The 72089-nt window shown below is 40.2% G+C and overlaps 1 protein-coding gene across 2 annotated transcripts; it reads right to left on the minus strand.

Annotated features, from left to right (window-relative positions):
• Nucleotides 1-3331: 3331 nt before the first annotated feature.
• On the minus strand, nucleotides 3332-50630 carry LOC131243291 (WD repeat-containing protein DWA2-like). 2 transcript variants are annotated; one of them, XM_058242524.1, is made up of 13 exons: nucleotides 50475-50630; nucleotides 50309-50392; nucleotides 50078-50210; nucleotides 45058-45169; nucleotides 30544-30643; nucleotides 28674-28801; nucleotides 15263-15332; nucleotides 11636-11724; nucleotides 11327-11372; nucleotides 10111-10184; nucleotides 9938-10011; nucleotides 9800-9858; nucleotides 3332-3735 (listed from the first exon to the last, which is right to left on the minus strand). In XM_058242524.1, exons 1-13 carry the CDS (start codon nucleotides 50517-50519, stop codon nucleotides 3694-3696), a joined length of 1056 nt encoding a protein of 351 aa, XP_058098507.1. In that variant the 5' UTR covers nucleotides 50520-50630; the 3' UTR covers nucleotides 3332-3693. The 2 variants fall into 2 exon arrangements, with proteins under 2 accessions (XP_058098507.1, XP_058098506.1); XM_058242523.1 differs by having other exon boundaries at nucleotides 9938-10014.
• Nucleotides 50631-72089: the final 21459 nt, after the last annotated feature.

Here is a 72089-nt window from a genome sequence, read left to right on the forward strand (position 1 = left end):
CATATTTATATAAATATGTATTAGAGAAAATTGTAGGTAGAATAAAGTTCTCCATGTAAAAAATAAAAAAATATTGCATAGACTTTTACGGACTGCAGTTATGGCTACGGCTATAATCCGTAGCTATATCTTCGATAATATCGAATACACTTCGATATGTATCGAAAATTGCAGGATTTGTTATGCAAAGTCGCTGGACAGTTCTGGACCTTTTTCGATTAATCGAAAGACCTTCGATATATCGAAGTACATATCGAAAGACCTTCGATACATAGCAAAGGACATATCGAAAAAGCATGGGCCTTGGTTATGGCTACGGTTATAATCCGTAGCCATAGATTCCAGGCTTTTTTTTCCCTGTTGTAATCCCCACTGTGTTTGTGGGTCCTTTTATGAGGTATGTGTTATATCCAAACCGTCCATCTATTTGGCGAACTCGTATTAAGGCTTGAGACGAAAAATAAGACAGATCTAGCTATCAAATGGACCACACTGTAAAAGGCAGTGGAGGATTGAATGTCTACCATTGACGTCTACCATTGAAAGCCTTTTAGGGGTCGCAGAAGTTTTGGATCATTACGAAATTTGTTTTTCATCTTTATCCAGGTCTTTGTGACCTTATGAATAGATTGGATGGAAAATAAATGTTATGGTGGGTCCTACAAAAGTTTCAACGGTGAAAATCAATTTTCTACTGCTCTTTGTGGTGTGGTCCAGTTGATCTTTGGATATGATTTTTTTTTTTTTTTGGATAATGCTCCGAAATGATCTCAAAATATGGATGAACGTTGTGGATATAATAAATACATAACTGTGGGGCCCATGTAACGTTGATCTCTTTTGAACCGTTCGTATAACTCGGAGTTCGAGGAGCGTCAGCGCTCGTCTTCGAGCAGCGGCCGATCCGCTTGAAGGAAAATGCAGGGGCATTTTCGACCTTTGGCAAGCCATCCGTACAGCTGGGGCTTATTTTTGCAAGGTAAAATAAGGTGGGCTTGGTCTCGTCAATGGGCCATAAATGGGTCGTACAGTCGCAAATTTCTCTTTAATTAGTGGTCTTTAATATGTGTGGTCAAGACAATTTACACAATGTAGGTCCAATCAATAATTTGATCCATCTATTTGTTAGGGCTTGTCATGGATTGCTTATGAATATGAAGAATTGCTTTTGTTAGGCAATTGTAACCATCGCATGCATGGCTTCAAAAATGGATGGCTGTGGAAAGTAAGGCCAAATCAAAGACAAATTGGATCATCCGATCAGTAATACTTTTGTTTGATACCAATGAAAATGTTCTGCACTTAATAGACAGTTCAGATCCACCAAACGGACTGTCCAAGTGAACCAAAGCAACCAGGAGCACTATAACTTTGATTGTCCACCAAACACAGTGCTCTAAACACCTTTCATATGCATCCTAACTTTGATTGTCCATCTCTCAAAAATCACTGTGTATAGGTGACTATAGTATGAATGACAGCGAAAATGAATGACCTATACTACAAATTGTGCCATCACAAATTTAGACCCTCCATCGTATGGGCCACACACCTTTCATTGTCCATTCCACTAAAAAAATTTACTTTTGATTCAATGACCCTCCATCGTGTGGGGGTGTGTGTGCGTGGATTTTTATTTTTTATTTTTTAAGTACAAAAAAAAAAAAAAAAAGAAAAAAAAAAAGGAAGAAGAAGAAGAAGAAGAAGAAGAAAGGCCTCAACATGGATGGGGATACCACGGAAACCTCCAAGATTGAAAGGACATTTACACTTCCATAAATGGTTTTGATCCAATGAATGCCCCCACTGTGTTATCATCCACAATATTTGTAGGCCACAATATCCAAGGCTGGATGTTGAGATATGGAAGAGGGTATCCCATGACTCCACACAATTTAGCAAACCACTGCCTTAAGCCAGTCAGTCATACCTCCAAGTTCTTGATTGGAATTGGATACGCTGGGCCTGCGGGAGATAACCTTTTGAGGCAAAGAGCAGACAATTTTCCGAATACCTAATTTTCAAGCTTGCCTCGTTGGCTCAAAATTCTCCTATGACTAATGCAGTACATCCATATTCACCCCTCATATATTTATTACTATAGCCAAGCAGAGCCTCACACACAGAAGTTTGGCACCTGAAATTGAGGCTCTCTGCAATTTTAGCATCACCGAACATGGGCAACGTCTATTATCACTGGAACCATCAATCTAGGGGGCCACCACATGGGAGACACGACGGTGCAAAAGTCAAAGTGGCACGATAATCCTAGCCTTTTTAGCTGTAATTTCTCCCATTGACTATGGATAGTTGCACCTTATCGTTTTTGCTCAGTTCAGCTGTCCATTCTGACCATGAACGTGCAGTGCAGGTTGCACTAGGGTCTTATGAGACTGATTCGCAGCCATCCAAAATTAATAACCCATTTATTTCACGGCATATGAGAATTGAAGAAGATATTGATTCTAGCCCATTCGTTTCATGGCATAAATTAACTGAACATGATATTGATTGTGGCCAAAAAAAAACAAAGTACACCGAATGCAAATTCACTTTCTTTGCATCCACAAATGGCATACTGTACAATTGCATAATCTCAAAACCTTTCTGCCTAAAATGTGATCTGATCAAACCTTCCAAAATGTTCATCCGGATATCTGCAATTTCTAAACATTCAGGCCCTTGATGTGATGGTAAACTAGATCGATGTTTCTGATTGCTCTAGGTTCCAGAAGAAATGCTATTGACAAAAGAGCTTCCATTCCCCAAGAGGCTCTTGAAGGACATTCTTGATATGCCTCTTCATGTATTCCCGGTCACTATCATGGGCTGTTTTACTTGGAATTTGATGATGTACAGTACCCCATACATAAGGGGGGTGAACCAGAACATTGATCTCAAAGGGCCCACCATGGATGCATGTGCCGGCAAAGATCCACATGCAAAGGAAATATCCAACAATTAAAGGGTTAGGGTCTTCCAAGCTGCAAGATATTTGGGTCGTTCCTGAGCCCCAGATCCAGAGAGTCCCCTGAGCATGGGATACAAATGAATGGAATCCAGCATTCTTATGTTTCGCTAAGACCCAAACCCTGTAAATCTTCATCTTTTTTTTCTTTCTTTCTCTTTTTCTTTTTTTTTTAAACACGGGCACACACACCACCACACACTCACGCCGTAGTGGGATTTCACCACCTATGGGTACTCAAACCCTCAACCAGGTGTTGAAACTCCTGAGAGTCTACCACCGGAGTAAGAGCAAGGATATTTACATGAAAGCAATAGAAAGGAAAATTGATGATGGATACGTGAATCAAAAACAGATCAGCAGACGAAAAGCTCCTTCGTCTCAACCAAATCCAGGTTAGGAACATGGTTAGAGAAGTCTATCTTCAGTCTATAAACAATTACATGCCAAGAACATGTTGGATATGATTGAGGCTCTTCAACACCTTTATATGAGTTCAATAATAAAATAAAAATAAAAAACAACAACAACAACAACACAAGAACTTCTAAAACAAATAATGCACAATGCCTTGGGACCATGAGGAAAGGATGCAAAACCGGCAGCAGATTCAATATCTACTCATGCATGTTTCACATGATTCAGACATGAAAGGGATGAACACAATAATTTAAACAGACAATACAGAATGGCACCTGAACTCGCAATCACCACGAGGTTAGTTTTCACTTCTTCGGGAGAAATGGCTTTACTGATTCAACCACCACCTGTAATTCAGATTGGATCACATCAGCAGACCATAAATAGCTCTGACAAAGGCAAGTCAGAAAGGTTTCTACATTTGTATCCATCTTATCTCGTTAAGTATATGATCCTTGGCCTGAAGATGCATATGGCATCCTCATGTTCTGAGTTTTGGGTGCATGGTTTGTGATACTGACTGATGATCTGAGTGGAAACTTTGTATGGACCATGATCCAGAAATATCCCAGATGGGACAATCCTAATCTTAGATTGATCGCTTGCAAATTGATGGCTGAGACAGAAAATAACACCACAGTTGTCATTTTAAGAGTTTTGGCAAGCAGCAGCAAACGCCCCAAAAGGTATGTGTACTGACTTATGGAAGTTAGCACATTACTAGGACACGAATGCCAGTGCATAAGACTAGGGCTGCAACTTAGGTTTGAGTCAACCCAAACTCGTATGACCCAACCCGAGTACAGGTCAGGTTGGTTCAGGTTGTCAAGGTCTTCAGGTCATGTTTTGAGCAAATTTAGGTCCGGTTGGGAATAATCTCATGTACTTGGGTTGGATTGGATCGAGTCAGGTTGTTTGGGTCAGTTTAGGGTTGAGTATAGAGGAATTCATGTTGGCTACAGGGTGGGCCTGGGTTGGGCGCTTGGGTTGGATTTTGGGTCAGATTGGTATGTGGGTTGGGTCCTCTTGAGGTTGGGTTGGGCTCAGGCAGACCCTCAACCTGACCCAACCTGCCTGAGTTTCACCTCCAATAAAGGGTGCAATAGCTCCACAAAACATGACTTTTCACAATTCGAGGATATGTCTGTGTAGATAGACTAGGAAAGATAATCTAATTAGGCACTATGCTATGTGGATGACATCCAACCTGTCAAAGAGGGGTGCCCCATAATGATATGCACCCAGCTCAAAGAACTAATGCCAATCCAGTCATTAGATGGGCCACATAATAGAGAACGATGGGCACCCAAAAGCCTCGAAATTGCAGGTAGGGCCCACTGAACTGTGGATGACATCCCAACCCGCCCAAGAAGTTTGGCCCACTATGAAAATCAGACACCCAAAAATTAAGGCAAACCTAATCATTGCTTGGGCCCCTACATGTAATTTAAGAAGTTTTTGGGCCATCCAGCATTGTTTCCTATGGCATACGTTTGTGCGATAAGTATGCGAGTATGCGATGGCATACTCCATATGCAATTGCATATAGGTCCCAACGGTCATAAAGATGATTGTTGAATCCATGTATCCAAATATCATATGAGTATAGTAGCTTAGATTAGTATGTTTATTTTTTATATTTTAAATTTATAAGTCAATTAATTGAAACTTGTAACTTTATAAGTTGCGCTTGTTTTTTGTAAATTGTAAATTGTATTTGGACATTAAGTTGTAACTTGTATATTATAAGTTGTTCAAGCTATCAAGTAATCATTTATCAATAATAATTTTATGTTCGAAGTTTTTTAATAATTAACTCTCTTAATGTAACTTGTTGATTGTTTTGTTAAATTTTATGTGGAGATAATATAAGTAATTAAATATATAACTTAATTTATAGATGGACTAATAGTCTCAAACACTCAAACTACAATGAAATAGGTAAAAGAACCCAGTCCAATCACTTGTAGTAATTAGGCATAATTTTTCCTTTTTTGTATTTTTAATTTTTTAAAGATTTTTCCCATTAAAAAAAAATAAAAAATCAGAGCAATATGCGATCACATATGTGAGTATGTGATGGCATATGCAAACAGAATATATTGGTCGCATATGATGGCATATGCAGCTCACCACCCTTCATAACCAACTAACCATCTCTCCAAGGTTCCTCAGTCCTTCCCTTATTAGCAATGTATTCAATAACAGTAGCGATGATTGCCATTACCATTAAGATATGGGCCATAAGTCCATAATGACCACTACGGCCAAATTGCATGCACGCGTGTAACAGCCCTGTAACGCGTAACGGTCTGTTATTGTTACAAAATGTATGTAATGGTCGGTTTTTTTTTTTTTTTTTTTTGGGGGGGGGGGGGGGATAAGAAACTTTATTAAGAAAGCCGAAACGGCGAAGCAACAACGAAAAAAAAAATTCTAGAGAACTCTAGAGGACACCACAGCCGAAGTCAAGGGGCCCAATCTCTAAACAGTGAAAGAACTCTAGAGAACGCCATAGTTGAAGTCACAGATTGGTTCCTAAAATAGCAGTTATTTATTTCAGCCCACACCGCCCACAAAACAGCAAAAAAGATGATACCCCATTTTCTTTTCCCTAAAGCACCTCCCGAATCCGCATGCCAGGAACAGAAGAGATTGTCAAAGGAGGGCGTGGACCAGGAAACACCCGCTAGACGAAGAACATTCCACCAAAGATCAGCACCAAAGTTGTGGTTTAGGAGAAGGTGATCCACCGATTCTTCCTTTTGAAGACACATGAGACACATTTGGCAGCATCAAACCTCTCTTTTAATACCTTGCTTATGAGCCAATCCCTAAGGCCCTCAGTCATTTGGCTATGCTCCAACCTCCCTTGATGCAGTTGACCATCTCCCCTCCAATCAGTTCATTGTAATTTGTAGCCATCTCCCTTGGCCTTGATTGTAGGATCCTTCTAACTATGTGTAGCTCCCGCTCTAAATAGCACTTCGGAAGCGCACTCTTGTTCCTGCTTCCTATTCATTTATACTTGATAACATTCTAAAACATGTGCTTCCCTGCGAGCGCACCCGCACCCAAATCTATTGCTACTTCACACTTTAAGCATCTATACCGGCTCAAGTGAGGCCAACTAATCTCCTTACCCTATAGATCGACACCCGGTTGCCTCTCAACAGGCTAGTACTTTGGCACCATGTCAGACTAGTCCAAGTAGTCTCACCAATATGCACACTCTAGTATATTTTCCTTGAACTCATCATAGGTAAGTGGTTCTCCTACCATGCTCCCACATTTCTTCTAAGGTCAAAGCATTCTCCATCTCCTAGAGGATTGCCCCCACCACAATCCCCTCGTCCTCTACTCTTCTTCATGCGTGATCTCATTCTCCTTGAGACTGATTAGCCACAAGGCTGAGACACTCTCGATCTAGGCCTTCCCATCTGCACCACAGGAGGTTGTAAACAACACCAAGGAAAGGCATTGGAACCACCTTAGCTGCGTCTAGGAAATCCATGCACATAGCGAAGCAACAAAGAAACTGCCGGTTAGCTTCCTTGGTCACACAATGAATGGATTTGACTCTAATCTCACCACCTTCATATTGTTGGAGTCCACAAACACGACACCCAGTCATTTCGCATTCTCCCTTGAGATGAACTGTGATTCGCTACCTCGTCCACCACAGCTTGATCGCACTTCCATTGATTTGTACATCCACTTAAACTCCCAATTAAGTGTTTTGACCTTCCTCAACACTTTACTTGAATCACCCCCATCATTGCCTCCTCGCCCTCCTCTTTAGCTTAGAGTTTAAAGCTAGTCTTTGTGAGCACTTTCTTGCCTGATGGTCATCATCACAAAAGAAGCAACATGAACTCCTCTTTGTGCTCCTGGGCTTCCTCTACTTCTTATGACCTATTGAATATTTCTCTTGGTTGGACTTTGCCCTTCCCCACCATTCCTGTTGGAGTGATTGGTCAGCTTGGACTTAGAAGCATCTTCAGCCCCATTAAAGCTCCTCTCCACAAGCCATTTAGCCACCAAAAAGGCAAAGACAAGATCTTGCACACCACATCACTGCAGCTCTTGCTCTGCACATGGCTTAAAGCCACCCATGAAGAAGAAGAACTTGTCTTTCTCCTTCATATCCATGCTGCCTAATATCAGGATGGTGAATTGCTGCAGAGTCCTAAATTGAGGCAACATGGTGGAGTTGCAGAAGACTCCCTTCACCAACAATCCACGATCTCGGGAAGGAATTCTTCCTTCAACTCCCTGAGCTCCTTCCACATCTTGATGGGTGCAAGACCCTTCTTCATATGTTTATCTCCTACACCACGGTATCATGTCATCACCGAGGTACACGATCGTATATGCACTTTAGCCTCTTTGTCCGCCAACTTAGAAGCCCGAAAGTGCTACTCCATCTGACAAGAAAATCTCCAGCTCTTTGGCATTCCTTGCACTGTTGAAGCACGTAGGGTCAAAGAACATGAGTGCAGCGTTCTCCCTTGGAGTAGGCCCACTGTTGGTCATGACCTTTTCCAAGATGATGACCTTAGTATGCAAGTCCTCAAATCTCCTGCCCCATCCCTCTCGAACCTTAGCAATTTGGGCCTTGAGTACCTCCATTGTAATTGCCACATCTTCATCAATCTACCTGATCATCTCCTCATTAACTTGTCGGGTCCCCTCAAAGTTCACCATCCTTTCCATCCCCTTCAACCATGATAAGTTCCAACCTGCTGATGTGATCCTCCAACAAACGAAAGTCATACTCACCATTGAGTCATTGGATCAATCCCTCTTGTGGTGCTTTGACGGATCATGCAGCTTCTCAAGATTCTCAATCGTGGTCACCCCGATGTTGTAATAATGCCCACAGAACCAACTAGGCTCTGATACCAATCGCCATGGACTGGCTAACTCGCTAGCACCCTCACTTGTGTCACATTTACGCAACTCTCCGACGCTACTTGAGTTAGCCTAACTCCCACTTGCACTAACAAGTACTTCATCCCAAGAACTTAGTGAGAATGCAAGACAACTCAAGAGAACAAGAGATTGAATGGTAACACTTGTATTCACTAAGGAAGGAAGATACAACACTGAGAAGTTTAGTTCTAAACAAGGAATTCTCAGCCTTATATAGGCACCAGTTAAACTTTAGAAGCATACTTAACATGGCTAGGATGGTATCATGTGACATTCATCCAACAGTTAGGACTCTATAAAGCTTCTAGATAATTCTACACAAGTCTCTCACAACACCCTACTAGAGAATTCTAGAACTTTTAGGATTCTCTACACAATCCTACAATAATCAAGACTTACATATATAAGCCTCACATGTACAAGAGGAGCTACAAATGGCAAAGTCCATGGGTCAACCACCACTACCGTGACTCTATGTGCGTGCATCTAGAACGAATCCTACAGCATCGAAACTATGGGAAGTTCCCATAGTATCAAGTAAAATTGTCTCCACCATGATGTGCGCATTGCATCCACTCTAACCTATCTAAAAGTTTCGTCCTACCATGATGCTCCTCACCATGAAATCCAGCCCATCTACAGCTCGTAAAAAATGGACGATTGTAACAAAATAGCTCACATTCGAGGGCTTAGGATCATGTAATTGCCATGTTTTTTCTTCAATATGGCTCACAACTCGCAGATAGTGGTATGAATGAATGGACAATATGCATCGATGATTGGCCACTTCACATGTTAATTAAAAGCTTTGGGGACATTGTTAACATCCCATGAAGTTAGAGGCATCAGCATTTCCCTATTTATATAGACTGCATAGCCACAAGTTAATATGCATAAGTAGGAGCATATGAAGTTGTTCCGGTGTCCCACTTTTCGGTCCAACTACAATATTCATGTAGCTTATGGTATCGAGTAAAATTGTCCCCACCATGATGTGCACATTGCATCCACTCTAACCTATCTGGAAGTTTCGTTCTACCATGATGCTCCCCACAATGATGTTCAGCCCATCTACAGCTCGTAAAAAATGGATGATTGTAACAAAATAACTCATATTCGAAGGATTAGGAATAGGATCATATAATTGCCATGTTTTTTCTTCACTATGGCTCACAAATAGTGGTATGAATGAATGGACAACCTGGAATGATGATTGGCACTTCACATGTTAATTAAAAGCTTTGGAGACATTGTTAACCTCCCATGAAGTTAGAGGCATTAGCATTTCCCTATTTATATAGACTACACAACCACGAGTTAATATGCATAAGTAGGAGTATGTGAAGTTGTTCCGGTGTCCCACTTGTCGGTCCAACTATAATATTCATGTGGCTGATGGTCTATTATTTTTATATAGGGACAATCTTCACTGTAAGTAGCATGAATGTGTAAGAGTCTGATAGGCAGTTCTCTTACCCTCCCATCATAAGACAAGGACGCAAAAATCCATGGCTCCCGAGAGCTCCATGCAAGACCTGTGTTTTCGGTTAAATTGTGAGCTTGACTTGCGTGAATTTCAAGCTTACACTAAGAGATTAATTGTTGCAGCATTACCATATACGCTGTCCTCATAGTCATTGTAGGAGTTGAGTAATGGATCTACCCGCCGAGTAGGTGACTCCACCAGACTGCTAAAAAAAATCCAGAATAAAATTAAGATTATTAAAAAAAAAAAAAAATGGTGAATAATTAGCTATCATGAGCAAAGATCTCAAAATTACGCTAACCTTTCAGGCGTAGTATCATCTTTGCTAGAGGCAGAAGCAAACCACAAGTTGACGGTTGAGTCTGTTCCCCCACTCTGCAAAAGCTTAGCCATCATCAGCAAACAGTAAATGGCTAGAGATGTATGAATGCTCATTATCAGTAAGATTCAGTATGTGAGTGATGGAACCTAGAGGTCACTTCCATGGGAATCTTTTTCCATAATAAGATCGAGGTTAATCATACTTAGACATGAGAATCAATGGACACACACATATATAGCGCTATCAACAGTACAAATTCTTCTTACATTATTATTACAAGATATGAAGACTTACAAACAATGGGTTCTTAGTTGGGAATCAATTGCGAAACGGGATTTATAAAACCAGCCCCAAATTAACTGGGACAAGCTTATGATGGTGATGATGAGGATGTGTGCAAACATACATGGGAAATTATCGTACATGCACATAAGTATTCATGTGTGTATATACATACATACATACAGCCATGTGTGTTTGTGAACTGATCCATTTCCTCTGGAGGTCCTGCATTTTTGTTCCTCTGGATCATGTACCATACACATGGCACATGTTTATGATGATGCAGCATTTGACAAATGGACTTTTGGTCACCGAATGTGAGCCATTGATGACTTTGTCTATTAGTGTCATTTGTAAGCCACCTATTAAAAGGTTAGGATTGTCCAATCAGTGCGATTTTTTAACTCTGCCCCATTGACTTTTTGACCAATTAAATGAATGTTTTTTTATCTAGTCCATATAAACCACACGTGTAGCAACGGCACACACACCTCAGCTCCCATGCCTCTAGAGGCATTGGACCTGGCCTGTGTATGGACCTTTGTAAGCCCATGCACGTAGAACGCAACCCATGTGCATGCCACCACATGTTCTAACCTGGACCATGCATGCGCAATCTATGTCATACATCAAGCAGTCCCACCATGCAGATCAGGCTGGTCAACTCATCAGGTAGGCCAAAGTTTTGAAAACAAATGCATCCGTACATTTGTTTCAATATTGTGGCCACCTGTTGAGTGGACCAGCATGAATTTTTATGCATGCTGGGGTGAACCCTATGGGTGGCTTAGATCTTGCAAATGAAATAGGTTGGCAAATGTTACGGCAAGTAGATTTGTTGCTTTATACATGCATAGGACTTAGAGAACCTCTATATGCATGCATACAGATGTATAGATAGAGAGTGACAGACCAAAATCAGCTCATGATACTCAGGGTTATGCTGCACAGCCCAAGTCCTGCCAACATGGTCAAAAAAGAATTTAATCAAATAATGAACATAAACGGGCATATACAAAATAGAAAATTGCTTAGGATGAGCGCATAAGCGCACAATCCCAACTGAGCATATCCAACATCTGCACATGCACATAAATGAACACAAGGACAGATATGACATGCACATAAACTATGTAAGCCTACACACAAGTAGGCTTGTGAACTTTAGCAGAAAGGATTGATGCTTGAAGTGTTACAAATTACAATAAATGAGAGGAAGTACCAATGTGCATGCCCAGGGAGTTCTCGGATAGGAAGCTTGGGCATTCTCAGATCCCATATGTGTATCCCAGATTCATCTTCTGCACTGACCTGTGAAGTTGGTCTCCATTAATCAACCACCAAAAAAAGTTATGAAAACTAAATATATAATGTAACCAAGCTGGTTGGTACTTTGCTTGCACCCTGAGAAATGCAAGAAAATCAAGTCCAAGCAGAAATGGAAGACCACAGAAGAATTGTATCAGCAACTCGTATGTGTGCATGGTATAGTGTAAATTCTCTTCAAAAAAACGTGAATATAATTTCTTTCCGGCTATCATGATGGGGAAAAACAATTAAATAGAATAAAGGTCTGAACTTCATCGATGAAAATTATGGAGTTCCAAAAGCCAGTCTTTTAGAAAGCAAACTGGGGCCGTACTGGAAATAAACTAAATGAAATATGATGACCACTACAAAATAGCATGAAAGAACATCTGCGGTGACTCAAAAGGAATGGTAGAAGAGTAATTATGTATAGTAAAACTCCCACTGAAAATATAAGATTAGTGACCATAATGAATCATGTAAAGCAATCAAAGATGAAATATCCACTCCACATGTTGATTAGCTTCCCTTCACAGTCTTTACGAAATAAGGGAAGATCAACAGGTTTTTCACCAACCCTTCTTTAGCATGTAGATAGTTTCAGCAACTACAACTACATTTGGTCCCCATGAATGCTCACTGGTAGGATGGTTAGAAGCGTTAATTTGACCCAAGCATCATGGTTGTAGCAGCATCACCATCTTTACAAGTAAAACTAAAGATGTCCCAGTATCTGCACTGGTACTCTTAGTCACCTCAAGGTATGAGAAAGCTACTGATATTTTATAGCCTGGTTGTACCATGGCATGGACATTGAACAAAGTAGAGCAAAATATCAAATCAAAAGGTTGGCTTTCCTTTGGGGGCAATTTGTGTATGATAAATTTCTTTGCCCATGTCTGCGAATCTTGCTTTTGAATTTGTTAGGGGCTAAAAATCCAACGCATATGCAGATGAGAAATTTTTTGAAATAGTTATAAAATGGTTATGGACAGTGCAATTAAAAGACTGGAAAACTTGATACAATGTCCTGTGTGAGATGTTGCGGCTAAAGGAAACTGAAGGCTTTTAATTCTCAAGGTCAGTGGAAGTTGATTTAACTTTTTCAATGCATCAAAACTTTCTTTCCCATGTAAAGAAAACCTTATTGATAAAGGAGAGTCTGCAAATGCCATCACATTGAGTCTTAGATTCTCTCCAACATATATTAATGATTTGGAACGAAGGGGGAGCAGACAAAAAAAATCTTGAAATTGTTAATAAAGCCCTACTAGGGAAATGGGTTTGGAGATTTGGAATGGAGACAGAGCTTATGGCGCCAAATTATAGCCGGGAAATACAGGACTGAAGATGAAGGCTGGTGGACTAAAAGTTCATCACTGTACAGAGCCTCCTCCATTTGGAAAGGAATAGCAAGGGTGGCCTCGTTACTTAAAGACAAGGTGTGTTTCTCCCTTAGCAACAGCAGGAGGATAAGATTTTGGTTAGATGCTTGGTGTGGATCCCCTATTTTGGCCGAATCCTTCCCGGGTTTGTTTAATATTAGTCTGAATCCTAATATCCTGGACAGTGATTGTTTCACAGAGGATGGGGAGAGGTATCTGGATCCCCTCATTTCGTAGTAACCTTAACGAATCTGAAATTCACAAATTTACTTCTCCTTATTCGTCTTCAGGTTTCCGTGCCTATAGCAAGCCAATAGGATGCCATTCGTTAGACGTTGGTTGGGACAGGTCATTTCGCAGTTTGATCGCATGACAGAGCTAACGCTGCGCCTGTTGTGACCGGATCTGCCTCTCACACGGGCCCAATCTGGTCGTATGGAGTGCCTCCAAAAGTAGTTACTTTTGGTTGGTTGGTTGGTTGGGCAAAACAGAGTACTCCTAACGATAGACAATCTTCCGAAAAGAGGGATGTGCCTTCTAAACGTGTGTTTTCTCTGTTTAGGGGCGGAGGAGTCAGTGGATCCTCCTTTTCATCCATTGCCCTTATACAACTAACATCTGGTGGAGCATCTTTCGTTTGGCTGGTGTGTCCTGGGTTATGCCCAGCTCAGTGGAGAATCTGTTATGTTCTTAGCATGGGGATCATGGTGAAGCCTTGGGCAAAAGAAGATGGGGCATCCTCATCCTGGCAGTCTTGTGCGCTCTGTGGTCCTAAAGAAATAATCAATGTTTCAGGAATGTCGGTTTCTCTAAGGCTGGTATTTTCTCAAGGGTCTTAGTGTTCTTCAGGGATTGGGCGTAGTTTTCTATTATCGGGTTCTCCTGCCAGCCTGGGGCCTGGTGTTGTATTTTAGGTTTTAGTCTATGTTTTTAGCTTCCTTTGCTCATTTTCCTCTTTCGTCTTGTCCTTGTTTTGGTTTTTCCTTATTAATAAAATTCTCACCTTTCAGAAAAAAAAAAATGATTTAGTGACAGAATAATGGCAGTTCTCTCCAAAACATATATTCAGTTATGGATTACTTGTGACCCTGATTGAAGTTTTATAAGTAATAGTCCAACAAAAGGACTTCCTTACCCTTCTACAGGCTCTGAAAGGAGTCCAACAAAATGAGATTAACCCATTTTCAAGCATCTACCAAAAAGGCCCTAAGGAGTGAGTTGATACAAGTTGAAGGCTCTAAAAGGATGAGGGGAAAGCCCAAAAGGACATGGGTGCAGCCATGCAGGTAGAAAGAAAAGACTGGATGACCTGTGGTTTAATTGACAGTATGGCCCTTGATAGAGTGGAATGGCGGAACAAGATTCATTTAGCCGAAACCAATTAGTTGAGATAAGGCTTAGATGATGATAATGATGATGACGACGACAATAAGTTGATTACCTTGTTGCTGCATCTTTGTTCATGGTTTTTACCTGTTTTATTATGCCTTTTCTGTTTTCAATCAAAAAATATTCATCATCATGTGAAAGGTTTCCAATTCAACACATTTGAAAAATTCCCAATGCAGAATGAATTGAAGTAGAACTATATACAAAAATTAGAGATTTGCTAAGCGCATGCATGTACAGCACTGCTCATCTACGCACCTTAATGTGCTAGTATGACACATTCATGCTAAATATGAGCTTCAGATGATGTTTCCCATATACTGTTTAGATTATCTAGCCCAAAAATCAGACTGATTCACAACTAAGGTGGGAAAAAGTGCACAAAACAAATGGACAGATATCATTCACATCATACATTAGTTTTGTGCACTCTGCTGACCTCAGAAGTGAACCAGCCTACTTTTTACTGAGATAATTATTGCCCACTCATGGAAAGCCATATCTAGCACACATGCCACATTGAAATGTCTTCTGGAATGTAAATGAGTGGGGTTGTACACGTGTGTGATCTTAGCAAATCTCTAAAAATTAAACCAGGAGACAGACATTAGGATGAAACAAGTAAGATGATCTTGCCGGAAACACCATCTCATAAAGTTCTACTGAATGATCAAATCAACCTAAGCTATTTGTGCAGCATAAAATTGAATTTGAATAGCTAAGATGCTTAGCTTCACAACCCAAAACAATTGAACACATGTACTCACAAGTAGGTGTTGTTTCTTGGGATTATAATCAATATTACGAGCATGGGCGTGCTCAATTGTATTTGTCTTCCTGAAGTGATATCATGTAAAACTGGAGCTGTTAGCCATGAAATCAAATTTCAATACCAAAACAAATACGCATTAGTACAAGAGTTGAAGCCCAAGACAGGCTACCAATGGTTGTGAACCCATATATTCATGTTAATTAAGCCAATAGTGAAACCATACATTGGATGTGAAGCACATGCGCAAACATATACTTGAACAATGGGAAGATAGAAGAAAAGAAGAAAAGAGAAATAAAAAAGAGAAGCAAGATAATTTTGAGGTATTCAGATTTTATTTTATTTTTGAAGAGCACAGCCCTTCGCGACGCCCACACCGCCGCCGTCCCAACTCAGGGTCAGGCAAAATTTTTTACCATTTACTCAAATTAAACTACTGAAAGGGATGGAATGTTTTAGGAAATTTAAACTTATGTATCTGACTTGTATTATTTGTAAGAACCAACCAGTTATGACTGGAAAGTAGCTGGTCCTTCATGGTGGACTCTTCAATGAGATTGCTTGGACTTCCAGGAATTGCATCTCCCTCCATGGAAATTAGCTACCAGAAGGTCCCTAGAGAATCCTAACTCAATCATTGACTTCCTTGTCAAGAACAGGTCTATTGATCTTCTCATTTTATGGGGGGCCTCTTATTCATTGCCTTGAAGAATCTTTGTATCTCTTTCCCTTTGGGCTTATTGTATAAAGTATTTTTTGTTGCTGAAAAAAAAAAGTGTTTGAAAATGAAAAACTAGTGATGTGTACGCATGAAGGGTCACGAAATAGATCAACTTGCTTCTAAAACCAATGATACTAGCAGCAACCAGCGAGAAGAAAAATTATATCACCATCCCCATCATCATAGCCTCATCCCAATTTTTTGGGGTGGACTTAATGAATCCTACTTTAGTTAGCAACAATATTTAAGGTCCTATCCTCAGTAAGTGAACAAGTGTTTAATCCTTTCACGCCACCTCTAGTTTTTATCTAATCCTGATTTTCAGGCCCCAACCCTTGATCCAGGAAGCGTCTAGGTTGAAGTTTCATCCACAATTGATTTCAGCATGGCCAATGATTGAACCAGTTAAAGGCTCATGTTTTCGAAGCATTACATTGGGCCATCATCATTTACCTAGGAGAACTGCTATTTGGACCATCTGGATTAAACCAAAGGACAAGACAATTGGCACTTCGTCAACGTTTTTACTGATCGGGGCTTTTCATCCTCCACTTCTTTCCAAGAGCTGTGTGTGTGTGTGTAGGAATGATCACGTGCGCACCGGTTCACGGCTAGTTTCATGCGCACCATAACATCAGTCGTTGGATCTGGCAGACGGTTGAGATTAAAAACATTTGATGGGCGGGCCTCGAAACACTCAATAAGACTCGCGATCTCCCCCAATTCCATTGCCGGATTTACCAGTATCTCTTTGGCTTTCCCTCCTTGCCTTCACTCTAAAACGGAAATTGATTGCAGTGATAAGAATGGTGATTGCATGATGATGTATTATATCTAAATTGTTCATCCATTTTACGAGATCATTTTAGGGCATTGTCCCAAAATTGAGGCAAATCCAATGCTCAAGTGGACCACACCACAAAAAGCTATCAGGATTGAACGTCTATCATTGAAAGCTTCTTAGGGCTATATAAGTTTTGGATCAATTTCATACTTGTTTTTTCCCTTCATCCGGGTTCGTGTGACCTCATGAACAAGTTGGATGACAAATAAACATCATGGTGGCCTTAAGAAGGTTTCAACAGTAAGAATCATTGTCCCCACTACATTCTGTGGTGTGGTCCACTTGGGCTTTGGATCTGCCTCATTTTTGGGCTCGTGACTTAAAATGATAGTTTCAAATGTCTGGACGATGTGGATGTAACACATACATCATGGTGGGTTCCACAGAACTTGGTGACGTCAACAAACCACCGAAATCGGTGGTGTGGACATGGATTTCCTACACAATGCTTTCACAGGAAGACAGGAAGCTAGTGGGGCCCATCGTGTTGTTTGTGAGAAATCCACTCCTTCCATCCGTTTTTCCAAATCACATTAGGACATGAGCTCAAAACTGACAGAAATCCATAACTCAAGTGAGCCACACAGTAGAGGATTGAACACCCACCGTTGAAAGATGCATGGGCCACGGAAATTTTGAATTAGGCTAATTTTTATGATTTCAGTTCTTCCTAGTAGGAATGACCTTATGAACAGTATGGATGGTATATAAACATCACACTGGACCCAGGGAAGTTTCAACAGTAATAATTTACCTACATGTTTTCCTAACTTACGACATTCTTAAGTTTTGGATTTAGATACTTTTTTGGCCCATCCCCTAAATAATCTTGAAAAACTGATGAAAGTGGTATATTTTCCATAAACATCATAGTGGGCCCCACCTAGTGGGAATCTCCATACGTGGTGTGGCACACCACGCAATCTGGGAGCGTATTACATCTAGAGAGGACGTGGATTGCGTCCTACCTCCGCCCGTCTCCAGCTAGGAACGGACAGGAGCTCACCGTGATGTATGGGTTTTATCCACACCATCCATCCATTTTTTCTTATCATTTCAAGGCATTATCCAAAACTGAGACAGATCTAAAGCTCAAGTGGACCACACCACGGGAAGCAGCGGTGATAATGATTCTCACCGTTGAAACTTTTTTAGTGCCCACCGTGATGTTTATTTGCCATCCAACCATTCATAAAGTTACATGGACTTGGATTAAGAGAAAGCACAAATATCAGCTCAATCCAAAACTTCTGTAGGCCCCAAGATGTTTTCAACGGTAAGAGTTTGATACCCATTGTGTGATCCACATGTCTTGTATTTGCCTAATTTTTAGGATTATATCCTGAAATGATATGGAAAAAATGTATGGACAGTGTGGATATAACCCATACATCACCGTGGCCACTCAAAGCTCCTACCCGTTCTCAGCTGGAGATGGGCGGGGTAGGTCGCAATCCGCATTTGTCCAAAGAATCCAGGAGCGGATTGCATACTAACAGACATGTAGTGAGGTGGCTACTGGGATGCTATCTAAGATCCGCCGTGATGTTTGTGAGAAATCCACCCCCGTCCATCTGTTTTGCGAGATCATTTTAGGACATACGACCAAAAATGGGGTGGATTCAAAACTCCAGTGGGCCATATAAGATGGAAAACTGGGAAATGACATTCCTACCATTGAAACCTTCCTGGGCTCCATATTGATGTTTATATGTCATCCAAACTGTTTATAAGGTCATTCATAATGGGATGAAGTAAAATCACAAAAAGTTAGCCTGATAAGAAGCTTTTGTAGCTGAATGAACGTTGCAACGGCAGTCACTGAATCTCCATTGTTTCCTCTCATGTAGCACACACAAGTTTTGGATCTACTCCAGTTTTGGTCTGGGATATCGCAAATCGAATGGATGGGGTGGATATAATACATCACCATTTACATCACCACAATCAGTTTCCGTTTTAGAGTGGAGATAAAGAGGAAAAACCAGAGAGATACTGGTAAATCTAGAAATGGAATTTTGGGGGGGGTGGGGGGAGTACAAGTCCTACTGAGTGTTTTAAGGCACACCCACCAAACATTTTTTAATCTCAACAGTGTTTTGAGGCACGCCCACCAAACGTTTTTTAATCTCAACCGCCTGCCAGTTCCAATGACTGATGTTGAGGTGCACATGAAACTAGCTACGAACTGGTGCACAGGTGATCATTCCTCTCTCTCTCTCTCTCTCTCTCTCTCTCTCTCTCTCTCTCTCTCTCTCTCTGTGTGTGTATCATACCAACCAATGGACAAATTTGACAGTCAGGAACGTTTTGAGTAGTCAGGAACGTTTTGAGTTTCTAGCCCACTTAGGCTCATCAAATCGGATAACATAGATAATTATTAGATAGTTGATATTGTGCACCTTGAGATCAAATTTCAGCCCCAACGGACCTCACATCAAACCAGTAGATCCCATGGCCCAAATATTTGCCCATTTCACATGCAACAACTTGTGGCCCACTTTTAGGGTACCTAATGATGTTGAAACCAGTGTTCGAAATATCAGTATCACGAAATGTATCGCACCTGAGGGATACAGATACATATCGGTTATCGCACGGGATATAACGTTTGTATCACGTAATTTATCGCACTTTTTAGGAAACATGGGGAAACAATGTGAAAATAGTTGAATTTTTCAATGAAACTTCAGGGATTATTAAAAAATACATTAATACATATTTTTAAATCATAAAATCTCAAAAAAGAAGTACACATAATATGTTTCCTTTGTATAGGGTCCTAAGCTATGCGCTGTTTGACTAAATTAATGCAACTAAATCCGTGGGCAGTTATAAATTTTACATCTAGCTAGTGGATATGTAATTGGTTTAAAAAAAATTCTAACCTCTGAGGACGCTTAATTGTTAAAATAAGACTATTGGACACAATTACTATTATGTGGGTCCCACCTTGATGTATGTGTTGTATATCTATGCCCTCCATCCTTCTTGCAAATTCATTTTGGGGCATGGGCCTAAAAATGAAGCAAATCAATTTCTCAGGTGGACCACACCACAAGAAACAGTGAGGCAAGATGGACGTTTAATCCTCACTGTTTCATGTCATGCGACCCACTTGAGCTTTGGATCTGCTTGATTTTTTGGCACATGCCCTAATATACCATGGAAAAATGGATGGATGGACTAAATTTTTTATAAACATCAAAGTGGGCCTCACCATAAGCCCCATAGGACCATTAGTCTCTAACTAGTTCCTTGCGGAACACGGATTGCCCATTGACATTGTCAACAGCCATTATCTATTGGATAGTGCTCTGTGGGCCCCACCATAATGTATGTTTTTTATCTACTATGTCCATCCATTTTCCAAGTAAATTTAGACTATAATGCCAAAAATGAGGGAGATTAAAATCTCATATGGACCACACCACCGGAAATAATGGAAATTGAACGCCCACCATTAAAAACTTTTTGAGGCCACAACCGTTGAATGGCAAGTCCTTAGACGAAGATGATATTTGTGTTTTCACTTCATCAAGATCTTTGTGACCTCATCAACAAGTTGGATGACAAATAAAAATTACAGTGGGCCCCAGGAAATTTTTAATGGTGATTGTTCAATCACAACTTATTTATTCTTGTGTGGTCCACTTGAGATTTGGATTTGCCTCATTTTTAGGATCATGCTCTAAAATAATACGGAAAAATAGATAAATGGCATGGATATAACACATACATCATAGTGGGGCCCACATAGTATTGCCCAGTAGCCACCTAGCAACTCAGCACGAGTAGCACGGGTAGCATCAGTAGGCAATCCGCGTACGTGGGTGGGACCCTGACTGTGGGACCCGCCATGATGTATATGTTGTATCCAAACCATCCATAAATTTGGAGAGATCATTTTAGGGCATGAACCAAAGAATTATGCCGATCCAAAGCTCAAGTAGACCCCACCACAGAAAACAATGGGATAGTGACGCCCATTGTTGAAACCTTCCTAGGGCCTACCATGATGTTTATTTGAGATCTAACCTGTTCATAAGGTCACAGAGACCTAGATGAAGGGAAAAACAAATATCAGCTTGATTGAAAACTAGTGGCCCTTAAGAATTTTTCAATGGTAGACATTTAATTCACACTGTTTCATGTGGTGTGGTTCACTAGATCTTTATATATGGTTTTTCTAGCTCAAGCCATAAAATTATATGATAAAATAGATGAACGGTGTGGATGTAAGACACATACATTACAGTGGGCCCCACAGTAGGGATCCATTGAAACCATGCTCAGAGTGAGTTGGGTACTCCCCAATCTGCGCTACACATGGAACTAGCGACATGGGTGGTACCCTGACTATGGGCCCCACCATGATGTATTTGTTGTATCCACACCATCCATCCATTTGGAGAGATTATTTTAGGGCATAAACCAAAAAAAAAAGAGGCTGATCCAAAGCTTAAGTGGACCCCACTACAGAAAACAATGGGGAAAGTGACGTCCACCGTTGAAATTTGACAACTTACGGTGGGACCCACCATAATGTTTATTTGAGATCCAACCTGTTCATAAGTTCATGGAGATATGGACTAAGGGAAGACACAAATATCAGAGATAAAAAAACTTCTATGGCCATTAGGAAGTTTTTAATGGTAGGCGTTCAATACCCATTGTTTTCTATGATGGGTCCATTTGAGCTTTGGATATGCATAGTTCTTTGTCTCGTGACCTAAATTGATCTCTCAAAACAAATGGATGGAATGGATATAAAATATACACATCAAAGTGGGACCCACCGTAAGGGCTGCACCGTGTTAACTATAACCAGAGTTGCACCGAATCCAAGAGGGACTCGAATCAAAAAGACGAAAACCATCTTCTTCTCCGTTGAAGGCGCAACCCCACGAGCTTTGCGATTTGGAATCCATTCAAAATCCCCAAAAAATCTCTGTAACTTCTTTCTTTCTTTTTCAAAATCCGTACCCAAATTCCAAAAACCTCGACAAAAATCTAGTTTCTTTCAAATTGATTCTCTTCGGAAGGAAAAAAAAAGGGTTTTAGGCTTATCCGGCATTGTCGGCCCACTCCAGTCGAAGGCCACCCCTTCAAGCATATTTGAGGTAAGAAATTTTATTTTTTTTTTTTCAAATTTGTGGAATGGTTGGTGGCTACAAGAAGATATTGACGAATATCGACAATATCGTGTATACAATCAAGGAAAAAACCACGATAAATGCAGATATATATTCGATATCGGTGATATCGCACGATATCCTAGGATATCTAGGCGATATATCGCACAATACATAGGATTTCGAGGACTTTTTGTATTTCTGGGAGAATTCTTAGGGGTTTCGTATCGACGGCCATCGATAATGATAATATCGGCCAATAGTATCAATATTACGAACACTGGTTGAAACAACATGAAACTGGTCCCATTTAAAAGCTTATTGAGTTAGCTATCCGAGGAGTCCAAGAACATGTAATTCTGATATCATATGAGTAAAATATGCCCAATTTAGTGGACAGCTGTTAGAAGCTATGGTAAATCCAAAAAAAAAATGTCGCACGTGACCTCCACACGTGCTTCCACTTGAGAATTTCGACACGGTAGCGTTTTTACACCCCTCCAAAAATGTGGGACGTGGAGATTGGTTGGGGAAGGTTTTTGGACCACAAATGGAGCCAAAAGCCACCAAATTTTGGGAATTTTACACATTTTTTACTCCTTTATTGCTTACTTGTTTGCTTTGTTTTTATTGGTCAATAGATTAAGAACTTAATGCAGCACAATTAACCACTTGCTCTAAAAGCTCGAACTGATAGAGCATGGCGAATCAATCCCTTTATCTCATAGCCTAGGCCCCACATCTCATGGGTTAGGACCTCGGCCGAACCCCCCTCGTGGGTCCTAAATCACATGGGTACCGCCTCAAACGAGCCGCCCACCCCGAGTGTGCCCCTGCATCCCACAAGCAACCCCACTCAAGCCCAGTGTGAAAATGCCCCTACATTAGAACTTCAATATGATTGGAGGTGAATTTTTAAGGTTGTTTTTTTATTGGTCAATAGATTCTAGGGTTTAATGTAATTGTTGGAACTTTCTTATAAGAATTATATTGGTTGACGAATCACTCCTACATAGGGTGAGACGCATTATTGTGTTTTTATTTTTTATTTTTTAAAATGTAGCACCTTGTGCATGTTTTGAGAAAGCTTAGAACCTCTTGTATATCATTGGGTCTCACAATCTCCAACCGGTAAATCAAACCATCCAATGCATTCCCAAAAGGTGGCGATTCGGGCCCAATGGCGATTATTGCGATCCTTTGTTGCACAAAACTCCTCTGATTCTTTGTTGACATGATCATCGAGTTACAAGGAGCCTTTATCTAGCATTGACTCCCATTGTCACTATCCCCTTCGCAGCAATCCAATGATACGCTAAGTTGGTCATATCTTGCTCATGCAATATTAGATTATGCATTCTTGGGCTTGTTGGATAGCTGACTCGATCGACTTTCAAATGAGACCAATTTCATGTTGTTTTGGCATCGTTTGGTACCCTAAAAGTAGCCACAAGTTAATGCACGTTATCTGGGCAGACATTAGGGTGGGAGGTCCACTAATCTGATGTGGGATCTGTTAGGGCTGAAATCCGATTCCAAGGTACACGAGGATATGGGCCATTAATGATCTCCATTATCTTATTTGATGAATTCGTGTGGATTAGACATTCAAAACAATCCAAACAATCAGATTTGTCCATACGATGGTATGATCCTCTGGGTCAAAAACATGCATCCTTTGCCGAAGTTCTTGTTGTCTTAGCATTTGGTTTGATCCAAACCGTCTAAATAACATTCCTCTTCAGTCAATGATGATGAACCCTATGACATGCATCGAAGAGTGAGCCTTTGAAAGGCCCAAACATGAGTCATGCTGAAATCAACGATGTATGAAAGTTCAACCCAAATGCTTCCTACATCAACCATAGTCATTGTCCCCTCCTCACCAGAACACGCCAATCCGCCTAATTGTTTATACCTTTGACTTCAATTCACATGTTAACTTCTATGGATATTCCAATATATACATGCAAAGTCCTTGTCAAGGATCTCATATCCATGACAACACGACAAATATATGCAATAATGCATACATGTGATATGGATTAAATATAATGCTTCACCTTTAGCAAGCATTTCATTGTTTTATACATCAAGTTTAATTCTTCTTTAGGAATTTATAATCAACATATCATGTTAGACAAGACACGTATCGACGCAAGCATCAAATAAGCTATGATACTTAAGGAAATATAATGCAGGGGCATCTTCACACCGGGCTCGAGTGGAGTAGCCCATGGGATGCGGGGACACTCGGGGTGGGCGGCCCTTGTGAGACGGGTGACTCGTGTGAGGCGGCAACCATGTGATTTGGGGCCCACGAGGGGGGTTTGGTCGAGGTCCTAACCCATGAGATGTGGGGCTTGGACTATGATATAAAGGGATTGATTCGTCATGTTCTAACAGTTCGAGCTTTTAGAGCAAGTGGTTAATTGTGCTGCATCAATTGTTATCAAAGCAGGATATCTCGAGTTCGAGACTCCTCACTGGGGGTGATTAAAGCAGGGGCATTTTCACACCTGCCTCGAGTGGGATAGCCCGTGGGATGCGGGGACACACTCAAGGTGGGCAGCCCGTGTGAGGCAGGTGGCTGGTGTGAGGTGGGCCCCACTCGTGTGAGGCGGTACCCATGTGATTTGGGGCCCACGAGGGGGGTTCAGCCAAGGTCCGGTACCCATGTGATTTGGGGCCCACGAGGGGGGTTCAGCCAAGATCCGGTACCCATGTGATTTGGGGCCCACAAGGGGGGTTTGGCCAAGCTCCTAACCCATAAGATGTGGGGCCTGGGCTATGAGATAAAGGAATTGATTAGCCGTGCTCTAACAGTTTGAGCTTTTAGAGCAAGCGGTTAATTGTCCTGCATCAAAATATTTTAACTGAATACTACTGCATTAAATTAGTTTTTTATAAAATCCTAATAATTTCTCACATTCTTGTAATAGTATTTGTCTATGTGTAGTGTGAAAATTGTCAATATTAACAATTTCGCTAAATCATGCATGTTAGAAATATTAAAAACAATAACTTGTTCAATAGAACCAAAAGTAAACTAATTTGATCAAATAGTTCATCATAAAATAAATCGAAGTATAACATTAAAATGTGATATCTGCATCCATTTCGATAACCTAGACTTTAGAAATGGATAGTCATGTCCATTGTTCGAAGTATCCCTGATATTATCAAAATATCCCCGATATTATCTGTATCTCCAGCTCAGTGATACCGTAACACAAGTAGTGATACTGATATCACTAGTAGCATCAGAAATTCCACGTATCGGCAATGTATTGCTAAGTACCGCCAATGTATTTATATCACCAGTGTATCACCAATACTTTTGATTGTGTAAATTCTAGGTGTTGCTTATATTGTCAATGTATTGATATCAACAACATTTTCGACCATGTAAATTCCCAGTGTCGCTTGTATCGCCAATGCACCGTCAATATTTCGATAATATCGTCAATGTATCGATATCGCCAAAATTTTGTTTATTAAAAAAATCCATTTCAATTTTTTTATGGGCACATGATTATATGCATTGTTAAAATTGTCAACAATAATATCGATCATATCGTGATATTATCATTATCGCAACATGGGTAATATTGAGACCACAGTCTTTCGTTTCCTTTCCAGTTGTCGACGATTTCTCGACGAAATATCGTGCGTTGTTAATATTCTAAAATATTGATGGATGTTTGGATGTAAGGTTGGATGGATGGATGGGACGGTTGAACTGGTTTCTAACGATAGCATATGCTTTTAGGCCCCCATTAAATGGAAACTTATTATGTATGCATTTAATATGCGTATTTTAGCATCTCCTGAAGTTTCACTGAAAAATTCTACCATTTTTCCCAATGTTTCCTCACATTTATGATTATTGGCGATATCATTAGCGATATCGATATTGTTTCCGTATCCCCGGCAAGCAAAACTTGTAGTGATACCAATACTTCAAACACTGGTCATGTCCTCAAATCTGGGTATCATAAGAAGGCATCCCTAATCTCTTTTTTCGGTTACGTAGTATTGGAAGTTCAAGAAACTCTAGAGCAACTCAAACTAATGTGTCGGGCACAAAGTTCAGGGATGAATTCTTAAGTCTTAACAAGCTAACACATATGATTCAATTACAAGAAAGAGTAGTTGCATCTCCACCCATAACTCTTAATGCAAGTTATAATGGCAAGAATCACTGAAATTCTCTGGGACAAAGGGCTTCTCTAAATGCTTGAGATGCATGTGTCAAGTTTCCCAAAGGGGGTTAAAGTTCAAAGAAAGTTATAAATAGCAAGGTGAATGCAAGGCTTTAGTTTTCACTATTGGGAATTTTAAGGGTCATGTTGGTCCTCAAGATTAGAAATTTTCATAAAATTTTAGATTGCTTTGGATGTATATTAATTCCAATAATTTTAAAATTTTTCATGTTATTAGTTTTTCTTCTTTCTTTATTTGAAAATTATTTGACAATTGCCATCTGATCATAAACATTTTGTCTAGAAGTCACCTAAATTGTTAGTTTTGAACCTGCACAATTGAATCTTTCCCTTGCCCATTTGGCTCAGGACTCCCTAAAACAGAAGTTTTGGTGGGATGAGAGGTTTGATTAATCCCTTAATGATTCCATCATAGGAACATTTACACCTAGAGTGTTCAATGATCCCATCATAGGAACATTTACACCTAGTGTCACTAAAAATGAATCACACAGAGATTTAGGATGATGAGGCTTGACGCACCTAAGTATTAATGGCTGGCAACCACGCACAGTATTCCATGGGAAGGATCTGAACTATTAGATAAATGAAGTGTTTAGGGGTCTAACACATTGCACAGTGTCATAAATAAATTGACAGCACACCATGATCTTTTCAATCAGATCCTGACCATAAATAAAGAGAGTGAATTCCAGAATTTCAGTTTTGAAAGCATTTATCTTCTGATCAGTCCGAGGGAAACCCTAGGAAGGCTGTCGATGGGCGCCCAAGATATCAGACCTGATTTAAACAAGTCTGGGTACTAAAACCGCTTAAAAATCAGGTTTGCCTAGGACCCATTGGATTAGATCCAACTTGTAGCTGGGCAGAGTATTAATTGGGTACTGAATAATTAGCCTCAACTCTCATCCCTTCCTCCCTCTCCCTCACTCTCATGGACCCCATCAAGCATGATGAGACCAAGGTATTCAATAACGGTAATAGTGGCCATAACTACCACTGCCTTTACCATTACAATACGGGCCACTTTTTCCGTAACGGCCGTTACGGCCCTGTAATGCGTAACGGTTCCCACCATTACCATTACGTAACAGCCATTATGTAACCATTTTTTAATACCTTGGGACCCACAGACAGATATGCACAAATCTGCAAATGTTGACCCCATCAAGCATGGTGAGACCCATCATAGATACATCTCCAAGAGTGGATCTCATCAAGCATGGTAGGACCTACCACCAAATTGACACACATCTCCAAATGTGGACCCCATCAACCATGGTGGTATTCACCAGATCTGTTTGAACAGCAACAAGACCATTGGTCTGATGGGCTGCACAATGGAAAGAGATGGCCAAAAAAGATTGACTATATTTAGATGATTCTGTCATTTCCTTTTTTTCTTTTTTTTTTCTGTTTTTGTTCTTCTTTTCACTTTTGTAGAGTTGATTAGATACTTGACAAGTGCCCAAGGTATTCAAAATCGGTTATGTAACAGCCTTAATGGCCGTTATGTAACGGTAACAGTCATAACCGTTACGCATTACGGGGTCAAAACGGCCGTTACAAAAAAACGGCCCCATAATGGTCCAGTAACAGTTTTTTCAAAAACTAAAAAACAGCCGTTACGGTCCGTATCATAACGGTAACAGTGGTGGCTGTTACAGCCACCGTTACCGTTTTGGAACACCTTGCAAGTGCCTAGACCCAATTGGATTCGGGTCCAACACCTCGAATGCAGTACCCAAACCCAACCTCTATAGGTGGGTTCGGGTATCTGTATACCACAATCCTTCTAACCAGGCAGCGCACCCACTTTGAATCACACATCGGACTTGCGCTCCCACTCCCACTCCCACTTTGTGCCAATTTATACTTGAAAACATTTTGAAAAAGAATGATTCCTCACTCCTGTACCAAACTTGTTGTGCCTTAGCTTCACACATCACTAGATTCAACTTCTTCATGCAATTTTTTGTCTCTCTGTTTCCAGTTATATTCATTTCCTTTTTCTGGCTTTTTTCTCTTTTTTTTTTTAATGAGTTGGAAATCCAGTTATCTTTCTGTTTGGAACTACTTCCTCATCAAGACTTCTTCTTTTTCTTCTTCTTCATTGTAATTGTTTTGAAATCTTGATTAGAGGGCAAATTTCCCTCGTTATCTAGAATCTGTAATTTTGGTTTGAAATTAGTACCCCATCAAAATTTCAGTACCAATATGTCAGTTTCATTTTTTTTTTTTTTTTTTTTTTTTTTTTTTTTTTAATGGTTATCATCATCACAGTTGGCGTCAGGTTGATGATATCATGATCATCATTATGCACTATTATGGTGGTCGTTATTAATACTACAACTGTTAACTACGACTGCTACCAAGACTTCAGTTTACAAAATAATCTTCATAAACTGCAGTATCACGGCAGTGAACATTGCAAAATCACTGAATGATAAGGGAAGGTTATGATATGAGAAGAGGCATACTTCATTGTACGGAGATCCCAGCATTGAATTAGTGAGTCACATATTCCTGCGACAACATTCTCATCATGTGGATCCCATGCTCCACCAGATAAGCATTGCAACATACCAACAGATTCCTGAGATTGTACCTGAAGTTACAAAAGACCTGAATAAGAATCAGCGTTAAAGAGCAACAAACAAGTAAAGATATTCTCAGCAGGCCTGTGTACAAATAATATGGCATGCTATGACAATGCTAAAAAGAAACTGAAGGGAAAATGATGGGAACATTGATCGGAAAATTGTACACACAAAGGACCCCACTGCTGCGTGATCACAATCAGGCTGTTATTTATGGTCCGGTTGGACTGTTGGTTCTGCAGATCCAATCAGATGTTTCATTCAATTGTCTGATTGCATGTGGCGTCCATAGAATCAATCAGATGACTAAAAGTACACCTTGGATGGACTGCGGGACCCACAATTCCAACTGGATGCCAGTTTTGCATTTAATGTACAAACCATATAAAGTTTTGGGTGGTTCTGTAAAACCGTATGGGTTATATACACTACAAGGCTGGTTATACACCCCACACTGCTGGTACATAGAGAATTGTGGTGAGTTCCCATGGGCCATTGCCCTCTTCTTGGAAGAACATGCATAAAACATAGAGACAAACTGAAGGAAACATAATATAAGGGTGAGTCCATTGATTGTACTGGTGAATCAGCTTACCACTAACATTATTAGGACAATTAATGTATTTTTTGTTAATTTTGATAAATTGATAATTGGCCCACATGATACTACAGAGTTGATAAGCAACAAATACAGTAGGATCGCATTAAGTCCATTATGAACAGGAAAGCTACTTCAGAAAATATAAAGAAATTGCCTTATTTTTGGAATTCCATGATTTCCACCTACTATGAGCAAAATCTTATTTACCAGAAACTGCCTTGACATAAAAGACGCCTTCATAGAAATAAATCTAGAAAATGGATTCAGAACCATTCTTTGAGACTGGGAAAACAATGAATTACCATTTTCCAATATCTGAAATCATAGTTCATAAGTTTAAGGAAGCCATATTCCTGATAAACAAACTGTGGCACCACATTCCAAGTATCTGCTAAATTTTCCAAAGGAGGAAAGGAAAGCTATTTTAGAATAAATAAATAAATTGCCTTAGGTTAGGAACTCCATGAGTTCCAGCTATTATAAGCAAATTCCTAGAAAGTGCCATGACATAAAAGACCCCTTCATAGAAAAACGTCTAGAAAAATGGATTCAGAAACATTCATTGAGACTTTGGGGGGGGGGGGGGGGGGATGGCATGAATTTTCATTTGAAGAAATCTAAAGTCATAGTTCATAAGCTTAAAGAAACCATATTCCTGATAATCAAATTGTGGTTCCACTTTGGAAGTATTTGCTAAACTTTCCAAAGGTGAATTGGTTGTCTTTGTTCTGCAAGCATCTTCATTATTGCTTCCCTACATCACATGGTTTTCTCTTACAAGTCCAAAACCCATTCGATACTGGTGGTATTTTATCTTTCTTACAAGTGTTTACCATGACATCACCCTCTTTCAATTTTCCTCTGACAACTATGACCCAAAATGATTAAAATAACAGGAAGAAGCAAAACAGAGTAAATGACCTCTTATATAGATAACAAGCAGCCAGTTGCATATGGACTCTCTTCAAGCAGAAATAAGTTCAATATTTAAAGAAACAGAATCATCAATAGCTATATTGGCATAAATGAAGCCAAAAATAACCAAAGGAAAGGAACCAAGTAATGTTAATATCAGCCAAAAAAAAATACATGTGATCTTAGAGTAGATATCATCATGCATCATTCCAGGAATTCTGTGAAGGACCACACCTTTGCTGTCTTAGCTGAAGAATCTAAGCTCCACACGAAAAGATTTTCCTCATCAATGCTGATCAGTTTGTCATGCTTACCAGACGGCCACCAAAGAATGCTATTTAGAACAAGTTAGATTTGCTTGAATTAAACAAAAAGAAAAATGATAGGTAGGTGCAATAATTGGATGACAAGAACATTCCTGAAATTTTTAATAATATTTATGTAGATTTGTAATGTAAAAGAAAGAAGAAGAAATAAGAATAGAGAGCAGTGTTGTGAAAAGAAAGGAAAAGAGGATTGTGGGGCTGGACATCCCCTCTCCTCCTATTTATATTAATAATAAACAAGTGAAAAAGACAGAAACTCAAATGCCCTTAAGTAACAGAAGCAAAAATTTCCCTCAAGTCTTAACCAAGAGTCCTAATCCAATTTAACTAAAGAACAGACAAAGAGAAGGTGCTAGGTGAGCCATACGGCAAATCCAAATACATTTGGTAGGCAATGCAGATGTCATATTTCTCATGCATTAACACTCCCCCTCAAGCCAGAGCATAGATGTTGTTGATGCCAATCTTTGAATATATGCAAGTAAACTGACTGTGAGGTAAAGCCTCGATGAATACATCTCTCATTATGCATCGCACACTTCCTTTGCCATATACAAAAACATTACACAAGCACTTATGGATGATTCCATACTATTCCTCAACCATGTCATAATTTGAGGATTCTCTTGAAACCATTGTTCATATATGCTAGAACTCTCACCAAGTTTCTCAGCAATCAAGTATTTCAATTTTCCCTTTGTCGTTAAAAATACGTGAATGAATGTAGACCACTAGAGATAGTTTGCATCATTTAATTTAATAGAGGATAGTTTGCACCATTTAATTTAATAGAGGTTATTTGAACCCCTCAAAAATCAAATGGATTTATGAATCCAGTTCTCGATTCACTTCTCACTTCCATCTAGGACAAGGGACTATAATATATGCCGCAAGCTTATAAAAACACCGGCTGACCTTTTGCGACCAATGAACACTCAACTTGTATGCTTCACATGGTATGCACACCACACTTAAAGAGAATGACCAGCCCACACATCCACACATTCCAACAATTCACAAGGGTTGATGATCAAGAACACGTATCTAACAAAGGCAATCAGCCCACCCGTTCGCACATCCCACCAGAGGCAATGACCATGAACACTGCATCCCCTTCTTACGCACAAACCAGCCCCAGAAAACCCCCCCCCCCCCCCCCACACACACACAAATATATATATATAAGTTTCTTAAAAGATTTTACAAGATGGATGATAGAGCCCGAAAATAAAAGAAGAAAACAAAGATAGGGTAGATGGAACTAAGATTAGATTAGAAATGAGATTGCTCAGATACCATGTAAATTTGTAAACTAGAAGTAGAAAAAAGAAAAAGAAATAAGAAGAGAGAGTTGTGAAAAGAAAGGAAAGGAGGATTGTAGGGCTGGCCATCCCCTCTCCTCCTATTTACATTAATAACAAGCAAGTGAAAGACAGAAAAAATAATAATAATAATAATAATAATAAAATTTAAAAAAAAAAAAAAAAATCCCGTAAGTAACAAAAGCAAAATTTCCCCTCAAGTCCTAACCAAGAATCCTGATCAAATTTAACTAAAGAATAGACAAAGAGAAGGTGCTAGGTGGGCTGCACAGCTGTATGGCCCACATCGAAATTTATTAGGTGGGTCATACAGCTGTATGGCCCATATTTCTCATGCTTTAACAATTACAATAAAATAGAAATCGCATAGGTATGACCATCACAATATACTTATCCCTATTGCATACCATGTACTAGAATATCATAATCTTAAATTCAAGGAAGCAGAATGCTTTTAGGAATATGTTGCGGCTAAAATATAATTGACAGTTTAAGACATTGGCATTCACCATAAACAACTTCCGATGAAGCTAATTAATTATGGTGTTTGATTCATCCTACAAACAGGATTTCTTCCTGTTTACGTCAAGGAAAAAGAAGACTTTGTTAGAGTATATTAGGGCAAACAGAAAATTTTAATAAGTTTCTAACAATATAGCAAGACCTTGAGAAGGATTCAAATTTCTTGAAGAACAATAAGAAGGGGTTTCCAATTAGATGTTGCCTAGTCACAGATGCAGTTTTAAGAAGCATTCACTAGCTTTAACATGGATTCAAGGATAATGCTCAATCTTTAATGCGTTTCTCAAAGTGAAGGGTTCTAATCCAGAGGTCACTGGGTTTCTAATTTAGAGCAACATTTGTTAAGGGAATAATAAGGTTAGGGCCATATTTGCCTATTTTGGGTTGTTAGATTTCTAATTTTCTGTTATAATTTTAGGTCAACCCAAACATCTTCATCAACATCTAACTAGGGTTCTATCAAAGAAATAAACACAAGTTGTAGGCTCAACTTACCTATATAGGGCCATGTTGAATATCTTAATAGCCTAGTTTTTTAGAAATAACTTTAAAGCCAGGGAGTTGTTTCTCTATCGAATGAATGGAACGAACACAAAGGTTATGATATTTAAAGGCTTCTCGGGTCTATCTAGAGAGATCCTAGAGATATTAATCCTATCTGAAAGATTTACATAGATTACAAGAATCCTCACAGTGCAAAGAAATTACAAACAATGCCCTCATGCGAAAATCTCTGCAATTTCTCAACATCCTGATGGGGACATTTCGCGCACACGCACGCCCCCCCTACACACATACGCAAGGAGGAGGGCCCCACCATCGATTTGGATCAATGACAACATCCATGGAGGGTCTCCTAGTTAGAGGGTTGTGCTATGGTTCCTTGGAGTGGACCCGATCATCATGTGGATCCCACCATTGGATCTCATGATTATGGCCCACTACCCTAGATGATTTAGGACTTTGAGTTTTGCTTATTATCATTATTAAGAACATGAATGATTTAGATTGCTTTGATTAGTTGTTATTTTTGTTACTTCTTCTCTAAGTAATAGTGTGCGCACATGGCGCGGCTTTTGGAGTATAGGGTTTTCTTATAAATAGGCAACCCCTTGTAGGTTTTTCCTCATTGAATATTATGAATAAAATTCTGCGTTTTCCTACTTTTCTAATTCTCTGAGTTGAGGAATCCAATTGGGTGCGAAACCTTCCCTTCTTCGAATGGCTAACTACTGTGGTGCAAAACCACACCCATCCCAAATCGCCCCCACCTCTTACCCTCTACATTCATCATCTCTCACAGCCATCCACTCTCCAAATCCACCCCCTTTTGCAGTCAATCCTTCCTATACAGCAGAATTGCAGATTCAGGCCCTGTAGGAGGGCTGAAACTTTGGCAGAACACCGTGCACAGACTAGACGTCGAATCAGCCTGAAATTTGGTGTGTGGGTGGCCCACCCCTAGCCGACCAGACTCAAGCTTGCCCTTTTTGGGTTCGTGGGCTCCACACACGTGCGGGATCCCAGGCATGTGCATTTAGACCCTGCCGTTGTCCACACATGTGGATCATCTAGGGTTTGTCTCTCTCCTCTATTTCACTCCTCTCTCGCCTTATTTCCATAACCATAACCCTAGATTATCCTAAATCCCAAATTCCATTCCACTTTTGCAAACCTAGGTTTTCCCGAATCGAAAGATGTGAATCCCTTGGATTGGGGAATAATCTTTTGCATGTGTGGATGAATCTACTCACCTCGGAGCATTGTTTAGCCTATAATTTTTAATTAATCCAACCCTAACATGTGTAGGCTTGGACCCTCGTAGATTCCCCTTGTTGAATGTTTGATCTTATGTGGGATATGGACTTATTATGATTGTTTCTAAATTAGTATGATCTAAAGCTTGAAATTTTGCATATCATATTTAATTTTCATGTCCTACATCAAATTTGGCATCAAAGCTTAGGTTTTTCATAGGGATTGCATTGCATGTTTAGGGTTTAATCTATTCATGTTTAATTTGCATTAAATCTCATCATATAGGACTGTTTAGGACCCCATCATTCAGGACATGGACATGGACTGCTGAATTTTCTGTTGTCAGAAAATCCCCAATTTTCATGGCTGAATTTTCTGTTAACAAGCTATTTGGGCAGTTATGTTGCTGGAATTTTAGAAGTGTTGTGTAGTTTCCCTCATATAGAGTCTTATAGGATCATTTAGTCCCATTTAGGAGCATATTGTTACATTAGAGGATCTTTGAGTGAGTGGTTGTATGCCCACGCGTATTAGTCATGGTTTTGGTTTGCACCCTACACTAAACATGGAGCAATTGCAAGAATTCGTGAATGACCTAACTAGGCAGTTTGAGACTTTGGGTAGGCGCTTGGAACAACGTATTGACCAACGCTTGGATCAGCTTAATGTGCGTGTTACCCAACTAGAAACCACCATTGAGGTAGATGCCCAATTGCAAGCAGGTGATCAAGAGGATAGATCAAGGAATGGAGGTGGCCAAAGAAACGGTCATGGGTGCGCACCCGTGCACCCACCCCGCGAGGGACATCAAGATCATTATGACCCAGATGCGCAACTCCTCAGTGGAATTAGAGTAGATGCCCCTACATTTGATGGCCACTTGAACCCTAAAGTTTTTCTAGATTGGCTAGCGAATATGGACCACTATTTTGATTAGTATGACATGTCGGATACTCATCGGGTCCAATTCACCAAGATGAAGCTTGTGGGCCAAGCAAAAAGGTTTTGGGCTACTATTAAGCGAAAGAAAGAAAGGTCGAGGGAGCCCTCAATAGTCCATTGGGGATAAATGAAAGAAACCCTTAAGGAGAAGTACCTCCCTTTCTCTTATCACTTGAGGTTGGTTGAGGAATGGCAGTCTCTTCGACAAGGTTCCATGAGTGTGGCGGAATACATTGAGCAGTTCGAAGAGTACTTGACTAGTTGTGAAGTTGATGAAGATCTCGTACTCACTCTTGCCTGATTTAAGACGGGCCTCCGTTCTGACATTAGGAGAGAGTTGCTCGCCAAAGATAGACACTCTTGAATAGTTGTATTAAGTAGTGTTGGAGGTTGAACAATACCTTAAAGCATCTGTGGGAAGACAGTTTGAGTTTCGCGATTCTAGCGCTAAGGCCCAAGGATGATAAGGGTAAAGGAATTGTCGGGTCTAGCTCGCGCAGACGTAAAGCAACCAAGTGTTTTAGATGTCAGGGGTTTGGTCACTTTGCCCACCAGTGTGACACAAAAGAGGGCACCAAGGTGCTCCTTATTGATGGGCAAGTAGAAATAGTGCCCCCAGAAAGTGACGGTGAGGAAGAGTACAAGCGAGCGGAGACCCCTAGTGATGAACAAAATAGAGTACAAGAGTCTGCGACCCTGGCAGTTGTGCGTTGCGCCTTTGCCCAAACAAAGAATACCAACGATTGGCGCCGCAACACGATCTTCTATACCTATGCAAAGTGTGGTGATAAGAGTTGCAAGATGATCGTGGATAGTGGTAGTTGTGCCAATGTGGCATCAACTGGCACTATGAGCCGTTTAGACTTGAAGCTCAAAGCCCATCCTCAACCTTATAAAGTGTCTTGGGTTGATGAAACTTTCATTCTAGTCTCGCACCATTATCTTGTTCCTATTCAATTTGGATCATATAAAGACACACTTTGGTGTTATGTTGTTCCCATAGATGTTAGTCATATTATTTTGGGTAAGCCCTGGCTCTAGGACAGAGATGTCACCATTTTTAGTCATTCGAATGTGTGTACATTCTGATTTGAGGGCAAGACAATCAAGCTAAATCCACTTCCACGCAAGAACACGATTGGAAAAGAGTCTACCACAAAGAGAGACAGAGATGTCACCATTTTTGGTCGTTTGAATGTGTGTACATTCTGATTTGAGGGCAAGAAAATCAAGCTAAATCCACTTCCACCCAAGAACACGACTGGAAAAGAGTCTACCACAAAGAGTGGTGTGAGCGGCTCGAAGGAATTGAAGGAATCGAAGTCCAAGTCTATGCCTCTCCATATTCTAAATGCCAAAGACTTTGAGCGAGAGACTGAGTCGGACTCGATGGTGTATGACCTCGTAGTTAGAGAAAGTGCACCAAAGGCTAGTGTAAAGTTACCCACTGAGGCCATTTCGGTAGTAAATGAGTTTCGTGATGTCTTTCCTGAAGATCTACCGAATGAACTTCCCCCTATGAGGGATAAACAGCATGCCATTGATTTAGTCCCTAGGGCGACTCTATCAAACCTCTCTCATTACAGAATGAACCCAAAAGAGCATGCAGAGTTGAAAAGACAAATTGATGAGCTCCTATAAAAGGGTTTCATTTGAGAGAGCATGAGCCCGTGTGTCGTGCCCGCCTTTCTTACACCTAAGAAGGATGACACATGGAGGATATGTGTTGATAGTAGGCCCATCAACAAAATTACAGTCAAGTATCAGTTTCCCATACCGCGTCTTGATGACATGTTGGCTATGATGACCAATGCTACTATCTTCTCAAAAATTGACCTCAAAAGTGGTTTTCACCAAATCCGTGTACATCCTGGTGATGAGTGGAAGACGGCCTTCAAGACGAAGGATGGGCTATACAAGTGGCTAGTCATGCCTTTTGGGCTGACTAATGCCCCAAGTACTTTCATGCGTATGATAACTCCAGTGTTGAGGCCGTTCGTGAGGAAGTTCCTGGTCGTCTACTTTGACGATCTCTTGATTTATAGCATGACCAAGGAACAACACCTCAACCATTTGAGGCAAGTTTGTGAGATCCTTAAAGTCAAGAAATTGTACGCCAACCTAAAGCAGTGTGCGTTTATGTCTAGTAGTGTTATCTTCTTAGGTTTTGTTGTGTCAGCTGAGGGTGTGTCGGCGGATCCCGAAAAGGTCAAAGCCAATGTCAATTGGCTTGAACCCAGCGATATTCACGAGGTGCGCAGCTTTCACGGCTTGGCCACCTTCTATAGGTGGTTCATTCGAAGTTTCAGTTCCATTATAGCTCCCATCAAGGATTGCATAAAAAAAGAGAGTTTCAATGGACGAATGTAGCCTCAAAAGCCTTCAAGGAGATAAAGGTCAGGATGATCGAAACTCCAGTCACGCGACTTCCGAATTTTTCGAAAGCTTTTAGAGTCGCATGCAACACGTCAAGAGTTGGCATAGGAGTAGTTAGTCAGGAACGGCACCCTGTCGCCTTTTTTAGTGAGAAACTGAATGAGGGAACAAAAATACTCCACCTATGATAAAGAATTCTATGCGGTAGTGCGATCATTGCGCTACTAGCGTCATTATCTATTGCCGTAAGAATTCGTCTTGTTCTCATATCACGAGGCCTTGAGATATCTGAACTCTCATAAGAAATTAAACCTTAAGCATGCCAAGTGGGTTCAATTCCTTCAAGAGTACACTTTTATGCTTAAGTACAAGGCCGGTGTGAAGAATAAGCCTACCGACGCGTGGAGTCGTCGAGTTGCCTTACTTAATTCCACAAGTGTCAAAGTCACGAGCCTCGAGCATGTCAGAGATGATTATTCTGAGTGCCCAGATTTTGGAGTTGTGTACGCGTCGTTGTTAGAGAGTCCGTCAGGAGCTAGCAATGAGTACTTGATTTTAGACAGATATTTGTTTAGGAGTAATCGCTTATGTATACCGCGCACCTCCCTCCGCGATTTTCTTGTCTGGGAGTTACATTCAGGAGGGGTCGCGGGTCATTTTAGTCGAGACAAGACCATTGCCCTAGTTGAGGATAGGTTGTATTGGCCAAGCCTCAAGCGAGACGTGGCCAAAATTATAGGGCAATATCGTACCTATCAACTAGCAAAGCAAAAAAAGGAAAATACGAGACAATACACACCTTTACCAGTTCCATTCATCCCTTGGTAGGACATCAGTATGGACTTTGTGCTTAGGCTCCCCAAGACTATTCGGAAACACGATTCCATATTTGTTGTCGTGGACTGTTTTTCTAAAATGGCCCACTTCATTCCTTGTTCTAAGACTTCTGACGCATCTCGTGTTGCCAAGTTGTTCTTTAGTGAGGTCGTCAAACTTCACAGGTTACCAAAAACCATAGTCTATGACTGTGACGTGCGATTCATGAGTTATTTTTGGAAGACACTAATGCATATGATGAATACTAGGCTCCAATTTTCTTCAGCCTACCACCCACAGACCGATAATCAGACTGAGGTGGTCAATAGGAGCATAGGGAGTTTGCTCAGATGTTTAGTGGGGGAGCACACCAAGACGTGGGACACCGCACTACTTATAGCCGAGTTTGTATTTAATGGTTCTGTAAATAGGTCCACAGGTTTAAGTCCTTTTGAAGTCGTTACTAGTTATAAACCTAGAAACCTATTGATCTGATCCCTACGTCACTGTCCCATAGGCCATCAAAGTCTGCAGAGTCCTTTGCACATCACATTCATTCATTACATCAAGAAATCAGGCGAAAGATCACTACTAGTAATGAACATTACAAACTTTCTGCAGACCAACATAAACGTTTCAAGGAATTCAATGTAGGAGACTGTGATAGTCCGCATCAGGCTAGAGCGGTACCCTCAAGGAGCCGTTTGTAAATTACACGCGCGTAGCGCTGAACCATTCAAAAATATAAAACAAAACGGTCTCAATGCGTATGTGGTAGATCTTCCACCTTCTATGGGAATTAATTTCACATTCAATGTGGAGGACCTATTTGCATTTCAGAGGACCTCTGATGCATTGTCCAACCTCTCACCTAACCATCCTGATTCCTCAGGCCTTTTCCTTGATCCATGGCCTCTTCCCAACCCTTCTTCCCAGCCTCTACCTCCCATATCTACCCTTCCCACACCTAGAGAGGAGATGAGGATATTTTGAGACCATCAGATAGTATCAACGTCGAACGACGGGTTTCAAAAGTACCTGGTTAAATGGAAGTCACGCCCAGCTTCAGATAGTACGTGATTCACTGAGGAGGAGCTTCAACGAGTTGATCCTGACATCTTTGAGCGGTTCAGGAGTTTTGTTTCGCCAGTGGCGAAATCTTCGCAGCTGGGGAGAGTTGATTGGGACATCTCATTCACACGCACGCCCCCCTACGCACATACGCAAGGAGGAGAGCCCCACCATCGATCTAGATCGATGATGACATCCATGGAGAGCCTCATAGTTAGAGGGTTGTGTTATGGTTCCTTGGAGTGGACCCGATCATCATGTGGATCCCACCATTGGATCTCATGATCGTGGCCCACTACCCTAGATGATCTAGGACCTTGAGTTTTGTTTATTATCGTTATTAAGAACATCATGAATGATTTAGATTGCTTTGATTAGTTGTTATTTTTGTTACTTCGTCTCTAAGTAATAGTGTGCGCACATGGCGCGGTTTTTGGGGTATAGGGTTTTCTTATAAATAGGCAACCCCTTGTAGGTTTTTCCTCACTGAATAATATGAATAAAATTCTGCGTTTTCCTGCTTCTCTAATTCTCCGAGTTGAGGAATCCAATTGGGTGCGAAACCCTCCCTTCTTCGAAGGGCTAACTACCATGGTGCGAAGCCACACCCATCCCAAATCGCCCCCACCTCTTACCCTCTATATTCATCATCTCTCGCAGTCATCCATTCTCTAAATCCACCCCCTTTTAAAGTCAATCCTTCCTCTACAGCAGATAAGCAGAATCAGGCTCTGCAAGAGGGCTGAAACTTCGGCGAAGCATCGTGCATAGACCAGACGTCAGATCAGCTTGAAATTTGGTGTGTGGGTGGTCCACCCCTGGCCGACCAAACCCAAGCTTGCCCTTTTTGAGTTCGTGGGCCCCACACAAGTGCGGGCAGGATCCCACGCACGTGCGTTTGGACCCTGCCGCTATCCACACGTGTGGATCTAGGGTTTGTCTCTCTCCTCTATTTCACTCCTCTCTCGCCTTATTTCCATAACTCTAACCCTAGATAATCCTAAATCCCAAATTGTATTCCACTTTTGCAACCCTAGGTTTTCCCAAATTGAAACATGTGAATCCCTTAGATTGGGGAATAATCTTTTGCATGTGTGGATGAATCTACTCACCTTTGAGCATTGTTTGGTCTATAATTTTTAATTGATCCAGCCCTAACATGTGTAGGCTTGGACCCTCGTAGATTCCCCTCGTTAAATGTTTGATCTTATGTGGGATATGGAATTATTGTGATTGTTTCTAAATTAGTATGATCTAAAGCCTGAAATCTTGCATATCATATTTAATTTTCATGTCCTGCACCACATACACCACTATTTCTAATAGTTTTATTTATGATTCTTATTTTACCAATCATTCCCAACCAATGTCCTATCCATTGTAAGTGAACAAGCATTCATGCCCACTCTGACCACCCTGATCCAAGTCCTTCGAGATCCTCTCCTCATCCTCTTTCCAAGCCTGCAACCCTAGTCAAAGTTACCTTCCTCATCAGGTCAGTCTATGGTATGAACACTATGCAAAAGTGAAAGCCTCAAAAACTGACTCCAAGTTTAACCACCAAGGCTGAAAATGACTCTAATCCAAGCAATAAAGGGTTTTTCTTTTTCTTTTCTTTTTCTTTTTAATCTTCTGATGCTTATCATAAGAGATGAATCTTTATTGTGCTTGGTTAGGCCAGGATAGTTTGAATCACATATTGGTTGGTCCAGTAGTGTATGTTCTCTGTAGATGCGGCTTTCTATTTTTTGGGATATTTTGTTTTATGAGATGCTAGTGGTTAATTTTAGAGCAATGGACTTATAGGAGCTTTTCCAAGCAACAGAGTAATATCTTTGCAACTGCTAACATTCTATACTATTTGGAAGTGTAGAAATGAGTGTAACAATAGGGTTTGAAAATAAGCTCTAAGAAGTTTGGGAGATAATTGGAGACAGACAAAGAAGTCGCGAAGGACATGTTGCTTTATTATGGTGGGAAGCAGACTTACAGCAACACTCCCACTCATGGTGTGCTGTAAAGGCCGTTACGTAAAGGTAACAGTGGCAACCGCTACATGTTACGGGGTCATAATGGCCGTAACAGATGTCATGGAAAAAAAAAAAGACCCATAATTGTCCCCTGTAAAGGCTAACAACCTGTAATGGTCTATTACAAAGCAAATACAGGTTTTTCAGACTCTTTTTTTTCCAACATTATAGGGCAAATACAGGTTTTTCAGGTTTTTTCTTTCAATCAAAAAAGAGGCCGTAACGGCCGTTACGAGAGCCGTAACAGTCGTTACAACCCGTATCGTAAAGATAACAGTGGTGGCCGTTCCGGCCAACGTTACCGTTACAAATCCCACTGCAAAGTCCTGCAACAGTTAGATGCAATAGAAAACTTCTTAATTCATATGAGACCTTTTGTAATCTTCCATCTAATGTTTTAAATAGCTTACACCATGTAGCATGTATCTTACGCTACGTAGCATAGCTTAGCATTAACGCTCTGTAACTCATGAAAATATCTTAAGTTGCATGTAGCCTACCTACGTGCTACATAGGCTACACTACACACTAAGTAGCTTACACTACAAGCTATTTTTCATTGAAACAAAAATCAATTAATGTTTTCAATGACTTGTTACATTTTTCTATTTTGCGACAAAAATTAGTTAATCTTTTCAGCGATTTTAGTAAAATAATAAAGGTAACAGTATTAAATCAGTTCTCTTGCTCTTTCTTCATCTCTATAGTTAATCTTTGCTCAATTTTTCCTATTATTTTAGGTTGTGATGGTTGCACCAGATATTTGAAATTTCATTATTAGTCAGTACAATTTGGTGCAAAATAGCATGATATTTCATTATATTTGGCGCAACCAAGTGAAATTTAATTAAAAAATCTAGAAGTAGCATCAGCATGTAGCTTACGCTACACGCTTCAAAGAAGTAAATGCTACGCTACACACTATTCACCATTTAAAACACTGTTCCACCCAGCTTGGGCATTAGTTATCAACCATGAATCCCCTAATGTACTTTGTCCGGCAAAAGATAAGCAATCCCTCATAAGAGGCAGACATTTTTTCTGTCGATGAATGAGTGGCTTAGATCCATATTGCATAAAATATTCGATATTCTCTTCTTCTTCTTCTTGATAGGTAAGATTTTTTTAAGAAATAGCCCCGAATGGGAAAGATACCAACCCAGGCCAAAGCCCTACCTTACAGGGATATACTTTCCAATTTGTACCATGTATCTAAATGAGAGTACCCTACAAATTCCCTAAGAGATGCAGCCAAATATGATACCAGAAATTTGGCATTATCCACCACTACTTGGACCGACTTTGAGCAATTAGAGGAGCAATTATTCCTTTCCTTACTGCCCAAAGGACAGCTAGGAAGCAATATACCACAACTTTCTGACCTTTCCTCTAAACGCTGCCGCTTCCCACCCCAAAGGAAGAAGTACATGGAAAGCAGCATAGCCCAAGAAAAAGCTGAACTCAAAAAGCACCAAGCCCAAACTGGCAAAGCAAAAGAATAGTGAATGAACGAGTGCTTCAGGGATTCACCATCCCTTAAGCACATACAGCAACCATTGACAATTAATTTCTTTCTGATTCAAATACCATTGATGGTTAGGACATTGTCCCAGCCCACAAGCCAAGAAAAGCGATTGCTCTAGGGGGGACTTCAACTTTCCAAAGTCAAGCTGAAGGAGACGATGTCACTAACCCCACTCCCTAAATTCAACAGATGGCTGTAGAATGATTTAACAGAGAAGCATCCATTGCTAGCCCATTTCCAATTCCTTTCATCCCCTTTGTTCTGATTAATCTTCTTGGCTTCAATGTCCTCCAGGATATACATCAAGTCAACCGTTTCTATCTCTAATGGGTTCCTTCTTATGGGAATGGACTAATTTACACAATCTTCATTCAGGCTTTCACTCGACCCCAGAAAGGTGCAAGAATTAACTACAACAGGTACTTCCCAAATACTTTAGGGAATTCTCCATTACTTGACAGGTGTTAATTCCTTTGGAGATAATAAAACTATGTAATGAACTTTCTAGGTTGGCTGGTAAATTTTCATGCAAGGGAACTCTTCACAATCCACAGTCATGACAATGGCATGTGCCACATGTCGCATGTCATGGAATCACTACAATAACCATGTCTTTGAGATGACTTATAAGCATTCATCATAATCTCATATAACAGGTTCAGTGGTGGGCTATACATTGTTGAGTTCTTGAGTCCTTTACCTCGAAATTTGGTGTAAAAGGTTAGGGAAATTAGAGATTCTCTGGTTGGTTGTCAATTTTATACTGTTTTTATTTTCATATTTTAACTGAACATCACGAAAGTCACCACAAATGACTCCGGAGTTCAAACATCTGTGAGGACCACCATAAATATGGTGAATGCAACGTAGCAAACAACATACTACAAATATACAATTCATATCACAACTTACTCCAAACCATGACAGGCTAATAGCAACTGTGCTGGAAGCATATAATAAATGCTATTTTACCGGGTGATAATTGCAATTCACCCATTTAATACACAATTTTAATCATTATATTATCATCACAATAAGACTATCAAATGAGTTCCTCTCTGCTTTAATCCATCGAATCACCCTCAAATCTTGCGCTTTGGTCTCCAAAATGGGCCTAGATCCAGTAAAAAATGAGGTCCTAGTCTTCTTCTATACATGAAATGAAGACAATAATGAGAAGTGTGAAGTACAAAAAAGGGAAGAAAAATAACAAAGGCTTCTTATAGGCGTATCGCCTGTGACTGGGTAATGATACAAGTCGCTGGGCCTACCAATTCTTCAAGTGGCCTGTTTCACCCCCAAATTGAGTATCAAAATCAACCAATAAGGATATGGTATGTGCATATCAGCCAATACGATATGAATAGATGGAACCATGGTTTTAGGCCATCAATTATTAAAACACCTTTGCAATATGGGGTGATTTCTCTTACAAGAATTCTTAGATTCCTCATTGTAGCACAAACCAAATCTGATAGATTGTGCGGATATGGTATGCCCATATCGGCCAATACGATATGGATAGATGGAACCATGGTTTTAGGCCATCTATTATTTAAAAACTTTTGCAATATGGGGTGATTTATATTACAAGAATTCTTAGGTTCCTCATTGTAGCACAAACCAAATCTGATAGATTATGAGGATATGTGCATACAACAATGGATGATTGTAAACATACATTAGAGTATGTATCCTCATCTAAGGATGTGAGTGTGTGTCCATGTCTGTGTGCAATAATAATTAATCTGTAAAGAATAAAGAAATTAAATCACTTTCTTTAATTGCTAGAACAAGCTAAATCACTAGCCCACCAACTAGTGTACCTTTTATCACTTGACCTGTTAAATTTGAGGCTTGAGCAGTTAGGCTAGTAGAAACAATCACATTTAAAAAACTAAATTATGGGGTTCTCTAAGAGGTTCAGATCAAAAATCAAGTTAATAATGCCAAATGCTGATAGCATTGTCATAATGCCAAATTATATATCACAAATAATATGATCAATTTTGTGAATTTGAACAACAGCCTAAGATTTGAATGACATCACAGAAAATCACCATTTGATCTTGCATGTGTGAGCATCAAGTGAGAGAAGCTGTTCCAGTTGTGGGGCATTCGATTGGCCAGATAATTCAGGGATCTCCCATATAGCAGCTCCATATGTTTCGCCTTCAAGAGAAACAATATAAATCACCATCTTAAATTGACATAGCAAAGAGTTGAAAATAAATTATAATATGGTAAAAATGAGATAATTCTGGTAAGCAAAAAGTCGATCATTCCCAGTAGATTGGGTTTATAGCAAGGTATTCCATAAGGTAACGGTAGCACTAACGGCTAACACTGTTACCTTTACGATACGTAACGGCTGTTACGGCCCCCGTAACGGCCGTTACAGTCACTTTTTTATTGAAAGAAAAAACCTATATTTTCCCAATAACTTTGAAAAAAAAAAATCCAAAAAACTTGTATTTGCCTCACAATAGACCATTATGGGCCTGTTACAGCCTTTACAGTGGTCGTAACGGGCCGCTAACAGCAGTTATAGGTCACTTTTTTCTATAATAGCTGTTACGGCCGTTACGACCCCATAACATGTAACAGTTGCCACCGCTACCTTTACGTAACGGCCTTTACAACCTTGTAACGGCCTTTACGGCACACCATGATTTATAGCACATCCATTTTTGTTAACCAATCCAGTATAATGCAATGTAAACCCATAGATTGAGTTAAATGTTAACCATCCAGTAAAATGCAGCGTAAACAAAGAAAGTAAAAAATAAAAAATAAAATAAAATAACTGCATTAAGTAGCTTGAATACCTGATATAGAAATCCACCTCTGCTTTATAAAAGTAGATGAGTATCATTCAAAAACCAATAATGGGACCAATGACCGCTAGAAATATTAGTAACCAGCTCTTTGAGAATTATCAAAACACTGTTACACATACGTACTTTGAAGCGCTACAAATAACAAAGAGGAAACACTTGACTTTCATAATTCTTCTGTAAGTTTTCAATTTCCTCAACACTAAGAATTCCAATTTGGGACATTGCGTAACATACCCAAACTCTTCAAAAACTCAAGATGGCCACTCATCCAGCCATAATGCTTATGGATGTCCTAGCTCACTATACTGCAAGTATTTTTGGTCGATAAGCTGAGCAACACTAGTGAGGCCATGTAGGAAGACACATAAGATGTCTATAACTAATGGCTGCCTGTGTGTTTGTGTAAGGAGGCATCTGTTGATCATTGTTTTGTGGAGCATTTTGGACTTTAGTTGCAGAATCCTTCTAACTAGGTGATGCTCTTGTTTCAAATCACGGTTTCAGAATCTCGCTCCCGCTCCTACTTCCTACTTATTTATACTTGTTTACATTTCAAAAGAGACACTTCCCTGCTCACACACCTGAATTTGTTGCTGCTTTGCCCCATGCTTCATGGAACTATATTTTGGACCACCTTCATATGACCTTGATGATGCCTCATTCAGTTTCTGAATTCTTTCAAATATGGGACCAGGGCTGGGGAGGTAGCCTCAAAAGGCTCGGTGGAGATTGGCTCTTCTAGCTGTCTTATGGTTGATTTTAAAAGAGAGGAATCACACACAGTTTTCAACAATGCAGTACTTCAATTAATTAAAAGGAAAATGCTGGTGGGGGCAAAGACTGAGAGTAATCAGAGGGGTGATGGGTAGCTTTTGCCCTAAGGTGGCTGGCTGTTATATTGTTGGATGACTTCTCATCGCCTAGCTTCTTTTTGGTTCCTGTCCATTTTCTTTTTTTGGTTCAGCGCTTTGTCTCTTCAATGCGGTAACCATTAAACCAAAAAGGAAAAAAAAAAACGTAATCTATCACTTTTGAGTTTCAACAAAAGGTAATTTAGCATTAGTACTATCAGGTTGTACTGTCATGGGCCCCTTTTTATAGAAAACCATCTTATTTTATATAAACCTTCTAAACACCATCCAATAATGAAAGAAACCATATTCAATACAATACAAAGCCTAAAAGGTCCATTTATAAAGACGGCAAAATCAGTCAAATGGACCTACAATCTACATCCGTCTATCTACTTTCACAATCATCATATTTTCATTATGAACAAGGTTCTGGTCCAAAGGTTGTAAAAGGAGAAGACAACATAGAATCAAGCAATATTGATCAAAGTATGAAGCATGATAGAGGACAAAACAATCAAAGTCATAACTGCCACCAGAAATTCTTCCTTTGATATCAAAGCCTTAGAGAATAGAGACAATAACTTTGACATCGCCGTGGTACCTAGGTACAAGTGCAGGGTCTTATGTGTTGGACCTACTTGACCCCCAAACCTCAAGGTGCCGGGGCGTGGCTATATATGGAATAGGGTTTTGCTAATGTCCCAACATTCTTGTGGACATTAGCAACATCCACAAACCTTTTAAACGGCACGAGGGATGACCTATCATTGATCTAAACCATTCATTCATTCATACAACTGGGAGCAAGCCATGTTGGAAGAATCATGTCGATCAGGTGACCATAAGCTTCCAATCAATAGCATGAAAATGGACAATCAAGATTAACTGGAAAAGCAAAATAGGTCCAATCATAAACTTGAACATATAGTAGATAAATCCCACTTTGTATTTCTTATGATTTGATGATTCTACCAATATGATTTATGACTCATAAACAACAGTCAGCTGTAACATATTGGCCCCATTCAAAGGGTTAGGATCGTCTTATGGGCGTGACTCTTGCACCATTATTTGCTCCTAGTTGTATGAATGAAGGGTTCAGATCAACAATAGGTCACCCCGTATGCCATTTAAAAGGTTCAGGGACATTGCTAACATCCCCATGAAGGTGGGGACATTTTTCTTTTTTGAAGGTGGGGACATTAGCAAAACCCTACTTAATAATTTTACAATTTTTGTTAATACAATATTTTATATATGTTTTCAAAATTGTCAAGTATTATTTTCGTTGTTTGGTACACCTAAGTTACGTCTGACACATATCTCATGCCCATACCCTGCCATATATGGCATCAATACCCCAAGAGATTTGAAGGATCTAGGTGCCATTGATCACATGATGCTAAGTTGTAGTTACCCTCGCACTGAGTCAAGAAACATTAGTGATGCAGTAGGAATCCAACTCTCACAAGCTAATGCACAAAAAAGAGAACAAAAGGAATTTATCAAAGAATGAATAAAGAAGTAACGAAATAATTATTTCTACACCTTGGAGCACATACTAATCTAGAATTCCATATGCATAATTCGAATAACTACATTACAATATCTAAAAAGGAACATTTTATAATAAAACCTAAACTATTGCAACCATTAATCTTACTCAGCGTTCGAAGTATCAACATCGTTACAAGTTTCACTAATTTGGGATACGGAAACAATACCAATATTGCTGGTAACCGGAAATGGGGGTAAACATGGGTAATATGGTGGAATTTTTTAGAAAAACTTCAAGAGATGTTAAAATACATATATTTGCATATTTAGGAATTTTTTTAAAAAAAAAAAAAATTTTAAAACAAAAAATACAAAAAGAATGCATACATAGGAAGTTTCCATTTAATGGGAGCCTAAAAGCATGTGTTGTCGTAAAAAATCAGTCCAACTATCCCATCAATCCCATCTATCCATCAAACCTTCCATCCGAACATCCATCAATATTTCAAAATATTGATAACACATTTCACTAAGAATTGAAATCGTCGACAGCTAGAAAAGAAACGAAAGATTGGAGTTTCAATATCGCCCGTGTTGTGATAATGATAATATCACAATATTATTGATATTATCATCGGCAATTTGAACACTACATACAACCATGTGCCCATAAAAAATTTTGAAATGAAATTTTTTTAATAAACAAATATTTGGCAATATTGACACATAGGCGATATTATCAAAATATTTCCAACACACTAACGATACAAGCGACACTTGGAATTCACACTATCAAAAATATTGACAATACAAGCGACACCTAGAATTTACGTAGTTGAAAATATTGGCAATACTTAGTGATACATCGCTGATACCTGGAATTTCTAGTACTCCTAGTGTTATTAGTATAACTACCAGTGTTATCGATATCGCTAATCTGGAGATACAGATAATATCAAGGATATTTTGGATAATATCGGGCATATTCTGAACACTGATCTTACTAAACCTAATAACTAACAATCTTGACCATTAATTATTGCATAATACACAAGTTACCTTAAATCCAATTAAAAAGATACATTTTACATATTCAACACTAATTTTAGCATCAATTTCAAGGCCCAAAATGATCATATCTCCAAAATATGCACAATAGCCATTTATTAAATCTTAAAGAGGCCTTGGCAAAAGCTATGGATTGCTCCCACTGGATAAACAAGCACAAACTTAAGTCTCACAGAAGCTACCGGATTTGTGCATTCATTGGACACCATCCATGTTCTCATTGGGCTGCATATTTTCTCAATGGTGCTCCATCTTAAATGCCATTCTATGACCACAAACACCTTCATGTAAACCCTTTGATCGGAGTTCACCATTGTTGACCTGGTTCAGCATACGGTTGAAGATGGTCAACTTCATATCTTCCACTTTCCCCGGCTTCTCCAACTCGTCTCACACCATTCTTGCATGATCACTTCAGTTTCTATCTTTGTATAGAATGCATGTTAGTGAAATTTTTCCCATTTAATGCTGATGCTGCCAACATTCTGTCATCCCACCTTAGCAGGTCACCAGTCAGACAAGCTCGGTATAATCTTTCCATTGCGACCCATCTGCGATGAGGCCCACCAAATGGATGGTTCAGATCACAGTGTTGTGCCACACATCCAAAACTTTTATGAAATGGACAGAATAGTTATTGCACACTGCAACAACTAGCAATTGTCTGACCAATTGATGCAAAGTTACCGGTGCGTTTCATGATATTTGGTGTAAGTCGTAACCAAACACACCCTAAATCAGCCGTAATTTACAATTATTAACAACAACAACAATTATAGATAGATGAATAATTAATGGAGGAAAAGAGAGCGAATGATTACCGGAAGCAAAGACGGTGGAGAAAATGCGGGGATTGAAGGGACAAGAGGATAGATCCCAGATCTCATTGGGATGATAGAACAAGCCCTCGCAGATGAGTTCCGTTCCAGGCGATGAAAGCCGGATCAGATGGACCTGAAATTTTAAAAAATTGCAAAAAGAAAAAGAAAAGGAAAAGGAATTAGAAGGACGGAATCGGGAAAAGAGAGAGAGAGACTAGGGTTTTAAGTTACTTCGTTTTCTTCCTTGAGGCTAAGAGTGCCAGCGAGGAAGCTGGTGTGATCTGAATCTGCTTTGACATCTGCAATGCATCTTGCCTGCAGAAAGAAATACAGAAACAAGAGACGATGAGAAAACGAGATGGAGAATGAGGGAAAGGTAGTCATGTAATTTTACTACCTGGTATTTGAGACCATAGCCAATGCCTGTAGATGCTCCCTGCATTTTTCTTCTCTCAGAATCTTCTTCCACCAAAACTAACCATAGGACTCATTTTACTTCGCAGGCACCGGACAAGGCATAACTTTCATACTCCGAGAGACTGCGATGCTCCATACGCAGCTACTGAGAAATTATACATGTAGCATGCACTTAGATAGAAGTTGAACCGTCAAAATTGTAATCACAAATCTAAGAGAGATGATGTACAAAATATTGTACTGATTTGATAACTTAATAGCAGATTATTAGACATTTATTAGATAGTAGAAAAGAGAACATCCCAACGGTTATGACTCAGCAAACAAACGGCCATGAATCAAAGGCTATGATTCAGCGCTCGTCTCGAAATCTATGCCATTTATTTTAGTTAATTAGATGCTAAAATGTCTGTATATTGTTTTCCACCGTGCGGCCCACCTGATAAATGGATTATGAAAATCATTACCACTCTGATTCGATAGTGACCCCCAGTACTGCCGATGCTGTGGCCCCACAATGTTGTAGGTGTTTTATCCATGCCGTCCTTCCATTTTGCCCCCTCATTTTAGGGCATTAGCTTGAAAATAAGGCAGATCCAAATATCAAGTGTACCACACCACTGTTTGGTGACTGAACACCCACTATTAAAAACTTCCTCGGCCACAAAGGTTTCGGAACAAGCTAATATTTGCATTTTCTCTTCATCCATATCTGTTTGACAGAATCAATGCAAATAAGTATTACAGCGATCTTAGAAGGTTTTAACGGGGTTCAATCACTATTATTTTCTGTCGTGTGATTAACCTAAGATTTGGATGTACCTCATTTTTAGGTTCATGCCTTGCAATGAACTGAAAAAGAAGATGAACGGCATGGATAAAACATATTATATCATGGTGGGGCAACAGCACTGACCAGTACCAAGACCTCAGTAAGGAAGAGGTCACTAGTCACCACCAATCCGAGGCCGTAACAATGCGCCCGTTAATCTTCATCAAATTCGAGGGCCCGCTCAAACCAAAAACACTTCCTGCTAACGCTCAGGATGCCTTAGATGTGAATCAGAGTTTTTGTTAGAACCGAACGTGAGAATGTTGAGCTCACGTTTCTACCATATATATGACCCTGTGATCTAATAGGCTTCATTATTTAGTGGACAATGATCCAATGATCAAAATCACCCCATGAGAGAAACAAAACTAATGCACGATCAACATTTAACAAGGGCCCAATTGGATAATTTGGATCGTCCGGTTGGAGGAGGATCCACATTTCACCACCATCTCAAAAAATGGAGGCGACTATCAAACATCGAACAAGTGTTCATGAACCTAGATCGTCCAAATCATCCACCGGCTAAATATGGACCACTGGCCGTTTTTCAGCATTTTAATTACATGGACATAGTGCTTTCAATTGTGGCATATGGAGCCCATGGTTCATTAAGCATAATGCTCAGGTTTTCAGTATGCATGAATGGAACCGTTGAGATGTTTGGACAGCAAGTAGCAAAAATTATTGAATTAAATGTGGACAACGGCCTGTATGCTCATTTCAATTGGAGTTAGGATTTTCCCAATGATTTTTGGTTAAAGGTCCTTCCACGGTAGGTCCCATGATCTCAACGGTTTGGATGACTGAAAGATGGTTCCACTTGTACTAATCGAAAACACAACAGTCTGATGCGAGGACCTGGGCCGCTACTCATGGTGGTAGACTGAGTTTTAACACTAGGTCACGGGTTCGAGTACACAATCCTATAATCCCATCGTGGCGTAGGTTGGTGTGAGTGTGTTTAACCAAAAAAAAAAACAAAGAGAGAAAGAGAGAGAGACGGATGCAGGGACCTGACTTTTCTGTAACCCCAGTGTTAGAAGCTTCACCGGCCCAATGTAATGGCTGTGCTCTATTCGGTCCATTCATCGCTTGGCCTCATTATATGGGTGTCTTGCACAAATTTAAATCACAATTATCATGAAATTTATATAAATTGGAATCTTTATTATAGAATTTATGTGAATTGGAATCTTTAATTATGTTTGGCATTATGTATATTGATTCTATGTGGATCCAAAATTTATGTTTGGCACTTTTTCAGCAATGCATGATAAATATTTTATCAATTCATACATATGGCCCACTGTAATATTTGAGTAAAATCTATTTAATTATCAAGTGTGTCACTCCATTTTAGCCATAATGCCCAAAAATTAGCCCGGTCATTTTTCAACTAACTATATAAATGGAACATCTCTCTCCCAACTATTTTCCTTCCTGTGGCCCCACCTGAATCACATACCATATTGATTTTTGGGCCTTTATGGGTAAAATAGGGTGACACATCTGATAATTAGGGTGGATTTCAGCTAAGCATTATGGTGGGGCCCACCAATTCGTAAAGTTAAATGTGTCTTCTTGACGCAGAAGCCTTGATGTGAATCCATCCACATTTAAAAAATTCTCAGACATGGCCCGCATAATGTTTATGCAAAATTCACCTTAAGCACCATGTGCATCACCCATTATAGTCATAAGGCCCAAAAATTAGCCAAATTCGTGATTAACGTGGACCATATGAAGGGAAACAGTAATGTAATGCTCACCCTCTAAAATGTTTCCTTTTTATATGGTGAATCAAGGATGAGCCTGATTTTTTGTCGCATGGTGTACATTTTAGCTTTACATCTAATGATTGGAGTGGGTTTTATATAATTATCACGATGGGCCTCGAAAGAAAAAAAATCAAGGGTGGCATCCCTTTCCGAACTATTTCTCTTTGTATGACCCATCTAAATCACGGGCAGGCTAATTTTTGGGCCTCATGACTAAAATGGAGTAATACACACGGTGATCAAGGTGGATTTCACTTAAACATCATAATGGGGCGGATTTCATTAAAGATCATGGTGGAGCCCATCAAATTTTGAAGTCAAGCCCACTAGGATTTTCATGCTAATGTATTCTATCGTAATTCATGTTAATAGGAATTAAAATCATGCTTCGTGTAATGGAAATTCATTTATCACTACACAATGTCTCCTAAACACCATCGCCTTTTACTTTTACCACCAATTACCACCGTTTACATGAGTCAAATGACTCCTTACCCCTTGAGGTATTATACTAAAAATTAGGGGCCACATGTTCCCACGTTATCTACCATCGTAAAACATCATCCAAACCACCATATATCCACATGTCCATTAGTGATGTGGTTTTCATCATCATATTAACACAATTCATGAACCCTTCTAGATGTAGTCTATGCTTAAACCTAACCATGTTCCAATTCAATCTCATGCCATAACCATCATGTAATTGATCATCCATCACAATATTCACGGGGTATAATCACAATAAAAAGGAAATTAAACATAAGTTTTATAGTTCTAAACATACATATTAACAAACAAAGAAACGATGCATAGATTAGAAGAAGAAACTGTTATTATTGAAAATAAGCATGAAGGGATTCCTTACCTTTGCCTAAGATGAAACCCTAGATGGATTTAGGAGAAGGTAGAAATGTATGCACATCTTAAGGCTCAAGGAGACTGCACATGCAAGGTGGGGAGAGTGGTGTACAAGGGTTGGACATCCAAAGGTGGGGTGTTTACTCTCTCTCTCTCTCTCTCTCTCTCTCTCTCTCTCTCTCTCTCTCTCTCTGACATTAGGGGGCAGGAATAATGTGGAATAGGGCTGGGGACGTAAGGTGTAGAAGAGGTATGGAGAGGAGAAGTGGCGTGCATGAGGTGAGTAATAGGCATGCGCAAGTTGCACACGATTTGGGCGTGCACACTAAAGGGTGGATTGGGGCAATTCACTTTTCATGCAAATGGGTTGATGTGTTGGAAATTGAGCAACTTCTACTATGATTCTGTAATGTCTCGAAAAAATTCGTACAAAGACCCGAGTACCACCTCAGGCAGAAATCACTTAGGACCAAATTCTTTAGGAATTAGACGAAAATTAATTAATTACTAAACTGAATTAATAAACAGATTAGCTTGAACTGCTTTCTATACGAACTACAAGACTCAAAACTAGTAGAATCGCTAGCACTACATTACCCAAGAACATAGGGTCAATTTCAAAACCCAGTTGCTTTCAAGAGCATCACGAAACTCTGTATCGGACCTAGATCGCGCGTCGAAAGTTCGATTCCCGCGAAACTATACGATTATGACCACCTTACTGGGCTTGACAAACATCTTGAAAATCAAGTCCAAATAGTATTCACAAACGCACAACTTGAGCCCAGAGCGAAGTGTGTGAGAAATGTAAATATCTCTAGAAATTGAACTCAAACTTAAGTGAATTGGGCCGTTCGCTTGCAGGTCATATTTAAGGTTTCAGACCGTCAGATTCTGACCCAATTACACCCTTGGATCAGGAAAATTTTCCTACACATGTCAGTGCACTTGTGGCCCTAATCGAGTCAGACTGAAATCTTAACCTGGCATAGATCTAATGTCAGGAAACTTTCTCCATACCGTATGCAGGAAATGGGCCTCCAAATAAGCTTAATTAGACCGAAACAGCCACTCTTTAGCTATAACCTAAGTATACTATGGCCCTGGGGCCATTTTCATTAGTTCTGGGCCTATATAAGGACCTAAACCCACCCTTCTTCTCTCATTTCATACGAAATTCCAAACCTTAGGAGAGAGAAGAGAGGAAAAAAAGAAGGAAAGAGTGAGGAGAAGAGAGAGAAAGTGAGAGATCGTTGCCTAGATTCGATCTCGCCACTCCACGTGCTGAATCGCCTCTCCCATGTCGCTACATCGGCAATTCTGAATCCGTTTTTGGGTAAGAAGTCCTAACCCTAATTTGATTTCAGAATCCAAATAGTAGAATTAGCGAAATAATTATCCTATTTCGTGATTCAGGTTGTCGTTGTGTTGTAAACAAAGACTTTGTGTACAAACTAAGTTCGATACGAGTTTACCGGCGAAAGGTGCAGACTATAAATGTTTAGGTTATGGTTTTCAGGGCTTTCAATGTTAGTAATGATTTGTGACTAACTTGATTGTTGTCATATGTGCTTAGATACGATGCTTTCCGTGTATTTCACATATATATGAACTATATTAAATATAATGCATTCTATGTATTTGTTGAAATGTCTGAATGAATATGGAATTATGATTTGTGCTTGTCATGCTTATTAATTGAGAATACATGATCGTTGTATGTATGACAACTCCTTTTTGAAAGGATTCGCCATAATATATGTTATAACTAATATACTACATGTATGTTGAAATGTGTAGTCTAAGTGTTTGGTAAATTGTCTAAATGAGTAAGTGTTTGATGAACTGTACTTATTAAAGGTATTGAGATAAGATTCTCAATCACCTTAGCTATTCGCATAGATTTCTCCATGTAATTTACATTAGGCTTAGTGATTCATGTATGAAATGTTTATGTATGATGATATGTGCACTATGTGTTTGTTAAAATGCTCAAATGTTATTTATATTTGAATTGGTCGTGAAGTGTTGTGTTGACTACCATATATGAATGCTTATTGTGTTGGAGTATGATTGGGACTGATACGTAGTTTAGGCAATCGGTAACAAGTTCCGACTGAGTGGCTGACTTAGCTTCGCCACACGGACACGTTCGATGAATCCGAGTCGTACGGTGACTATCGACAGTGGTTAGGCCACACGGAGTGCGTATGCGCTCCATGTCGATTAGATTAGCGTGTGCTCGTACCAATCGAGCTTGTCAAGTAACCCAATTAGTCTAATGCGTGTTCATCATGTGTGGACGCAACTGCTTGAATCTAAGGTACCATTACCAATGAAAACTCGTTTAACCTTGGTACCATGATCCGTTGAGACTCATGAGCCGGGCATGGTGGTATAGGACACCATTGTGGTGGTATAGGACACCGTTGTCGAACTATCGGCCTACGCTGGGGTGACGAGCCTCCCTGTAGTGTCCAGTAAGTAATCCAGACTTGTGAGCCGAATACGGTGGTATGGGACACTGTATTCGTGCTGTCGGCCTACGATCAGGTGACGAGCCTCTCATAGTAACCTCGAGCATACTCTATATCTGTGCCGAGGTGACGAGTCTTTCCGTAGTAAACTAGAGTATAAAGCAGGCCTGCACTTAGGTGACGAGCCTCTCCGTAGCGACTTGAAACTATCTATCGTATGTGACTAACTAGGATTGACGACCCCAAATAGATCATTGTTTGGGTAAGTGATAAAAAGGGAGGTACCTTAGTTTCCCGAATATGCTGTTTGAATAAACCTAATTAAGAATTGGGCTAACACGATCATACATACATTGCATATACTTTGCCAAGGAAGTGCACGTGTCCAGAGTGGTGCATGCCATGATTGTGAGATGATGTCGCTGAGGGAGTGTAGGCGAGGGCATATGTCATTATCGCATACCATTCCTGCATTAACAAGAGTAGTTAGGATATAATTGTTGTACTGCTTTATCATTACTGCTTATTGAGTTGATAACATGTTAACCTTTGCCTTATAGTTCCACTGAGTTAATCACTCAATCCCACTCTGGGATGATGTTTTAACACACCAACCAGACCCTATTATAGTTGCAAATAATGACGAGGCTTTCGTGATGGAGCCTGACTTTTATGATTACGAGGAGTTCTCCTATATGCAGCTATCAGGCGAGTCTATGTAGACCATGTTCTGATCAACAGGCTTACAGGGATGCTAACTAAATGTCATTACACTTGTTATTTTATATTTTAGATCACATATATATATTCATTTTGTCCATTTTGGGAATATACATGTATATATTTAACCTGGTAACATGTTCACACTCTGGGAACCTCCAACAGTTTATATGTTTTATATATCTATCACAGTCTTCCGCTTGCTTAAATTTAATCATCTCTAGAATGTGATATCCTGATTTAGCTTAATCTCATTCATGTTTAATGTGTTAATACAGACAACATTTAATCATCATTATCTATGTTGCATAAGTGATGTGTTGGAACTTGGGAGTTGGGCATCTGCTTAACCCTCGGATTTCAGGGCGTTACGAATTTAATTGTTGAAAATTGACATGCATGGTTCATATATGATAAATAGGTATGAGATAAAATCTCAGGTCGAACGGATCATGGGAATCATGTAATCTAGAAATTAAGGGTCTAAATTAATGACATTTTTATAATTATTTCTTGTATGAGAGTTTTGAAAAATCTAATGGTTCTATATGATTCTAAGCATATTTTTAACACAAATCTTACAAAAGAATCATCATCTAAATAATTACGAATAAATAATTATTCATAAAACAAATTAAATTTATGTTAACTAAAGAAATACACCCAACATGCGACATACTAGACTTAAGCTAAAACGGAAACATCCGGGATGTTACACTAAGGTTGCCCAACTGGACTGATACAACCTAGGGGTTGTACACCCCAAGTGCAGAGTTGTAAAGTATTAATAACTCTGTAAGACCGAGGTCAATCCACAGGGAATGTGAGAACACAACTAAAGCTAGTATAAGATTTAGAACTCCAGTGGATTAAGGTAGGGTAAAAACAACAATTAAAAAATAGTAAGGATTCGAGGATTCACTTCAAACAATCATAATGTCTAATTCATCAATTCATCTTCTATAACTCAACTAAGACTGGATTCCAATCCATTCTAATTGACAGTTAAATTAATCACTAACATTCAACAATGTATGATTTCAATTGAACGATTCTCTCATGAAACACTCGGGCATCAATCATAGGGAATTCAGTCATTTATTATGCCCAAAGTCTACAATAGATATATGAACTTTATAGATTGATTCATTGTCTAATCAATCTAAGCAATTGTTAAATTAAAACATCTATTGTAACCTAAGTTCACAACATATCCAGAAATGAATAAGTCAAGGCTTTAAAGTAAAATTCCAATCAAGTTCAATTAAATAATCGTAATTCAAATCGAATGTATGAATTAAAATGAACTAGAATATTATAATTAACTACAAGCTTCACCCCTTAGCCTTAGTTAAGAGGTTAGCTAAACATATCTATCTCTAACAAAATAAAAACAAAAATTCTACTAGAACTTGGAAGGAAAAGGAAGTGGAAAGGTGTTGTCGACGCTCCACCCGAGCCTCTCTCTCTCTCTCTCTCCTCTCTCTCCAAACCCTAAAAGATACCTAAGAATTTCTAAAGCAATTTCTTATATAGATAAGAGGCTTGCAGTGGTATTAGATCTAAATTTCTAATACTAAGGTTTTAATCCTGATTTTTTGTAGCTCGGGTTTACATTGTTGTGGTGTGATAAGGAGCCGATTTACGCCAACAACTTTAGAACCAATATGAGAAAACTCCAATCTACCCTATCGTAAGCATTCTCCAATATTGAACTTGGGTACAACATTGTTACCTCTACCTTTCCTTCCAATTTCTCGAACACTTCCATAGTTAACGCAATTTTCCCTGCCATTGAACGCCCTTGAACAAACGCATCTAACTCTTCCGAGCCAATCCTAGGAAGCAACATGGCTAACATGTTAGCTACAACTTTCGAAAGGATCTTATAGATGCAAAATTACAAAAACTAAAGGGCTTAAAGTCCGATAACTTAACTGGGAGGGGGTCTTTGGGATGAGGCAAATAAGGGTTGACATGAGTGCCTTAGGGACTTACCCCCTTGGAAGTGGAACTGGTCTGCATTATGGATACCAGCCCCTACGAATTCTCAACAGGCAGTGAAGAACGCTCCTAAGAATCCATCTGGCCAGGAGCACCATCCAAAGGGAGGGCCTTGACCGCCACCTTCACATCTACAAGCGACGAGTCCACAAGTAGGGCCTCATTATCAGCTGTAGATACGCATTGAGGAATTGAATCCAGGAAATCTTCAACCATATCACAAGGTTTAACTTTAAACAGCGCGGAGAAATAACTGATCGCCTCGGCTTTAATCAGCACAGAATCTGAAGTTTTCACACCATTGCTGAGCAGAATTTCTTGGATCGTTGCCCTTCTTACCCGCTTATTTACCAAGTTGAAGAAGAAAGCCATATTCCAATTGCCTTTCTTTAACTAGTTATTTCTAGATTTTTGCTTCCAAAAAATTTCCTCCATTAATTTTAGGCTACCTTTAGGGTTTAGGTTAACTTTAGGCTGGCCAAGTCATCTTTTGCTGCTGCTAGAAGATTATGATTTGGGGAGTTTGGATCAGCCTTAAGCTCCATTTCGGCCTGACTAACCGCTACCTCAGATTGACTGATCTTTTTAAATATGTCCCCAAAGACCTTGTTCCAGATTTGAATTGCTTTTTTAGCTTACTTCATCTTGCTCATTAGGAGGTTCATGGGGTTGACGGAAGAACCAGCCTCTACCGAGGACCACGCAGCTTTAACCATCGGAAGGAAGGAGTCATAGGAATAACCCTACTATCCTCCTGCTTTCCAGGAGTTGCTTCTTGATTTTCTATAGGTGTTGCCTCCACCATCTCCAGAACTATCACCCTCTGCTGGTTGGCCCTCATACCATTTGTTGTGGTTTTACTCCATTCTTGATTTTCTATAAGTGCTTCACTACCATTTCACGCTTGAATGTTCATAATCAATCCGTTGGCTGAGTGGGTCACACATACACAACGAATTAGACATTTTAAAAGAATGAAACCAGTCGTCTACATTTAAGATGAATTTCTTGAATGGGTTGCCTAAGCAAAGAATAGAATGCCATATGTATAAGATATAACACATGCATGCATGAAGTCTGGTTAGGCCAAAATGACATTAGCCAAGCCTGATCTGAAAATTAATGGGGACATGCATGTGAAGCCCAAGCCCAGCCCAAAGCTGGGTTGCGAGTGGGTTAGGTGCACCCCAGCCTCACCCAAGATGGTGATGCCCTTATTGTGAGGCCCACATTGATGCATGTATTATATATCCACACCTTCCGTCTATTTTTCCAGATACTTTTAGGGGATAAACCCAAAAATAAATTAGATTCCAATCTTAGGTGGATCATACCATAGGAAACAGTGGTTATTAACTTTTAAAAACTTATTATGGGCCATAAAAGTTTTGGTTGAAGTTAGTATTTGTTTTATCCCTTCATCTAGATTTATGTAACCTTATTGATAAGTTGGATGGCAAATAAACATTACAAAAACAGTGCGGTGGGCCATAGAAGGATTTTAATGGTGGGGTGTTCAATCATCATTGTTTCCTATACTATGGTCCACCTAAGATTTGGATATGCTTGCTTTTTGGGTTCATGTCCTAAAATGTTCTCACAAAATGCTAGCATACCTTTTGCGCCAAGCTACTTTCTCTTATCATGAGGCAGCATACCTCTCATGCTAGGCTATTCAGATAACGACTGTGCTTCCATAAATTCCATCTTGTCTATTTGGTATGCTCCCTCAAGCATCGAACCCCCCAAAAAAAAAACCTCAGGCTATAATGTGGTGGGGTACATCTCCTTTTCTTGTGCTATCTCTCCACTCAACTGTCTTGTTTTTGGGATGATGTTCTAACACGAGCCAGTGCAGCAGATGTAAGGAGTGGATATTTCAAAGTATCATGTTAGGCCTAAAGCCTTGGTTGAGTGACTCCTTAAGGCTTAAAGAGGATCAAATGAGCTACTCAGCATGATTGAATAGAAAAATGCCCTTAGTTGAAGGGTCAGGCACATCTTATTTCCCTTTTAAAATTGCTCCTCCCTTGGATTCATAGCAGGGGTAAAATTGGCCAAATGTTGTCTACGATATGTATAGTAATAATATTGAGGAAGATGAAAGATCATCTTGTCTTCTTGATGATATCATGAAAAATCAATGATCCAATGGTAATGATATAAGGGTGATCCTATGAAGAGGGTTCTTCCTGTCCCACCCTTTTCAACTGTTAGCTGAGTTTTATCTCTGTTTTCTTTTTTGTTTGGATCCTTGCATTGGTTAAGTTAGTTTAGGTATTGATCAATCTAACATGTTGACTAGAGTCATTGATCCATGATTGACCACTCTCTGAAGTGGCAACTATACCAGCAATGGGAAGTCCCACAATCCAAATGGGCCCATGGTATCTTAGAGCTTGGAGTTGTACAAAACAAGTGGAGCCTATGGGTTAGTGATCGAGATTGTTGATACATTGAGGGCTACCATCAATCCACCATGCCAAAGAAAAAAAATAATAAAAAAAATAAAATAATAATAATAACCAAATTCAAAGACAAGAATGATTTAACACAAGATATCCAATCGTGGTCATTTTTCTACCATGCTTAATGCATGAAGTCACGCTCAATTGGCATTGAAACGATAATGCAATATGGACTCTTCATGTGTGTTTCTTTCCTTTGGATGACATGTATCATATTCTGTTACTTGCAGCTTTCAATTCTTCAATAAACAGCACTGTGAAGGATAGCTCCTTAATCCTCCCTAATCACAACTACGCCCTTACCTCCAACAACTGCGTCGAATGCAGCTGTGACTCGAGTGAATGGCAGTAAGTCTATTATTACTTCAAACATCGACTCTAACAGTTCCACCAGTTTTCAAATGATGGCTCTGACTCTGTTTGATTTAAATGTGGTAAGATTAAAATGCAAGACGTCGCAAGGCATGCACATTGTGGAATGGTCCAAGTGCCCATCAATGCGATGTGAAGGGCCAGCCAATCAATACATAGGCAACACCTCTGCTTCTACCACTTGTAGTAACACAACGTGTGCTATGCTGGATACATCGATTATGAGCTCCTTACCACCCTCACCACTCAATCAACATGCCCGAGTAAGTACACACTAATGTTTTTTTTTTTTTTTAAAGTTGTTTGCAGAGTGCAAATTGAGATTGACGCCTAACTTGGGAGGTTTGTTTACACCCATTTTTCATTTTGAGAGTTGAAGTAGTACAAATTGTATAAGCTTATTTTTTTGTCATGGGAGTTGACTTTCTACAAAATTGTAGAAACTCCCATAGCAGAAAATCAGTTGCTACAATTCTTTTATTGTATTTTTTATTTTTTATTTTTACTCTGAAATAATTTTCATGTGGAAAAAGTAGAAATTTTACTCTGAAACAATGCTTGAACTTCCCTTGTTGTCCAATGGACACACATGCCCGTTGATCGAAACCATCCAGTTTATGGATCTTAGAATGTTTTTCCTTAGCCATTTGATCAAATGCTCAACTTTGAGTGATCATCTTAGATCATTGGCAATAGTAAGAAAAGACCATCAAATGCATGGTTGTGATCATTCCACTGATTTTGGGTTGTCTCGGGTTGGACTAAAGGCATCCACACCATGGTTTTGAGACTCAATGACTCAAGACTCATTCATCCGGCCCTGAGCCAAGTTGTACTGGACCAGTGGGGGCAACTCAGCTCACTCGAAGTCACCCATATTTCCATTTCTGTAGAGACTTGTCCAAGTTGGCCTGAGTCACCTAAGTCTACCAAGGATTTTAAGACACGGTATTAACCTCACACTGGGTGTACTAGGTTATGAGTCAACCTGATCTTAAAACAGGGATATGCATTGGATAGACTATGTTTGGGGGATGACTTTTCCTATTATTATTATTATTATTATTATTATTATTATTATGGTTTCCGTGTTATTCATGTTAGACTATGATGTTTGTGAAATTGCATGCAATAAGTTACCACGATTATGTGTGAAAGCTTGGCAGATCTATTTATCATATCTTTTGATAAACTATTTGCGCTATGTGGTTTTAATTGACCATGTCACGCCCCAAACTCGGAAACCAGGCTCACAAAATTTTCGATCGCCGAATCTGGTGCTGACAGCCTCCATAGTACCCATTCTCGGCTCCCGGCACCCATACACCGGATTCCGATCCTGGAATCTTACAAGGAGGATTTCAAACATGATTTTGATTCTGTACAAGCATAACCATAAGCATAACCTACGAACAACAACCACAAGAACACCATCACAAAATCCATTATGATAAAAAACTTTTGAGTACAATGTGTATGAAAGGAAAATATAGGATAATGATAATAATAGAAACTCCAGAAGCTCAACTACACGCTCCAACTCCGACAAGGCTATGGCTGCGTCCTGGCGTCACCTGCACGCATCGATTGTGCATAAGCTTATAGAAAGCTTAGAGGGTGGTGTAAGTGTGTGCGCAATATAAGCGTGCTTAGAATACAAGGTCAGAGTAATATAGAATCATGGTAATGAGTACATGAATGCAATCAGCCGTACCAAAGCTATGCGGTGCAAGCTATGAATGCTATCGGCTATAACATGACCATGCGATGCGAGATGCAACTCAAGCATGCCAATCCTCATCATATATAAGTACAATTCTCATTCTTGATAATCACTGGGGTTTAGTACACTCCAAATGGCATTGTCGCTCTCCTAGCCGCACAGTCCAAGTGAGCGTAAGAAACCTCACTATCCGTTTGGCCAATAGTCTGTCAATACCTATCCGGCATGTCGATAGCGAACCCATTCACGAGCTGGTCAAACTCAGCCTAGTATTACCCCCTACTCTTGGGTGAGTAAGGCCACACCCCTTTCCAACCGACCACAACACAGTGAGAGACACGGCCTCTTGGTATTCAGCCCTCGTGCGCTCATATATCCACTCGGTCTTGACATTGGAGTCATCCTCTGGTACCATTGGGTTTAGAAATTTTCACCTAGGGACATCTATGGCACCCCGATGCTTAGTAACAATATTTTTGGTATCTGACCCTATCTCCATGATGTGTTTGTGGAGGTCATAACTATAAGCCCATATCTTAGACCGTACTATTTCATAGACTTCCACGGTCTTCCTGGTCAAATTTCGGTAACCTTCGACCCTCGACCCTGATTCACACGCCGTTAACCCGAGTCGACTCAACCCAAGACTTGTACCATGGCGACCGCACCATCGCCGCAGTTCCAATGCCGCGACTTGCTCGCCAAGGCGATACCTTGGTTAGGAGATGTGGGCCAGCGTTCGGTGTGAGGAAAACGCCGCGCGTGCGAATTCTGAGAGAATCTCTACGATTTGTCACATCAATCCATCAATCCATCAATCTCAACATGTCAAGTACACATCACCTTTCACTCATTCCCAAGTAACCATAAAAGTTAAAATTTTCTTATAAAGCCCATAGTTTTCTTACACCATTTGCCAGAAAAGTCAAAAAGTCCCTTACACCCATCACTCTCCACATCCATCACTCCATCAACCATCACTCTCTCTCTCCGTTTACAATTCTCTCTCCCCTTCATTTTTCAATTCACTTTCCTAAGCAAGAGAGCACCATACGTATGAGCCTCTTCAAGCTTTCCTAAGCAATAAAGGTGGCCCACTTTCCTACCCCTTCATATCCCATCTCAACCATTCAAACCTCATCTCCTCTGTTAGAATCGAAGCTAAGGAGCTAAGGAAGCCAAGGGAGCAAGAAGATCAAGCGATGGGTGCTTTGATAGAGTAGTTTTAATGTTTTTAAGATGGGCCAAGTGAGGCCAACCAACTAATGGTTTGGATCTCACTTGGGACCCTAAGATGTGGCCGATGGCCCACTTTGATTATCATGATCATTCCATGATGGGGCCATTCTCCATGGACCCCATTATGATTTTTATTTTTCTTGTATACCTAGGGTCATCTAGACCGTTTATTTTAGTAGAGAAGGGATCTCCACCATTGGATTTTGATTTAATGGGCCCATGTGTAATGGGACCCACTTGATGTATGATTGGTTGCAAGGGAGGGCCCATAGTGTCAGGGTCCCTCCATCACATGTGTCCCACTCTCTATCCCTCTCTCTCCCTCTCTATTTCATTTTCTTTTATGAGATCATGATATGGTTGTGTGGCCCACTTGAATGGACCCCACCATGAGGCATGTATTCTATCCAAACCATCTACAAGTGGGGCCCACTTTGTGTGTATTGTATCCACACCATCCTCCATGAGGTGGCCCACCTAAGCAGGGCCCACCTCTAATGTATTTGTTACGTGCAATGTCCAGCGTCCAGGGATGCTGGACGTGGTTTGGAAAACACAAATATCAGCTTGTTTCCAAGCTTATGGGTGGCCCACTCATGTAGGCCTCACCCTGATGCATGTGTTCAATCCACGTCATCCATCCTCTTCCTCAGACTATTTTAGGTGTTGAGCTGAAAAATGAGGTTGATCTGAGTATCTGGTGGGCCATAGCATTAAAAACGGTGATTTTCACCTTTCAAATTTGCTTAAAATTTCTTATGCGCCAAGACATGTCCAATATTGGGCTCGATGGACTTGTCATAGTCTATAAAAACTAATGGCTGGGGTGGATTTACTTAACGTGGGCCCCAAATATGAAAAACTCCAAAAAAATTGGGTTTCAAAAAAATATATATATATATTTTTTACATAAGGGGGCAGTGCCTGCTGCCCCTGACAACAGCAGCAGCATGCTGCTGTGTATGGGCGGTCGGGCTAGGGACCACGGCTCTACATGTGGGCCCCACCATGATGTATACTTTACATCCACACTGTTCATGAGGTGGGCCACTCCCAGCAGTGGGCCCCCTCCAAATTTCAGCTCCATCCACAGCTCAGGTGGCCCACACTGCAGGAAATGCTGAGATTGAATTTCTACCATTAAAACTTTTATGGGGCACAGAAGTTTTGGATCAAGATGAAATTTGTGTTTTTCCTTTCACTCAAGTCCATGTGACCTTGTCAACAGGTTGGATGGTGGGAAAACATTATGGTGGGCCATACACGTGGAACCCACCATTGTTGTATGTGTCGCCACACCGTCCACAGCTATGGACGGTGGAACCCACCATGATGTATCCATTTTATTCACACCGTCCAGCAGACAGTGGAGCCCACGGTGATGCATGTGTTTTATTCACACTGTCCAACGACAGTGGGACCCACCAGGACGCAGGTGCTGCATCCAAACCGTCTATCCATTTTAGAAGTTCATTTCTTGGTTCGAAACTAAGAATGAGTAAGATCTAAGGTTCAAGTGGACCCCACCATCTACATGGACAGTGACATCCACCATTCAAAACTTTTAAGGGCCACCTGTGATATATATATATAAGGCCTATGTGTAGAGCTCACCTGTTGCATATTTATGGCCCATTTAGAAGGCTCATTGTCCTGTATTAAGGCCCATGGATTGAGGCCCATCTTGATTTAATTGCGACCATCCATTGAGGCCCACCTTGGCATTTATAAAGCCCATGAGATGGGGCTCATATTGATGTAATTGTGGCCGTTGGTGTGGCTCATCTGATACATATATAAGGCCCATGTCACGAGGCCCATTTTGATGTATTTTAAGGCCCATGGGTTATGGCCCATTGCAATGTACATAAGGCCCATTGGTGCTGCCCATTGATGTGGCCAACTTGATGAATATTAGGCCCATATAATATGGCCCATTTGATGTATTTAAGGCCCAATGGGATGTACCTAAGGTCCATTGCAATGTGTGATCTCTACATGGTTCATGTAATGAGGTTTACGACGGGCTATGCCTTGGGAGCAATGATGGTTTGACGTCCACATTGTAAGTATAATGTTAGTTAAATGTCCACGTTACAACTCTCCCTAGGGCCCATTGATAGGCTCGTACTTGTTGTGTGTAGGCCGTCTAGTCCATCCGCCTTGTAAGGATAGTGCATTACTTTATAGCATGTTTAGTATAGTTCCATAATTCATGATCATATGCATCATTTGTATGCTTGATATGAGAAGTGACTGTTCATAGCATATGCCTTCGGGCAGATTGTTTAGGGGCTCCCGAATGAGCGGTGTTGCCCTACATGAGTGCACCATACGCGCAGGATTGCTGCATGATTGAATAGTGTGATTCATGCATTCGTATTGTGTGATATGGTACTGTACGCCCTAGCGACATCAGGCCCGTAGCCTCTACAGGCATATCGTGGTTGGCAGGATTGGATACTGAAAATCTTATTTTACATGGGGTGCTATAGATATCCCTGGGTAAAAGTCCTTAAACCCTTATGGTACCAATAAGTTGCTCCAACGTCTAGACTAAGTGGGTACATGAGCGTCGAGTGCCGATTACCAGACGGTCGCGCTTTCCACTGTGTCGTGGTCAGTTGGAAGGGGGTGCGGCCTTACCCGCCCAAGAGGAGGAGGCAAAGCTAGGCTGAGTTTGACTAGCTCAAGGAATGGGTCCGCTATCGACGAGTCGAGCCAGATATTGGCAGGCGGATAGTGAGGTCTTTTTCACTCACCTTATTGCGCGCGATGGGGCGGTAATTTGGCTTGGAGTGTACTGGACCCCGGTGATATTCATATGCGGACTTAGATGAGGATTCGCATACTTGAGTTGCATTTCACACCGCATAGCCTTGGTATGGCCGACATCATCCATGCCTCGCATCGCATAGCCTTGGTATGGCTCATGGCATTCCTGAATTCATCAGCATATTCCGCATTACTCTAATACTACATAACTACTACCTTACGCACAAACTTACACCACCCTCTAAGCTTTCTATAAGCTTATGCATGATCGTTGCGTGCAGGTGACGTTGGAGCGTAGCAGCGCTGAGGCAGGAACACTTTGCAGATCATCTTGGAGCTTTTTGTTCATTATCATTGTATTTCCTTTTATGCTCATTATACTTGTAAAGTTTTTGATCATAGTGGAAATGTGATGGAGTTTGGTTGTTGTTTATGGGTTATGCCTTTGGTTATGCTTACTACGAATCAAATTGACATTGGAAATCCTCCTCGTAGCATCCCAGGATCGAAACCTGGCGAATGGGCCCCGGGAGCCAAGAATGGGGTTCTATGGAGGCTGTCGGTGCCGGATTCGATGATCGGAAATTTTGTGAGCCCAGTTTCTGATTTTGGGGCATGATAATAACCCTGATGTCGCTAGGGCGTATAGTAATTATGTCATACAAATGTGAAATGCATGAATCACACTACCAGTCATGTAATAGTCCTGCGCGTACCGCGCGCTCATGAAGGGCAACTCCTCCTATCAGGGAGCCCGTAAACAATCTGCCCGAAGGCATATGCTATGACTAGTCACTCCTCATATCAAGCATACATATGATGCATATGAGCATGAATCATGGATCTATACTAAACAAGTTATGTAGTGATGGGCTCTGTTCATAACAATGACGGGCCTAGACGGACTATACACTACAAGTATGGGCTTATCAATGGGCCTTAGGGTAAGTGACAATGCAGACATTTAACCAACGTCATCCTTACAATGTGGACATCAAACCATTATTGCTCCTAAAGCACGGCCTGCCATGAACATCATTACATAAACCATGGAGGGATCACACATTGCAATGGGCCTTATGTACATCCTGTTGGGCCTCAACCCAAGGGCTCCAAATACATCAAATGGGCCGTATTACATGGGCCTCATATATATCCAGGTGGGCCTCAACACCAGGACACAAATACATTAAGATGGGCCTAATCACATAGGCCTTGCATACGTCACAATGAGCCTTATAACATGGGCCTTATATCTATTAATGCAGCCTCAACAATGGGCCTCATATAAATCAAGGTGGGCCTCAACAATGGGCTATAAATATACTAAGTGGGCTACACCACATGGGCCACATGTATATCAAATGGGCCACACTCAAATATAAGTGGTGATAAGGATTTCCACCATTAGAATTTCCAAGGGTTTGATGGTGGACATTCAAACCCACTGTTTTCTATAATATGGTCCACCTTATCCTAGATCTGTCTTATATATATATATAATTGTATAAGCCCAGTTGCTCGTATATTCTGAATTTGTATGCAAACTTTCCCTTATACTCTTCTGTTGAATTACACACTTTTGAAAAAAGTAAAAAATATATATATGAAATTTGGACTATCTTTACAGGTTAATGTTCGGATTTTCGAAAAATGAGTATTAAATTCGGGTTACGAAAACCGGGGCGTTACATAATCAAAGATAGTAAACATGAAGAGTCAAAGCATTTTACATGAATATCATATACTCCGAAAACTTTAGGGTAAAACCCCAAGATTTTAATTAGTAAATGAATAAGGGTATTTAAATAGTAACACCTATTCAAATTGTTATCAATATAAAAAAGTTTACATAAAATTTAAAGGTTAAATCGTAAGTTTGATGGTTGTTAGCACTCGGTTTGTTTTTAGTTATATGTGATGTGTGCGGGCATGCTAAAACCGATCGTATGGCTTGATTCAAACTGAACAACTTGACCCCAAGTGCCAAGATAGGCAGATATGTCGAACGTAATCATATATGACCGAAACCTAGCTAAGAAGATCGATCACATATTCAACCCCACTCGTAAGATAGTTATGAGAAAATCTGATGATTGTCGGAAGGTGGGGTTCTTTCTCCGAATATAGGTTGCACCTTCCCTTCCATACGAAATAACTTTTATAAGCGGAAATAGCCAAACAAAAATAAAATACTTACAGTGGATCACAAGGAGCAACTGTAAGATGTCATTCCAAAAGATGAATTAATTATATTGATATCGAAAAAGTTCAGCGTAAAGGCGTAGACTTTGTTACAGCTAAAGATTACCAGTAATGGATTATGACTAAAGATTACTGCTACTGGATTGTTGCTACTCCCATGATAGAACTAAACTATGATATGAAAAGATAGTTTGATTGGTTTGGTGTGACATAACTTGCTTTGTTGAATCCCTTGCTACTTATATACCTCTTTCGCTAATATTTCTCAGGCATTTCTCTCTTTATTCAATATTATGGTAGATGATTCATCGCCATGTTGGTCTTTCAGATCCGTCCTTCTCCTTCTTACATTGTCTTTTTAACCGCTCTTTTCGCTCGACCACTTTCTGCCTTTGGACTTCTTGGCCACACCCCATCATCAGATGACATGTATCATCAGATCAGCACTAGTTGTAATTATGTGAAAAATGTTCTAAATATTTCTAAAGATCTTTCGCATGCTATACATTTCCTACGTAATTACACGTGTTTTTTTTTAATTGGCTATTTAAGTAATGGACATAAATAGGATACAACAGTGGTTGAATCACTTATCTGCCAGACATAAGAAGAGGCAAGGGTTGAGTTTGAATCTCACTTTGGCATATTCACTTTAAAAATTTTGAAAATCAATTAGTTAGCAAGTGACTTACTTCAAGTCGCGCCAAGTCAACTGAGTTAGCAAGATGACTCAACAAGTTTGGCCGAGTCTCAATCAAGTTGTGCTCACCAAGTTTCATCTATATTTTTGCATGAACACGGCAGCAGTGGTGGTTAATTAAGGTAAACCGTTTGGGCACTTGTTTGAGTCTCATGCAACTCGACTCAGTCCTGTAGGATCCAATTGGGCACCATGAGTCATCCCACCAATATCCCGTACTTGGACAAGTCGCCCCCCAACGCACCCAGGTCCTAACTACACTTGGAACCGAAAGAGTCGGCCAAGTGGCCAAGTCAGAAACCATGTTAGGCTCACAGTCAGACCTATGTGAACCGTCGACTGCTGCTCATCTTTCGTTAAAGAGGTCCATTTGCAACCAAATGAAATTAGGCAAATGGAAATGTCCTGGAAGTTCAAAGGGAATTTGACCATACTAACCTTGAAGTTTGGTCAAATTACCTTGGGAGGTACTACGTTCCAGATATCCCAAGAGTGGCCTTCTGACAACTTCTGGATATTGGTTCGAACGAAAATGCCCCTGTCCTTGCTTTAGAAGTTGTACAGTCCTGGAGTGAATAAGAAGTTACCTTCTTATTCAACACCCGAGAAAGTGACAGATTGGCTACTTCCCCTGCCACCCGCTAATGACTGGTGCTCGGTGGTCTGTGGGCCCCACCATAATGTATGTGTTTCATCCATGCCGCCCATCCTTCTTGCCATGTCATTTTAGGGCTAGAGCCCAAATATCAGCTCGATCAAGTGCTCGTGTGGCCCACATAATAAAAAATAATGATGACTATTGAAACTTTTTAGGCTCACTGTGATGTTTGTTAGAAGTGTACACTGCTCATGTCAGGACTTTTTGGGACCACGATGAGCTGGTTGATAAGGTGGATGGATCGGATCACCCCATTGTGGGCCTTAAGCTATGGTACCAATGGTTTGGTAGAAGAAGAAGTGAACAAGTGGATACCACGATCTATGCAACATGACAACTACGACTCATGCAAACAATGACCCATATGGGCCCACATTGATATATGTGTATAATCCATGCCAACCATCCTTTTTGTTGTGTCATTTTAGGGGTAGGGCCTAAATATCAGCCTGATCCGGTGCTCGTGTGGGTCAAAAAATAGAAAATAATGATGATTGTAGAAACTTTTCAGGCTCACTGTGATGCTTGTTAGAGGTGGATGCTGCCTAAGTCAGGACTTTTTGGGCCCACGACGAGCTGACCGACAAGGTGGATGGATCGGATCACCCCATTGTGGGGCCTTAAGCTATGGTACCAATGGTTTGGTATAAAAAGGAAGTGAGCACGTGAAACCACGATCCATGCAACATGACAACCATGACCCATATAATACAACAACTACGACCCATGTAAACCACAACCCATATAGGCCCACATTGATGTATGTGTATAATCCATGCC

The sequence above is a fragment of the Magnolia sinica genome, chromosome 4, assembly GCF_029962835.1.
Source record: "Magnolia sinica isolate HGM2019 chromosome 4, MsV1, whole genome shotgun sequence".
NCBI classification, from domain to species: domain Eukaryota; kingdom Viridiplantae; phylum Streptophyta; class Magnoliopsida; order Magnoliales; family Magnoliaceae; genus Magnolia; species Magnolia sinica.

Excerpts from the sequence above, each read along its gene's own strand:
- LOC131243291 (XM_058242523.1), bottom strand. The coding sequence starts at position 50,519 with ATGCAGGGAGCATCTACAGGCATTGGCTATGGTCTCAAATACCAG. Across the intron at positions 15,333-28,673 it reads TGGGATCTCCGTACAATGAA|GAAGACAAATACAATTGAGC; the intron begins GTATGCCTCTTC and ends ATATCACTTCAG. Across the intron at positions 10,015-10,110 it reads GATGATACTACGCCTGAAAG|CAGTCTGGTGGAGTCACCTA; the intron begins GTTAGCGTAATT and ends GATTTTTTTTAG.